The sequence below is a fragment of the Sminthopsis crassicaudata genome, chromosome 4 (genome assembly GCF_048593235.1).
Source record: "Sminthopsis crassicaudata isolate SCR6 chromosome 4, ASM4859323v1, whole genome shotgun sequence".
NCBI lineage: Eukaryota > Metazoa > Chordata > Mammalia > Dasyuromorphia > Dasyuridae > Sminthopsis > Sminthopsis crassicaudata.
The window spans coordinates 438747168-438811220 of record NC_133620.1 but is presented as its reverse complement, the minus strand read 5'-3'; the positions used below and the strand labels follow the sequence as shown (position 1 = coordinate 438811220).

Below are 64053 nucleotides of genomic sequence, written 5' to 3'. Positions count from 1 at the left end.
GCATTCATTTTAAAATGGGAGATAAGGTTATTTATAATGCTTTCTGCATAATCTCTTAGCTTTATAATTCTCTTATATTAAGATTAAGGAATCCCATTTGCCTGACTTTCAAGCCCCCAATTAATCATCAGATAACTCCAAGAAATTGCAGATAAAGCTGTTCTTATTTACATCAGCTTTAAGTCACTAATTGACCACCATTGGTTCAAGGGAAAAAATGAATTAAAGTATTGTAACTCTAAATCAGATTGCTATTCTAATTTATTAGTTCTGCTTAAACTTCTATCAACAGAAAGTGATTAGATTGCTGGTAAGAAGGAAAGTCTATTTAGTGCAGAACATTGTTTCAGAATTGATAGTTAAAGAAAGGTAAAAGTTTCTTATTCAGACTAGATTAAGGGCTTCAGACTAAATGACTATTTTTTTTTTTGTAATATGTAGCTTAAAGAAGGGATAGAAAGAATGCTCAGTATGCTTTCACACAAAGATGTTGGTGAAGAATTAGTGAAATTGTTAAGACCAGGACAAGATTCTCCTTCTAAACTAGGGGTCTGAGCCTTTGTTTTGTGTGGTAGATTCCTTTAATAATCTGGGAAAACTTATGGATCCCTTCTAAGAACAATATTTTTAGAAAATACATGGGATTGTAATGGAAACTAATCATATTGAAATAAAAATATAATTTTTTTGCCATCTAAGTCCATAGATTCTCTGAAATCTATCCATAAACCTTTGGGGAGGGTCAGTCAAGCCCTACTCTAAACCAAGACAATAACAACAATTACTCCTCCTCTTCTTCCTCCACCACCTTCTCCTACAATCATTATTATGGCTACCATTCCTACCACCACCACCTACTATAAACCTACTGCTATCATTACTTGTACTACTATTATTCCTACCACCACTCTCACTCCCACTCCCACTTCTCCTCCTGTTCTTTCTCCTCCTCCTGCTTCTGCTGCTACTACTACTACTACTACTATCATTACTACTACTACATTATTACTACTATTACTATTATTACTAACACCACTCTCACTCCCACTCCCACTTCTCCTCCTGTTCTTCCTCCTTCTTCTCCTGCTGCTGCTGATACTACTACTACTACTATCATTACTACTACTACACTATTACTACTATTACTATTATTACTAACACCACTCTCACTCCCACTCCCACTTCTCCTCCTGTTCTTCCTCCTTCTCCTCCTGCTGCTACTGCTGCTGATACTACTACTATCATTACTACTATTACACTATTACTACTATTACTATTATTACTAACACCACTCTCACTCCCACTCCCACTTCTCCTCCTGTTCTTCCTCCTTCTCCTCCTGCTGCTACTGCTGCTGATACTACTACTATCATTACTACTACTACACTATTACTACTATTACTATTATTACTAACACCACTCTCACTCCCACTCCCACTTCTCCTCCTGTTCTTCCTCCTTCTCCTCCTGCTGCTACTGCTGCTGATACTACTACTATCATTACTACTATTACACTATTACTACTATTACTATTATTACTAACACCACTCTCACTCCCACTCCCACTTCTCCTCCTGTTCTTCCTCCTTCTCCTCCTGCTGCTACTGCTGCTGATACTACTACTATCATTACTACTACTACACTATTACTATTATTACTATTATTACTAACACCACTCTCACTCCCACTCCCACTTCTCCTCCTGTTGTTCTTCCTCCTCCTCCTCGTCTTCTTGCTGCTGCTGCTGTGGCTGCTGCTACTACTCCTATTGCTATTCCTACTCCTACTTCTACTCTACCACTCCCACTCCCACTACTACCAATACTGGAAGTTATATAGTGCTTTAAAGTTTGCAAATCACTTTACAAATATTATCTAATTTAATTCTTTCACTAATCTTGGGAGGGAAGTGCTATTATTATCTCAATTCTATGTATGAGGAAACTCAAACATAGTTATGTGCCCAGGATTTCAAAACTATCAAACAAATGTCAAGGCCAGATCTGAACTCAATTCTGCCTGACTCCTGCATCAGAATAACTTGAATGTGATAGTGGGTTCGGGGAGGATGAAAAAAACATGTTTGAGAGTATGGATTCAGATTAGGAGAATAGAAGAAAGGAGAGGGGAATAATCATTTATAAAGTATTATGTTCCAGGTACACTGTTAGGGGCTTTTAAAATAAATATCATCTTATTTGATCCTCATAACAAAAAAGTGTTATTATTCTCATTTTATAGTTGAGGAATTGAGAGATTAAAGGATTAAGCCTAAAATCACACAGTGGGACTTGAACTCCTTCTCATTCCACTCTGCCACTAGGTGCCTAATATTAAGTTGACTTCAGAGTGGGGATCTCTGCCTGCCTTAGTAAGTAGGGCCAGCACTAGGCAAAGTACACAATGTTTAGGGTACCTTTTATCCCCTTTCTCACGCCAGAAGTCAAACAGTGGTTCTTTAAAAGGCTGCTCAGACATCTTGGGGGGGGGTGCTGCTGAATCCCACTGCTGTTTCAGTCCAATGATAAAGTCTGTCCTGAACTATCTGTGTGCAGGGTTGTAATTACTAGTGTATTTCTAGTGTATTTACACCTTTACTTACAACATTTTTATAAGTAAAGGAGTATAGGAATTATTAATCTTCTTTTGCAGATGTAGAAATTGAAGTTTACACAAGAAAAATAAAGATCTTATACTCGAGATAGGCGAATTATACACCAAAGTATAATAAAAAGAACAAGTAGAAGAAGAACTAGGGTTAGAGAATCCAGGGGAGGATACCGTGTCTGGGACGTCAAAGTAAGTGATGATGTTCAAGGTTACAAAAGAGGTCAAGAAGAATGACAATTCAGAAAAAAATACAATTGATTTATAGCAATTAAGAGACAAATCAGTAGTAACTTTGGAGGGAACAATTTTCAGTCAAGTGGTGGAGGTAAAGAGACAGAGATTTAGCTAATTTCTGAATGATTAAAATTTTCTATCACAACTATATCATGTTCCTAAATTAGGCTTGTGGTTTTTCTCCCAGACCTCTCATTTATTTCCCCTTCCTGTTCTACTCATCTTTAGTATAATTCAATGGCAATATCACTTCAATTTCTACTTTGATAAATCTTGATCCAAATTCCTGTTTTCTCTATCATGAGTTAATTTCAGTTAATTGATCAATCATTTTAAAAAAAACATTTGTTAAGTCATGCACTGTGCTAAGTATTAGAAATATAAATGTAAGTAGAAAATAAAGGAGTCCCTGTCTTCAAAGTGCTTACATTGTAATGGGAGAAAATAATTGGAATATGAAAGGATTGGGTTCAAGGACATAGTAGATGAAACCTTGTGGAGATGGGTTAAGAGTGAAATTTAGAGAGAATTGAAGGTTCCTTAAAAATGGAAGTTCTGGAAGAAAACAGCCAATCAGATGGAGAAGCCTCAGATTCCCTCTGGTATGAGAAGTAGTAGTCCAGGGATGCAGTAAACTTCCAGGGGGATGAAGAGGTTTCCATGGCAAGGAAGACAAAGTCCTATGGGAATGAGTCATTATTTCCAGGAAGCTTTATTGCTGCTATTTGAATTGTTTTAGGAAGATTCTGGCAGGACAAGGTACCAGACATTGAGATCCTTTTTTGAACTTAACTGCCAAGCATTCCAGCTCTACTGCAGAGAGCACAACTCCCTTGGCTGGCCACATTGTTTGAATGCTAAATATAGGCTTGCCAAAAAACTATTTTATGGAGAACTCACACAGGGCAAGCATTCACTTGTATCAGAAAAAGTGATACAAGGACACTATCAATGTCTCTCTTAAAAACCTTAGAATTGATAGTAGGACATGGGAGACTCTGGCACAGAGTCTAGAAGAAACATGAGATGTGCAAAGTTAGAGAAGCCCCCCCAAATGTTCATAGGGACTATTGGTCTAACTTGGGGCAAACATTCTGAGCTTGTATTGATCTGATCAGCTGCAGTCTGACACACTGTAACTCGACTCTAACATAGTGATACCATTTTGGTCATCTTCGAGAATGAGGGACAACAATCACCACCCTACCCCCTTTTATCCATCTTGTTTCCTTTCAATAAAATATATTTTTCAGTGCCTTATTCCAGTTTTATCCCCTCAACTTTCAGATATATGTGCAGTTGCATATATCTCTTAGAATTAAGAAGGCTAGCTCATCTTGTTTGTTATCCACACCTTAGGTATTTGGGTGTAGACATTTGAGGTAATAGATCTTATCACTGAATCTTGGATTTTTGCCTTAGTTTCTGGACACTTCTGCTGCTATATTTCATATATTGTAGGTAGTCTCTATGGTGTTTACTTTGGTGGATATGCATAAGTAGTTTTCTTCCTCCCTTTACAGTTTAAAGCCCATTTATCGGACTTTCAAATATTAGTCTAGTATGTGTATACACACATATATGTATATGTACATTTACACGTGTATATATTACTAATACCATATGCACTCCATTCCTAGTCAGAATAGTTGTATATTTTTTGACGGCTTGGGTGTAACTACACTCAGAGGGATGCTCTTTGATTATGAGTTCCTAGACAGGACATCCTGAGGAGCCAGCCACACTTCTTGATTTCCTTTCTGGTTTTTTTTTTCTATATATTTGAGAAATGAGGCCTTTATCAGGGATACTTGCTGTCCATTTTTCCCACATTTATGATTACAAACTGTGTATTTTTCTCAATTATATTTTCTCTTCTTTTACCTTATCTTCAAAAGTGTTTTCCTTCTCCCTTCGATCAGCTTTACTTTCTTCTCTTATCCCCTTCCCCTTCAACTGAGAGTGTATGTTATCCCCTCTCTCAGACAATTCTCATGAGAGTAAGGTTCAAGTGCTCCTGTTTACCTCCCTCATCTTCCCCTATATTGTAAAAGCTCTTTTATATAAGATAATTTATTCCACTCTACCTTCCTCTTCAACCTGGGACCCTGTAATATCCCTCTGAGAAGTTGTCTGACTCCTTTACCACTGAGAGTTACAGAAACAGCAGTTGGTTTCTTGTGGGATGGCACCCTGCTCTGGATTGTGCTCTACTCTCTTGTTTGTTCTTGCCTAGTTTGTAAGTTATCTTGGGCTAAAAAATTGTTTCATCCTGTCCTTTTGTTTTGAGGCTTTATTTCAAGTAATTTATTTAGTATGAGGAGGGGATTTTGGGAAAGCTTTTTCTCCACGCGGCATACACACAGAACCCACTCCAGTCTCTCATTATTCATTATTTGTGATGATCTTCTGTATAACTATCACTGGGTAGAAAAGAGTCAAGCTTTAGGATAATCTTGAGGTGGCAACCTTTCTGTTTTAAGGAAAATAGCATGAACTTAATAAAAATCATTCTCCCAAACCAGCAATATTTAGTGGTACAAATAGAGACAATTTTAGCCTGATATCCCATCACCAAATAGACAGCTTTATGGTTCTTTCTCTTCTTCCCCTTCAAGCAGGAGTCAAAGTCTTTCTTGGAGAGGTATAGGTAAGATTCCTGAGATATGTTATCAAAATCTCTCCACAAACCACATTTAGACAAACTATGTGGATGGACAGATATAACCTACATGGGAAACACAGGCACACCCTATGCTAACATTTATATAGTAATTTAAAGTTTGAAAGTATGTTACATATGTTATCTCTTTTGAACTTTAAAACAATTTTGTGAGGTGGGTACTATTATTATCCTTATGGAAGAGATGAGGAAGGAAAAAAGGTGTGCTGTGACAATCACAATGGGATATCTCTTTTAGTCATTGCTGGCAAGATTCTTGCAGAATCTTCCTAAATGAGTTGATCTTTCACTTGGAAGAGGATCAGCTAGTTGAGAGCCAGGGAAGCTTCAGAAAAAGCCAAGGAATGATCAATGTTGATCTCTGACAATTCTGAGATCTATACACTTGTGTTTTATTGCTTTTTGATGTTTCATGGAGTCATTAGTTTCCATTTTCCCAATTCTAATTTTTAAAGAATTATTTTTTTTTCAATTCAGAACTTTAGCAAAGTTGCAGGATACAAAATAAATCCACATAAATCCTCAGCATTTTTATACATTATCAACACAATCCAAGAGCAAGAGATACAAAAAGAAATTCCATTCAAAACAACTGTCGATAGTATAAAATATTTGGGAATATATCTACCAAAGGAAAGTCAGGAATTATATGAGCAAAATTACGAAACACTTGCCACAAAAATAAAGTCAGATGTAATTAATTGGAAAGACATTGAAGGCTCTTGGATAGGCCGAGGGAATATAATTAAGATGACAATACTCCCTAATCTATTTATTTAGTGCTATACCAATCAGACTCCCAAGAAACTATTTTAATGACCTAGAAAAATAACAACAGAATTCATTTGGAACAACAAAAGGTCGAGAATTGCAAGGGAAGTAATGAAAAAAAAATTAAATGAAGGTGGTCTAGCTGTACCTGACAGAACTATATTATAAAGCAACAGTCACCAAAACCATTTGGTATTGGCTAAGAAACAGACTAGTTGATCAGTGGCATAGGTTAGGTTCACAGGGCAAGATAGTGAATAAAAATAGCAATCTAGTGTTTGACAAACCCAAAGATCCCAACTTTGGGGATAAGAATTCATTATTTTACAAAAACTGCTGGGACAACTGGAAATTAGTATGGCAGAAACTAGGCATGGACCCACATTTAACACCACATACTAAGATTAGATCAAAATGGGTCCAAGATTTAGGCATAAAGAACGAAATCATAAACAGATTAGAGGACCATAGGATAGTTTACCTCTCAGACTTGTGGAGGAGGAAGGAATTTGTGACCAAAGGAGAACTAGAGACCATTATTGATCACAAAATAGAACATTTTGATTACACCAAATTAAAAAGGTTTTGCACAAACAAAACTAATGCAAACAAGATTAAAAGGGAAGTAACAAATTGGGAAAACAGTTTTACAGTTAAAGGTTCTGATAAAGGCCTCATCTCCAAAATATACAGAGAATTGACTTTAATTTATAAAAAACCAAGCCATTCTCCAATTGATAAATGGTCAAAGGATATGAACAGACAATTTTCAGATGATGAAATTGAAACTATTTCCACTCATATGAAAGTGTTCCAAATCACTATTGATCAGAGAAATGCAAATTAAGACAACTCTGAGATACCACTACACACCTGTCAGATTGGCTAAGATGACAGGAACAAATAACGATGAATGTTGGAGGGGCTGTGGGAAAACTGGGACACTAATGCATTGTTGGTGGAGTTGTGAAAGAATCCAACCATTCTGGAGAGCAATCTGGAATTATGTCCAAAAAGTTATCAAAATGTGCATACCCTTTGATCCAGCCAGTACTACTACTGGGCTTATACCCCAAAGAAATACTAAAGAAGGGAAAGGGACCTTTATGTGCCAAAATGTTTGTGGCAGCCCCTTTTTGTAGTGACTAGAAGCTGGAAGATGAATGGATGTCCACCATTGGAGAATGGTTGGGTAAACTATGGTATATGAATGTTATGGAATATTATTGTTCTATAAGAAATGACCAGCAGGAGAAATACAGAGAGGCTTGGAGAGACTTACATCAACTGATGCTGAGTGAAACGAGCAGAACTAGGGGATCATTATACACTTCAACAATGATACTGTACGAGGATGTATGCTGATGGAAGTGGATTTCTTCAACATAGAGAAGAGCTAATCCAATTCCAATTAATTAATGATGGACAGAACCAGCTACGTCCAGAAAAGGAACACTGGGAAATGAGTGTAAACTGTTATTTTTACCTTCTGAATCCAATTCTTCCTGTGCAACAAGAAATTCGGTTCTACACACATATATTGTATCTAGAATATATTGTAATATATTTAACATGTATAAGACTGCCTGCCATCTGGGGGAGGGGGTTGGGGAGGAAGGGAAAATATCTGAACAGAAGTAAGTGCGAGGGATAATGTTGTAAAAAATTGTCCATGCATATGTACTGTCAAAAAAATGTTATAATTATAAAATAAAATAAAAATTAAATAAAAACAAACAAACAAAAAAAAAAACATAGAGAAAAGCTAATCCAATTCCAATTGGTCAATGATGGACAGAATCAGTTACACCCAGAAAAGGAACATTGGGAAATGAGTGTAAACTGTGAGCACTGTTTTTGTTTTTATTTTTACCTTCCGAATACAATTCTTCCTTTACAAAAACAACAACAACAAAATTCGGTTCTGCACATATATATTGTACCTAGGATATACTATAAGATATTTAATATGTATGGGAATGCCTGCCATCTAGGGGAGGGGGTGGAGGAAAGGAGAGGAAAAATTTGGAATAGAAGGGGGTACAAGGGATAATGTTGTAAAAAAAAATTACCCATGCATATGTACTGTCAAAAAAAATGTTATAATTATAAAATTAATTAAAAAAAAGCCAGGAACTCTAAGGAGAAACTGAGAGGGGGAAAGGTGTAAAGAAAGCAGATTCAGTATTATCAGGCCAAGTTATGAGGTAAGAGCATTATTGAAGTGTAAAATGAATAATTTTGATTATTTTAAATTAAAATTTTCTTGTATAAATAAAAAAAAGAATTATTTTTTTTCAGTGAGCTTTCATACCTTTTTTTCAATTTGGTCAATTCATTGATCTGATCAAGGCCTTTGATACTGTCAGTCAAGATTGTCTGGAAGGTTGTCCAGAGAAGTTCATCAGTATTGTATTCCAGTTTCAAAATGGCATTGAATTGAATTGCTTCCATCTGAATTGTCTTAGGAAGATTCTGAAGATTACCTGGCAAGAAAAGGTACCAAACACCTTTCTTGAGCTAAACTGCCAAGTGTTCTTTTTTTTTTTTTTCTGAGTCTGGGGTTAAATGACTTGCCCAGAGTCACACAGCTAGGAAGTGCAAACTTCCAAGTGTTTAAATTCTACTGCAGAGAATACAACTCTGGCTACCTTGTTTGAATGCCAAAAGTACATTTATCTAAAACACTATTTTATGGAGAAATTATACAAGGCAAGTGCTCACACAGAGGAAAGAATACAGGGACACTTAAGAACTTTGGAGTCAATTGTATGGTAGACAATGACACAGGACTGCTCATTATGACATGCTCTATGAGCAAAACCGAATTCCCATAGCTCAAAAGAAATGTGAGAAATGCAAATTTAGAGACATCCCCACTTCATATGTTTACATGTTCTATTTATGTGGTAGAACCTGCTGAACTCATATTGGTCTCATCAGCCACAATTAGACACAGTATTTGTTGACCTAAACATAGAGATGTCATTTTGGTCCTCTTCAAGAACAAAGGCAACAACAATCATTATTATTTTCATATTACAGGAAAGGAAATTGAGGCTGGAAGAGTTTAAATGACTTGCTAAAGGTCACTTAGTGAGTAGGTATCTAGGGGGGAAATCAAAACTAAAAATTCCAGACTCCAAGTTCGGAATTCCAACTATTATATACCCTTCTGCCTCTAGCAGGTTATAGGTAAAAGTCACTCAACTGTGGCACAAAAATGGAAAGGTTGCATAACCTATACACATCACTTGTACTTCATATATTCTGGAAGAGCTTTAGTCCTTTGTCTTTCATAGTTAACCCGGAGAATTGCTATGACAAACTGCTTACAGCGATCTTCAGTTCTGGAGTTATTCTTCTCATCACCTCCTTAGCAACTTGACAGATATTTAACTTCTTTTTTCCTGTCTTACTTTCCTTTTCCTTTCCTTTATTTACCTTACTTATTTCAATTCCTTTTTCTTGATTCTCTTTTCTCCTAGGTCTTTTTTCCCTCTTGCTCCTCCTTCTCAAAGGTTTTTCTCCTTTAGGTAATTTTTTTCCTCCTCTTTTTCATCAAATTCATCAAATCCATCTCCTCCTGTTCCTCTTTCCCTTCAATCAGTCAATAACTATTTATTAAGTGGCCACTATGTGTCAGGTACTGGGATAAATGCTCACAGAACTCAAAGAGCTCAGGGTCTAATGGGAAAAATAGCATGAAAACAACAATGTACAAATATATATCATCTCTCTCACTCTATGCACAAATATTCACACATATGTATATGTAAATAGGTATACACACAAACACATACATTAGAAACTGTAAACAGAAGGAAGGCACCAGAATTAAGAAAGATCAGGAAAGATTTCTTATAAAATGTGGAATTTTAGTGGAGACTTTCCAGAACACCAGGGAAGCTAAGAGGAAAAGATGAGGAGGGAGAACTCTCCCTCTTTGATCTAATGCATGCCCCTGCTGTTACATCATCCCAAAATTTTAGTAATGACCACAGGTGTCCCCTAAAATGACAAGGATAACACAGCTTAGTTCAACAGGAGTATACTGTGGTCAGAACACATGGGCTGGCCATAATACTGATCATTTCTATTTTTATTTAATCAGGAGGAGGAGAAAAGGAAGAGGGGATGAATTGAGGGAGAGGAGGAGAAGGAGAAAGAGGAATAAAAGGAGGAAAAAGGAGGAAGGGGAGAAAAGGATGAGGATGAGGAGGAAAAGGAGAGGAGGAAGAAGAGAGTAGAAGAAAAAGAAAAGAGAGGAGGAGGAAGAGGAAGAAGAGAAAAAAGAGGAAGAAGAAGAGGAAGAAGGAGGGGGAAGAAGGAAGAGGAGGAACAAGAAGAGGAGGAGTAGAAGTAGAAATAGAGAAGGAGAATGAGGAAGAGGAGAAGAAACAGCTACTCCCCAATAGACAAGAGGTCAAAGATATGTGTAAACATAGTTTTAGAAAGATAGATAATTTATGAGGGTGTTATTAGATTTGACAACACAGGAAGATTCTTTCTCTGTGAAATCCATGGGTTTCAAGGGTTATAAAGAAGAGATATCTGATACAGCATTATTTGCAAAGTGGGAGCTGTTCTTCCTATTGCACATATAAATATTACTAAAATAAATTCAATGGCAATGTTCTCCTAGATGACTAATTTTTTATTGTTTTAGATAAAACATTTATCGATCCATTGTTAATCATAAATAAGTTTACTGCCCTCTGAGTTAAATAAAAGTCTTCAACCTCATAGCCAAGGTCTTATGGGATCTTGGTGGATTTCCACATGTGCCAACCTCAAGATGCTGAGAAAAGTGGTTCTATGGCACCAGGGATGCCAGTCAGGTAGTCCATTCGCCTTACTCATTAGGGATTATAATTTTATGCATAGACTTACTATAGCAGCTGGTAATTTCTGGAGTCTGATCATTGTAATCAGTTAAAATGCCATTTGTCTTTTTTTTTAGGGCAACAATTGATGAGAACTATGATCCTATCAATTACTTTTATGTTTACATTTTGTTTCTCATAATTTATTTTGCTAATATCCCAAGCCAGAAGTCTCCCCCTCACAAGTTGCTAGCTTCACAACGCACACTGTGAGCCCTTTCAGGACTTGGGCCATGTCTTATTTAAAATATATACAATACTCAGCACATAATAGATTCTTTGTTAATAGTAGCTAATTTCTTTTTGTCAAAGAAATCCAAGCAAACATCACCACTAGATAGCTAAAAATGGAGTCCATTAACTTTTCCATCTACAAATGGATTAAAGGCAGACTTTATAATTCATAAAATTAATTCTCAGCTATGCCTTGACAATGGGATTGGTGGAGGGACTGATTTATATTTAAATAAAGTTTGCCTCAGTTTCCTCATCAATAAAATATCATCACATGCATTTGAAGCTTAAATGGAAACTTCTTAATTCATAGTTAAATGGATTTTGAATATGGGAATTTCTTTTCCACCAGCAATGAGGTCCACAATATACTACAGGAACTACAGTTTGGAAAATGTCAGCTGCAAATTTGTGTGGAAATGAAGATTATATTTCTTGTTTTAACTTTTGACAACATGAGAAATATATTAAAGCAGATTAACATAACTTGTGATTCTGCCTCAGTATGTTTTATACACAGTTTTACTTTGTGATTTTTTTTTGGTTGAATTCATTAAGAAACACTTTTAAGTCTGCAGCAAAATCTTATTTCCAAAGCTACTCAGTTTTTAATAATAGTAGTTGTGGGTGGTTCTTGTCCAGAAAAATTTCAGTCTTCTAGGACTTAATATTTTTCCTCTTTTTTTTCTTATTTTGACATGATGAGTCAGAGATTAGTAATAAAAAAATAAAAGGAAGTGTCTCCATACAGCAGTTTACTTGCTGTTGAGTTATCTAATTGCAATTCAGTTTGAGAAGCAGTAGTGTGATGAGATTGCCACCTACAGTGTCTGTTCTGTATAGATGCTAAATGAATGAATATTGGGATGCTGCTCACTGAGACTATTCTCTGTTCTCCTCTCCATGGGAATAGTAACCAAGTTTTATTAGCTGCTATCTCTGGGTGGACTCTGCTGTTCCTTATCTGAATTCTTCAGAACCACATGGGTACATGTCACTCTTCTCAGTTGCCATCCACCAGGGAAGTATAAAAGTGCAGAAGCATCTGATTTTTACTAAGGATGGACTGTTTCACATAATTCCATGCCCTTTTTGCTCAAACTGGGTCTTGTAGTAGCTGGTGATTGGAAGGACCAGTTAGGATGTTCTAGAATTTAACTGTGGGTCAAGTTGGGAGGAAGAGGACAAGCTCTAAGATCCCTTTGCCCTTGATAAACTTGTCTCTAGAGGTCAGGAGCTAGGTTGTCTCTGCATCCTTGCAGCATTATATCAAGAATACTCTTCACATAGAGTGTTACTGGTTCCTCACACCAAGTCTTCCATGACCAAATTTACTTCAATATCTGTTGAAACAAATTCTTCTGAATGCACAATTCTGGGGTCCTCAGAAGGAGGTTTCTATATGTAAGTACAGAAGTTTGGGAAGAAAATATTTTGGCAGAAATAGGGACAAAAATAGAGATGAATTTAGATTTTTTTTAAGGTTGCTGAGTAGATAGGTGATACAATGGATAGAGTTCTGGGACTGGACCAGGAAGACTCATCTTCCTGAGGTCAAATACGGCCTCAGATACTTACTAGCTTTGTGACCCCGAAAAAGTCATTTAACCTTGTTTCCCCCAGTTTTCTCTTCTGTAAAAGAGCTGGAGAAGGAAATGATAAACTACTCTGGTATCTTTGCCAAGAAATGCTCAAATGGGGTCATGAAGAGCCACACAAGGGTGAAAAATTGAGTCACAACCAATATGGTACTAGTATCCTAGCTGTAATAATATCCTATTTACAACCAGAGGCTTGGACATTGATCTCCTTGTCCAGATCCAGTGACGTTAACCTGTACTTTACCTTATTCCATGACCCTTCCAATTTTACTAAGGAGGGAATGAATTATTTATATAATCTTTCCCTTATACTCTTAATCTCTAGAAATAGATGGGCTACTTTAATGAGGTTTAGTTTATTCCCATGACACTCTAGGAAATTTAATGCAACTGATACCTTAATAATCAAAAAACCTCCAGCAAGGACAAAAGGTTACACATATATTTTATATTTACTTTCTCTAAGGTCAAAACTTAATTTTACTTAAGGGAGTTTTCTGTATGTACCATTGTTCCCTCTAGTGGTAGTCATTTAAAGCTGCCTGGAGAATGCATTAATCTCTCTTTAAATGTGATTACAATGAAAATATTGTATCTTGGTATTTGGCAATTCCTCAAGGATAATGTGTGCTGGCTAGTTACTCCAATGAGAGCTGAGAAACATCCAGGCCTTGGGAGAAATGCTGATTTAATACTTCTGTGGGTCTTGGATTAGCTACAACCTAATGACTGAAAGCCCTTTTTCATTCCAAAATGTGAATGCTTTATTAGACTGTCAATATTTTCTGCCACTGGTACAATTCAATTTTATGGATATTGAATATTACATATCCTATGGAGAGTTGTTGTGGATATGCTTTCTCCAGGCATCACCAAGGAGATCGGCTGTGTGAGGGCAACAATTTCTTGTTTTCCTACTTGATTCCCTCGGGGAGTTTTGCCTTAACAATGGGATTGGTGGAAGGGCTGATTTAGACTAATAATCTACCTTCCCTCTCTCTCCCCATCCTTATCCTATAAAAGTATTGAAGAAAGGAAGAAACAGAGAGAAATAAGAGATGGGTTGCCATGGCAATAGCAGAAGGTCTGAGGTGAATGAAGTTCCCAGTATGGGACTCCAGATTCAAGACAGTTTGAGAAAATCATGTTTAAGGCACGTTGGGGGCAAATTTTATGTTGCTGTAATCTGTATTGACTTCAGACCAGAGCATTCATTTTCTTTCCTCCCTTTTCTCCTTCTCTTCTGAGGGAACAGGACCTTGGAATTTTATCCTACCCCCTTCCCACCTTTCTTTTCTGAAAATGAGTTTATCCTTTTCTCTTGAACTGTTTATATTTTGTCTCTTAAAGCACCAAATGTGATAAACGTCTATATTTTTTAATTATATGTTTCATTGTTCTAACAGAGTATTGAGACAGAGGTTTGAAAATGCCCACAAAAAGAAAAAAATTAAAAGAGAGTATTTTGCCAGAGTGAAATCTGTGGAAGGGGTCTTAGAGTTAAAAGAGATTCATTCATTTTTTTTATTAAAGCTTTTTATTTACAAAACATATGCATGGGTAATTTTTTCCAACATTGACCCTTGTAAAACTTTTTGTTCAAGATTTTTCCCTCCTCCTCTCCACCCCCTCCGCTAGCTGGCAGGTAGTCCAATACATGTTAAATATGTTAAAATACATGTTAAACCCAATAAATATATTCACATTTATACAGTATCTTGATGCACAAGAAAAATCAGATCAAGAAGGAAGAAAAAGAAAAACCAAGAAAAAAAAATGCAAGCAAATAACAACAGAGAGTGAGAATGCTGTGTTGTGGTTCACACTCAATTCCCAAGGTCTTCTCTCTGAGTGTTGATGGCTCTCTTCATCACTGAACAAGTGGCACTGGTTTGAATCAATTCATTGTTGAAGAGAGCCACATCCATCAGAATAGATCATTGTATAGTCTTATTGTTGCCGTGCATAATGATTTCCTGGTTCTGCTCATTTCACTCAGCATCAGTTCATGTAGGGTCTCTCCAGGCCTCTCTGAAATCATCCTGCTAGTTGTTTCTTACACAACAATAATATTCTATAACTTACCCAACCATTCTCCAACTGATGGGCATCCACTCAGTTTCCAGTTTCTAGCCACTATGAAAAGAGCTGCCACAAACATTTTGACACACACAGGTCCCTTTCCCCTCTTTAGTATTTCTTTGGGATATAAGCCCAATAGCAACAATGCTGGATCAAAGGGTATGCACAGTTTGATAACTTTTTGAGCATAATTCCAAACTGGTCTCCAGAATGGTTGGATCTGTTTACAACTCCACCGACAATATATTAGTATCCCAGTTTTCCCACATCCCCTCCAACATTTATCATTATCTTTTCCTGTCATCTTAGCCAATCTGAGAGGTGTGTAGTGGTATCTCGGAGTTGTCTTAATTTGCATTTCTCTGATCAATAGTGATTTTAAGCACCTTTTCACTTGGCTACAAATAGTTTTAATTTCCTCATCTGAGAATTGTCTGTTCATACCCTTTGACCACTTATCAATTGGAGAATGGTTGAACTATTATACATTTGAGTCAATTCTCTATATATTTTAGAAATGAGGTCTTTATCAGATCCTCTGGATGTAAAAATGTTTTCCCAGTTTATTGCTTCCAATCTAATATTGTGTGTTTGTACAAAAACCTTTTAACTTAATATAATCAAAATTGTCTGTTCTATGATCAATAATGATCTCTAGGTTTTTTTGGTCACAAATTCCTTCCTTCTCTACAAATCTGAGAGGTAAACTATCCTATCTTCTTCTAATTTATTTATAATCTCATTCTTTATGTCTACATCATGAACCCATTTTGATCTTATCTTGGTATACAGTGTTATGTGTGGGTCAATGCCTAGTTTCTGCCATACTAACTTCCAATTTTCTCAGCAGTTTTTGTCAAATAGAGAATTCTTGTCCCAAAAGCTGGGGTCTTTGGGTTTGTTAAACACTAAATTGCTATAGTTATTGACTATTTTGTCCTGTGGATCTAACTTATTCCAACGATCAGCTTCTCTGTTTCTTAGCCAGTACTAAATGGTTTTGATGACTGCTGCTTTATAATACTGTTTTAGATCCGATGCAGCTAGGCCACCTTCATTTACTATTCTCATCATTAATTCCTTTGAAATTTTTGACCTTTTGTTCTTCTAGATGAATTTTGTTGTTATTTTTTCTTGGTCAGTAAAATAGTTTCTTGGGAGTTCTCTGGGAGCTATATATTTGGGTATAGCACTAAATAAATAGATTTGTTTAGGTAGTATTGTCATCTTTATTATATTTGCTCGATCTATCCAAGAGCACTTAATATTTTTCCAATTGTTTAGATCTGACTTTATTTGTGTGGAAAATGTTTTGTGTTTTGCTCATATAGTTCCTGACTTTCCCTTGGCAGATAGATTCCCAAATATTTTATACTATCGATAGTTATTTTAAATGGAATTTCTCTTTGTATCTCTTGCTATTGCATTTTGTTGGTGATATATAAGAATGCTGATGATTTATGTGGATTTATTTGTATCCTGTAACTTTACTAAAGTTGTGGATTATTTCTAATAGTTTTTTAGTTGATTTTCTAGGGTTTTCTAAGTATACCATCATATCATCTGCAAAGAGTGACAATTTGGTTTCCTTATCATGACCTACTCTACTTCCTTGAGAGTCATTCATTTTTGCAGCTTCTTAGAGTGAAGAAATAAAAAAAAATTACTGGGATATTTTGAGTTAATAAATCATTTTTTAAGCACTACCTTATGAAAGTACTGTTTTAAGTCCACTAAGTGGTGCTGGCCCACTGTTTCTAAATTGGACAGATAGAATGGTGAGAGATGGCTGCTACATTAGAGCCTCTTGTGAATTGTGGTTCCTATTCAGTTTTCAGGTCCAGACCATCAGAATAGTCCAGTCACATTCATTGAGGCTGTTTTATTTTTTTCTTTATTTAGAAGCCTGTAGCTCCTGTAAGAGTTCATGGTCATGAATTAGCCAAGGGAATAGAACATTAGGGTTTTCTAAGATATCATATTTTATCTTCCACAGGCTGTACCCATAGGGACTGCTCATGAATACCATGAATTATAATCAGGGATATATTGATAAACGTTTAACAGCCACCTTTCTGGAAAAAATACATGCATAGGACACTTTAAAGTGTGATTTGCATTATTATTGTTTTTTCTCCATCACTTTCTTAAAACTAGATAATTAAGAAAACAATTATTCAAACCCTGATTTGTTCTTTTCCTGTTTGAAGTGTAAATATTCACACTTAATACTTAACAATTAAGTCTCATGAGGCTGTTTCACAAAGATAACTCAAGTAGTTTGGCATTTTCTTCTTCAGCTCATTTTACAGATGAGGAAACTGAGGAAAACAAGATTAACCACAGGTAGCCAGTATCTGAGGATAGATTTGAATTCAGGAAAAGGAATCCTGCACTCTATCTGCTGAGCCACTTAATTACTTGTATTTCCCTATTCAAGTTCATAGACACTCTGAAATCTCTTCTTGGATCCCTTGGTGGGGGAATCCAAAGACCCCAGGTTAAGAAAAAATGTGATAAGATGAACCTGTTTTGTATACATATATGTACACACATATACATGCATATGTGTACGTGTGTATGTAAATACACCCATATACACGTGAACATATGTATACACACACATATGTACAAAAATAGCAAAAGTTCCTATCCAAATTCATAGATACTCTTAAATCTCTTCTTGGACCTGGATGTTGATGGTTTGGTACCCAGTTTAAGAAGGAACTCCTGGATTAGATGGTCTTTTGAGTACTTTACAGCTCTAATATTTCATGATTCTTTACTTGACAATAGTTGACCCCTAGAAATAGACTAGCACTGGAGGCCATTTTTGAACTCAAACAGATGAGTTCTCTGATTGCTGGCCCAGATCTGTTCCACGTTATTAGAACCTCTGATTGGGAATTGGAGACTGGGGCAAAAAATTCATTTCCTACTAGCTTGCCTCTTTTGACTTCATTGGGTACCTTCTCCCCACCCCCTTTGAGCTTCCTTTTGAGAGGTGTTTCCCCCATTGGATTTTAAGCTCCTTGAGATCGGAAATTAACTTTCTTTTTCTTATTTGTCCCCCCCAGCACTTAGTCCAATGCCTGACACATAATATCTGCTTAATACATGTTTGTTGACTGATTACTACTGAGTCATTCATGGATCTCAGTAAATATTCAGTATATTCTCTCCCTCTCCTGGGAAATTTCAGAAAATGAATCAATACTTTTTTTTAAAACTTTGAACTCTTAGTTGGTGGATTGTTGGGGATGGTTTTAAAATATTTCTGTTTACAGTTCCCCAATATTTCTACTGTACTCATTATTAAGATTTAGAAAGGATTTCACAGCTCCTCATAATTGTGGAAGAGACAAAGGAAACACTGAAAAACTGTAGACAGAAACAGAAATAGCATTATCTCCAATGTGTCATCCACTGGAAGAGAAGAAAGGACATCTCCATGATCTGTGACCCTGGTCTCTTTAATTGCATCTCCCAACTCTGGGCATTTTACTGCCCATTCTGGCTCCCATGATGGAATCCTCCCTCGCCTCCTCTCGGCAACATCTTGGTCTCTTTATTCCTTACCTTCCTCCAAGTCAAGTCCCACCTTCTGCAGGAAGGCCTTCCTGACCCTCTTCATGCTTGAACTTTCTCTCTGGAGTGATCTCCAATTTATTCTGATACATCTGCATGTACACAGCCATCCACATATTTACTCCTCCCCAAAGATTGGGAGCTACCTGAGAACAGCGACTATTTTTTTGGCTTTGTGCACAATCCGCAGCACACTGTAGTTATGTAATCATTGCTTATTATTGAAGGAAAAGAGGGAAAGGAAATGGGTTTTGTACTTGTGATGGGTTCCATCAGAGCAGCATCCGCCCAGACACAACCTGAGTCTGGACTGTCCATTTCCTCAGCCACTTCCAGGACTCTCCATTCTACTTTTAAACCTTCTCTGTTTCTATAGCCTTTCCCTCCTTACAATGTCACTTGAGAGGAAGGCCTCTCATCAGTCAAAGTCAGGATCCAACAGCCATTATTCCAAATAATTTAGCAAATCCCAACATGGAGGGTGAGAATACTGAGATGGGTGGAGAGTGGGGCATAGTGTGAACATTTCTCACCTCCCCCCACTTATTTTTAGTGTCCTAATCTCCTTGGCATTGCCAAGATACTACTATACTTATAACCAAAGATGAAAAGGGCTGATTTAAAAAAAAAAAAAACAAAAGGAGTGGAGGGGAGGGATATAAGAAACCTGAGAACACATTTACAGAGCCCATTATAATACCAGCTCATTTCAGCTGCTCAGAGGGCCAGCCCACCTGTTCAGGTTTGTTGGGTACAAATTCACCCAACCTGACCAGGGCAGAGAGGATTGTGTATTCAGTCCTCCAAAAACTCTTATTCTTTCCTTTTCTCCCAGGGAAATGATCATCTTTTTCTGGGTTAAAGGTTCCCCATCACAAGAGTGGAATACATACCATTTATATAGCATTTTAAAGTTTTCAAGGAATTTTGTACCTTTATTCTAGCGAAATCCTTGTTCTGGTCCCTATTCCTAAAATGACTTTGCAACCAAGAATAACCATATAAGCTACTTAGAATTAGTTTTCTGAGGATAATTTTGTTCAATTTTTTTTTAATCCAAAGAGATACACATAAAACACGTGTTGTTCTCATTTTTATGTGGGAGGAAGCTGCGGTTCAGAGGTGAAATAACTTGCCCAGTCACATGGCCAAGGAGTAAGGATGGCAGGATTCGAACGTGGGTCTTGCTAAGCCTAGTTCTTTCTCCCTGACCTCCTCCTTCCTCCCAGTCCAGCTAGTAGCGTTCCCACCTTCTCCAATTATCTTGCTTTTATCTACCTCTTGTGGCCACAGCACCCAGCATAGTGTCCTGCAAAGAGCTGGTTGGTATCCTTCGTTCTCAAAGGGGACCAAAATGACATTAGTGTGTTAGGGTTGAGTTAGTGGGTCTGACTGGGGCTCAGAGTGATCTGCAATGAATAGGCGCTTCGTGTATGCTTGTGACGGTATACTGAATTTTTTCAGCATCTGTCCACTTTTCCATTTGTCCTACCCCTCGAGATCACACAAAGCACTGGTAAGAACCAACAGGCTCAAGAGTGAAAGTCCTATTTTGACTGTGCCATGGTGCACCTGGCTCACTGAGAGGTGACAAACCAAAGGCAAAAATCACATTTGTGTCCCCTTCCTGCTGACAACTAAGTGGGTCTTTTTCAGTTCCTATGGCCAAGGGGGAAGCATGGGGAGGAAGCTGGAGGAACCTTGTCATTCACGACCTCTCCGTTGGCTTGTACCAAGGAGTTATTTTAGGAATTTGTTTTCATTGCCTACCATAAATCTCTGCCTGTTTTGGACCAAAAAACCAATGTACAGTCCAGGAAGTGGTTACGCTCAGAATAGCTAAACCATATCTAAGGTTTTTGAAAAGAGAGTCTTGAGTCAGAAAATATAGGCTGGTTTCTACCAGGCCAGTAATCTTAGGCATTTGAGCCTTACTTTTCCTAAAAAAAAGGAGTAAAGGAGTGTGTGTGTGTGTGTGTGTGTAGGTGGGGAAGGTGAGAGAGACTGAGAAAGTGAGAGAGAGAGGAAGAGAGGGAGGGAAGAAAAGAGGGAAGGAAAGAGTAAGGGAGGGAGGGAGGGAAAGAGGGAGAAAAAGAGTTTACAAATTGTCACTTATTACTGATACTATGCATCATAGTCTATATAAGGCTTAAAATTATATCTTAGTCTTTGGTCAAGCCAGTAGCCCCATGTTTTGGGAGACCTGGCTGGTTCAACTACAAGTTTGGCTTCCAATATTTTGTCACCATTGTCAAAGTCATTTGCCTTTTCTGTGTCTCAATTTATCTGTAAAATAAAATGTTTGGGCGGGAAAAAGGAAGCTATTTATCAAATATCATAGAAAAGCCTCTGCTAAGCTCCTCTGAAGATGCCTCATCAAACTGTGGGAGGCACAAAAGCCACATGAAAAGTTCCTAACCAGACTGTTGGTCACGGGGTGACAGAATCCTTCTGGCCATTATCCCTTGGGAAACCATCTAGAGGAACAAGCCACGATAACGTATGAATCCATGGATCCTTAAAAAGTGATTGTGAACAGGGAGGTTTCATAGTGAAAGGGCAAGTGTTGCATCAGGAGATAGAAAATCTTAGCTTCTTAATGTGGACAAGTGAATCACCATTTGGGTATATTTCTATTTCTGTAGAATTAAATGGCTCCTAGGTCTCTTCTAGTTCAAAACTGGTGATCCTATGAATCGTCTTTCAATTTTTGTAAATAAAACCATTTATGTATTGTTCCAAAGTTCCTGGCTGGAAGGTTGTCTAAATGAAGGTATTTTAGGTAGAGTCTGGAAGAAGAACCTGGAAGATCACCTTTTCCAATGCTCTCATTTTGCATGAGGTGATTAGCTGCAGAGTTGGAAATTCAAACTAAGCCCTTCTGATTCCCAAACACATTCACACACTGAGCTTTATGTCATTTAAGAAAAAAAAAGTATGGGTATGTATGAACTTATTTCCTTGATATTTTGATATCCAGATTTCAACCTAATTGGTTTTCTTTATAATCCAATGTATTTTATGTCTTTAAAAATGCTATTTTGAGAAGGGAATCCGTGGGTACTTCCTGATTATTGAAGGGGTCCATGGTACAGAAAAGGTTAAACATTCTGGTTTTAGAAAGATTGGCAGAGGGAACACTACTTACTGGGGATCCAGATTACCACATACAATAAAGTCTCCAGTTACTTGCCTGTATCCAGCCTGGCTTGGGATCCCCAATGCCCTGCGATGGCTTTGCAAGGATAGAAGGACACTGGATTACTTTTTGGTAGTTTCTTTATTAAATGGTTATTTGCAAACTACAGTAAGGATGACATTCTGGAATAGGAAGTGACAGAAGCCATGTTGAAATATCAGGGCTCTTTTCTTGCTCGGTTTGCAAGGCCCTGGAAGGGATGAGCAGGTTTAAAAGTTGAACTGGAAGGCCTCGGTCACATACTGCTTCCATGCATCCAGGTTTGGCAGTGAGGAAGAGAGACTCATGACGTGCCATGTTTCCCCATCCAATGCCCCCGAGGTCTGGTAGGACAGGAGTCTTGCCCCCGACTTTGCCAGGAGACCTCGGAAAAGGAGAAAGAAAAAACCTTAATTTGTCTGAGGAGGTTGGACTCATTTAAATTCTCAGATTTAGGGCTAGAAAAGACCCTAGAGACCAAATATACAACTTTTTTCACAGTAAAACTGAGTAAAATGAGACAGGTTTGTGATTCAACCAGTCTGGAGTAGGATTTGAATTTAATCGTTTCTGACACTAAATCTGGAGCATTATGCACTAGGCTAAGCCCATCACCCCCTAATTCTGTCATTGAAGGGATGTGGAGGGAGGCTAGGTTACCAAACTTATTAGTGACATTCGATTCTGTAGTCTAGGGGGGTCCCCATAAGATCAAGATTGGAAATCTGTAGTAACTTTGGGCTCCATCTCCAAGATCAGTTCTGGGGTGTGGTCTACGAGGGGGGTTCTCAAACTACGGCCCACGGGCCCGATGCAGCCGCTGAGGACGTTTATGTGGCCGCCGGGTTATGGCAAATGGGCTGGGGGGCAGAGACAGAGCGTGAGCTTTGTTTTTACTGTAGTCCGACCTCCCACAGTCTGAGGGACAGTGACCTGGCCCCTATTTAACAAGTTTGAGGACCGCTGGTATGAGGTCCTTGCCCCTTCATCAATCATCAGGATTGAGTTTCCAAGGCAGAAGTCCTAGAAGGAAGATACTGAGGTTTTCATCCTAGAGAGGCAACAATGAAAATGAGGAAGCCCAAGCTCTAGGTCATCACTGCCACGGGCAAATTTTACTTGATGTCTCTGACCCCCAAAAAGGGGGTCCTATCTTGGGCTCTAAAACTTGGCCTTCGTTTGGCCCAGAAAGCTCATTCACTGCCTTCCCACGAGTTACAACTTGCAGTGTCAGTCACTTGCTTTATCTGTCTCACCCATGTGAGCAGCCCCATGGGCAGCAGCTCAGGATCTTTCAGAGGGAGCTCAGGATTCAGATGATGATCTCTGGATGTCAGGATGGAGATACCCAGAAAAAAGATGCTGGGGGAGATGGGAGACCCCCAGGCCCTTTGGGCAGACACACAAGCTCCAGGGAAGGCCCTTTCCACCTCCTTGAGCTGCTGGGCTGATAGCCTAGGGACTGTTGGGCCCTGGAGGGAAGTAAGTATCACTCTTACCAATCATGGTGGGCAGCAGTTCTGGGTCAGAGGACTGGGCCCTGTAGAACAGCAGGGGGAGACCCCGGCGGAGAGGCACTTCTGGCCTGAAGACGGCGCCATTGAGCTCTTGCAGGACTGGAGTAGTGCCCTGGACTAACCCCACTGCTCTATAAGGGGCTCCTGCCAGGGAGACGGTCAGCAGGCTGTCCCCAAGGCTGTGATCCAGGGGAGAAGCCGCATTATGTGTGGCAGTGACCTGGAGGCGAAAGGCAACAAGAGATAGAAAGTCAGCTCCCCTGGATACTGTCTCAACATCCATTCTAAACTCCAAACATACATTAAACACGGACCCTCCAAAATACATCTTAGACCTGCCACATAGAACTTGGCTCCTCCAAATTAAAATTTTAACTATCGGCTCCCAAGCAATTTTCCAGCATGCTTCTGATTACATATTAAAGACTGGAGCTTAGGTGGCAAAGTGGGTCCAGGTTGGGGAAATTGGATTTGGAGAAAGATGAGAGAAAAGGGCGTCCTCCGAAAATGCATTAATAATGCCGAGGTACTGCTCAGACAGGAGAGAAACGCCCGCCAGGCAGCAGAGCCCGGGAGCCAGGACGTACAGTGAGCCCAGCCTCTTGCATCCGCAGCTTGGCGTTCACCAAGTTGACTTCTGCCTGGGTGGCTGCTTCCTTCAGGAGCCCCACGATGACTGCAGGACTCAGAGAGCTCCCTGCGTTCTTCAGAGATGAACCTGGACACAGAGGGAAGGTCAGTACAATGCAGTCTGGATGGCACGTGCCCTTTGTTGGAGAGCGCCCGACACTCAGACACTCAGAGGTGGAGAAATACGGCAGCAGAACATGCTGCCCCAGGGAGGAGTCTGGTTCTGGCAAAGGCAGCACCTCTGAGTGCCGGAAGGTGGCTCTGGCCCCCAGGGTCCCAGTGCTTCCCACGTTCCACCTCCATATTTTTTTGGTCCTCCTTCCCTCCTGTCATCCCTGGACAAAAGCACAAATCTTGGTCTGACCACAATGCTCATTCTCTTCCAGCTCCCTCCTCCAAACAGTCCTCTGAGTGATCAGAACTGCCACCTGTTTTTTGGCTACTTACAAATGGGTCGGGTCCTGGATGAGCCAAGGATAGGAAGCAGAGTGAAGAGTAATTATTGCATCCAGCAAATAACAAGAGTTCGGGATCTTGCAGGTCCTTCACTATGCAAAGCTAGGAATTGGGTATTTGATCGGGAATTGGATTGCTATCTTCAAACATCTGAAATATTGCTAAGAGAAAGACTCACTCTATGTCGTTCCAGGACAGAGCCAGGACCAAACATGGAAATCACAGGGAGGCAGATTTTGACTCATTCACAGAACTGCCTACCATTTCAATGGTCTAAAAGTAGAAAGTACTGCCATAGAACTGGGGACTATGTTATTGTTCAATTTTTTTTTCTTTCCTAGTCACATCTGACTTGGCGACCCCATTTAGGGCTTAAGGACACTGGAGTAGATTGCCATTTCCTTCTCCAGTGGGTCTGGAGTCTGGGGGTAGGAACACATCTTCCTGGGTCTGGATCTGGACTCGGACAATAGTGTGACCTGGCAGTCCCTTAACCCTGTCTGCCTCAGTTTCCTAATCTGTCAAATGCACTGGAGAAGAATTTCATTATTATATAATGATATAGTACATTATTATAGATTACATTATGTTATTAATGGTGATGTCAATGATGACTTGACCATTGTTTCAGCCACATATCTGTCCTCAGCTAGTCTACAAAAATCCACCTCGCAACCCCTCGGATAGCATCCTCCAGCCTATGCCAATAAGAGCTCGCCACTTTTCTGCTTCTGGACAACTTGAACTGTTAGAACACCTGTCTCCCTGTAGCTCCTACCACTGGTGGCGGCTCTCTGGAGCTTCCCAAAACAAATCTAATCTTTATTCCTTCATAGGTGAGAAACCAAGTAAAATGTTCTCACTAAAATCTCCTTTAATCTAGATTAAATTAGTAGTAATAACAATAAAATTAGCACTATTAGTAATAATCATAAAATATTTCAAGTTTTCAAAACTATTCCTAAATATGGTTTTCAGATCCCCATTTGTCCCGGTCATTGCTTTCTAGTTCAGCGCTTCCGTCTCCCCCACATGTTTCTGATGTGTTCTGATCAGTGCAAGGCCAGGGGGATTCTTACTTCTTTTCCTTTATAAAACTGACTTCTATCGATGTGGTTTAGGATTGTAAGACTTTACACTCGTACCCGCTAGACTGCAATCTCATTCATTCTAGCCCTTCTTTCCAGCCTGGCTCAGAGCACTGGAACCACAAAAGAGATTTCCCGTTTCTTCTAGCTTACTGTCACCAGCAAGTCCCCGTACACTTCCGAGCAAGCCACTGACGAACATGCTGAATAGTTACGAGCCACAGACAAATGCTTATTACGTTGCCTTAGAGATGTCATTCGAAATTGGTTCAAGGACCAATCCCTAAATAGGAGAGTCAGGCATCTGTTTTGGAAGCTAGAGTTTACCGGAGAGGTTTTTTGGCAGCAGGCTCATCTCCCATCTCACCCCCTTATCACACCTCAGTTCTTTTACTGAGAAAAGTAAAACCTGGGCTCACCCTGTGTCACCACTTGGATCGACCCTCTGGGTGATCCTGCCCAGGCGCGGATCAATGCGCCCAGAGCTTCTGCCAAGCCAATCCAGGGCTTGGTGCTGGGAGAGAAGGCGCTGGTGAGGGCCTGGGCATTCACCTGCAAGAAGAGGGGAGGCTGATTAAGGGCAGGACCCGCCCAGTCCAGCTCAGAGACCAGGACTTCTGACGGAGAGGGACCCACAGAGAGCTGACGAAGGCGAATGCCAAAGCACGGAATCTCCCGTCTCTCCAGAGCAACAACTCACCGTCTCCATGCGAAGGATTTGGGGAGAATTGAGGGCTGAGGGTTGGATCACATAGCCTGAGAGCTGGAAGGGACCCCGGTTGCCAGCTTCTCTAACCACACGTGAAGAGGAATCCCCCAATTACATACAGGCAAGTGGTCACCTCGTCTCTACTTGACCTCCAAAGGGGGCAAACCTACTATCTCTTGAGGGGGTCCGCTCACGGACACCAAACTCCCTCCTTTTGCTTTTCCCAACATCAAACCTCTCTGCCATTTCCTTTGGGGACAAGAAAACGCGATCGCTCTTCTCTCTGTGAGTCCTTCACAGAGCTGGACGGCTAGGAGCCAAGCCAGGCATCTCTTCTCCTCCCTTCACCCGGGCGGGGCGTGGGGTGTCTGCTCAGGTCTGGACCAGCTTGGCAGTTCAAATGGGTGCTGTGTCTGACCTGTGAGTGCCCCGCCCCACCTCGGCTCGCCGGGCAGTGAGAAATTTATTCCAGACACCTGACTGCCATTGCCCACTTGGCTGTCTCTGGCAAAATCACGGAATGCACTAAGTTAGGCTCCCAGTCCAAGATCCCCTCTCCAATATGACTGACGGGGGGAGTGTCAGATTTTTCCAGAGACGTCCAAGGATTCTGGGGGAGTCATCCTGGAAGCTTTGGTTGACCCAGAGGTCTACTAAAATGTTGAGATGGGGTGGAGGAGCTCATCCAGGGAAAACAACCAAAAGTAGGGATAAAAGACTATGTTTTGAGGAAATGAAGGAATACCATTATTGCTCAAGCAAAAGTCAGCCCTGGGGCAGATTAGGGGGAAAAAAACTAAGAGGGCTTTAAATGGTGACCTGGGAAGTCTTTGAAGGTAAAACCCAATGTTTAATTGGCAGTGGAGCCAGGCCACATTAAAGTGGGAGGCAGCTAGCCTAGTTAATGTTCATTATAATTTTTTTTCCTGAGGCAATTGGGGTTAAGTAATGTTTGTTATCATTGATAAGAGGCTGGACAAGGAAATGTGATGGTGGGACTTGAAAGGATGGAGAAACCATCATGGAGGGAACCACAGAACTCCACGCTTGACTGACTCCTCTGTTCTTGCACTGCCGAGGATCATGCGTGAGCCGGGGCGTCTGAGGGATTAGAGACAGTCAGGAGAGGAGCGGTTGGCAAGCAGGGGAGAGAAAGTTATCTTTAATAGCATCGGAGAGAGGACGTTGATGGCATCCTGGACCCTGGCTCCTTGAAGGGCAATGAGCTCTTGCTTTGGAGGGAGGTTCATGGGGTTAAGCAGGGGGAGGCTTAGCATTGGCTGATACGTTGGGGGCTTCTCTAGCACCCCCCAGTCTCCTTCCTAGGGCCCTCCATTCTCCTGTTCTGCATCTTTTAATCACACAAAAATCACCCAAGCAACGGGCTGCTGGCTGAGCATCGGGAGGGGGGATGCCCTGGGAAACAGCACCCCCTCTGCGCCTAGGATTCAATGTAGCAGGGCTGTCTTTCACTGCCTCCTTCCCTCCCTCTCCCACCCACATGAAGCCTACAGTCCCAGACCCACGAAGGGGACAGACAGTCTCCACTCTGCCCAGAGTGTGGGGAGGGAGACTGTGTCTCATTTACCCAAATCCCCAGCCTGGGCACTGGTCCCAGTCCTCCCCCCCCCCCCTCCCCACTGCTCCCATCTCTTCTCCCTCTGCTCCTTCCAGGCCCGGGGCCCTTTGTTCTCCCACCTCTTTGTCCCCTCCCCTCTCACCTCCATTTCCCAGCCAAGGGTATACTTACAACCCCAGACAAAGACTTTCCCTTCACCATGTCCACAAACTGAACGGCGATCTCCTCCCCACAGCGGCTCTGGGCTTCCTTGGTGCTGGCGCCCAAGTGGGGGCAGCTGATGACGTTCTCGTGCTTCACCAGGGCCAGGTCTCGAGGGGGCTCCTACGAAGAAAAGCCATGTCCGTCAAAACACGGCTCGGGGTGAGATTCAGACTGGCCCGGATCAAGAACAAGGAGGGCAGCCGTCCTGTATCTCCCCTCGCCCGCAGTGAGCCAAACCCCCAGAGAGAAGGATCAAGTAAGAACCCATGTGCCTGGTGCTCTGCAAACCATAGAGCCCTTCTAGTATTATTGTCATAATTATTCAGTATGATCAGTTAATGAAACTGAACTCTCAGAGAAGGCAACACAGCCAGGAAGGGGCTGGCCCAGTGCACTCAGTGCCTGACTGAATTAAAGAAAACGAAACGAGATGAGTGCCAGAAACGAAGCAGGAAGACAGAGGCAGCATCCAGGCACACTCCTGAGCATGGGCCCAACCAGATTCAGACTTAATTGGGATATATCTGACAAAAATAAGTAAAATACAACAGAACACAGGCAATGTTAATGTGGCTTTCTAAGTCCGTACCCTTTCTATTGGAGTTTGATTTCAGTGCTCTAAGGGAAGGGTCACTCTGATTAGGGATCGGGGTAACTTGGCACCTTCTCTAGAGCAGGTTAAGTGATTTGTCCAGGCTGGTATGTGTCAGAAGGAAGACTTGAACCCAAGTGTTCCAGGCTAGCCAGCAATCTGTTCACTCTACTGTCTCTCACTTTGCTTCTGGAGGTCCATATACCCAAAGGAGCCGCTCAACAGGAAACAGGGAAATCCCCCAAAGACCCGTCCCCAGTTTGAGGCTGGGGGAGCAAGAAGGGAGGAGGACTCATTTTCTCTCGTTTTGGCTCAATACCAGGCGTTTTGCTTAGACATCCCCCGTGCTTTCCTCGAGATTCTGGCCCTTGCCATGCAGAAGCACACTCTAGTGACAAAACTGAGGTTCCGTTCACGGTTTGATTCCTCACCCGGCTGGACACTTACTTCCGTGAACACATCCAGGGCAGCCCCACCACACTGGCCCGACTGCAGGGCCCGCAGCAGGGCTCCCTCGTCCACGATCCCTCCGCGGGCACAGTTCACCACACGGACCCCCTTCTTGCACTGGGCAAAGGTGTTGTCATTCAGCAAACCTGGACAAGAGGAAGGAGTTTTCCTATGAGCCAGGCTGCCGTCCCCATCCCCACCAAGGACCCCTCTGATTCCTCAGATCTCTCAACTATGGAAATTTCTGTGGTTATGTTTGAGTTCCATTCCCCTGATAAAGAGGGGATTTCTGACTGCCCTCATCACTTCACATTCAAGCCACCGAAATATCGGGAGGGTGGGCTCGGCCTTTCCAAAGTCCTTACCCATTTCCATCCATCCTCCATTCATAATTATCTTATAGTCATTCATAATCAAGTCCACTTTCTGGCTCCCTTTAAGTCCCAGATAAACTCCTATCTTCCATAAGAAACCTTTCCCCTTCTGCTTCAACAGCCATTTCTTTCCTTCTGTTGATTACCTGCAATTTATACACTCTATATCTTGTTTATACAAGCTATTTGCATACTTCTTTTCCATTAGACTATAAGGTCCTTAAGAGCAGGAACTTTTAAAAAAACTATTATCTTTAGCACAGCACAATCCCTTATGTATAGTAGGTATTTAATAAATATTCATGGATTGGTTGACCAGTGCAATCGTCTGGTCTTCTGGAGCCAGTGTCCAGTGCAAGACAAGAAGACTGGACAACTTACCTGTTGTTGAAGGCAGGAGAGGTGTATGTACAGTGATGAAGTCACAGATGGGCCATATCTGCTCCAGGGGCAGCTGCTGAACGCCAAAGGAGGCTGAAACCTCTGGAGGGATGATGGGATCATATCCCACTGTCTGATGATGGAAATAGAATGAAGGGTAAAGAAGGAGAGGAAGGACAGCAGAGAGAGGGATGGAAGTAAAAGAGAAAAAGAAAAGAGAAAAAAATGAGGGAATGGAAGATGAAAGAAAAGGGAGGGATGGAAAAGAGGAAGAAAGGACATAGGAAGAAAGAGAAAAAGGGAAAGAAGAGAAAGAGAGATAGAGGAGAAAGAAAGCGAGAAACAGAGAGACAGAGAAATAGAGAGAAAAAGAAAAAAGAAAAAATGAAAGAAAAAAGGAGGAAAGAAAGAAAATTGAGTAATATGGGATCAACTTAACACAATTCTTGTTATAAAAATATGGCTACCCAATATGACCTTTGAATGGAAACAATGTCCTCAAAAGATTATTTAGGAAAAAGAGAAAGGTAATTGAACTGTTTTTGGAAAGAACAACTGAATTAAATGTCAGCTGTTTCAGAATTAGGAAGACCTGAATAGATAAAAAAAGAAAGAAAATAGAAGAAAGGAAGAAACTGGGCCAGGCTAGGAGCTGATAAGAGGAGGAAAGGGTTGATCTCAGGAGGAGGCTGAGTAGTTATGATTTCAGAAGCATACAGAATGTTCCTGGTTCCCTGCAAAGCTGCAATTTTGTTGACACTTGAAGTTCCTTTGTTCTTTTGTCTCATAAGTAATAAGGATGAAAATGCAAATCAGCCGGGAGAAAGGGATTAGAGCTGTAATTTTGTTGATAAATGGGACTTGAGGACATTCCCTGTACAATGCAAATGAACACCTATATTGTCTTTAGAAACTTTAGCCTAGAGTATGTCTTCTTAAACTTTTTCCACTTGTGACCTCTTTTCACCTGAGAAATGTTTATGCAGCCCCAGGTATATAGGTATGTAAAATGGGGATAGAAATTAAACATTTACTGATAATAAATTTTAAGGAAATTTATTTTAAAACAATTCTTTGGTACACGTATGATTTGTTAAAGATGAAAACAAATTTTCATATTAATTTATTATCAAATAAAGTTCAGACTTCTCAGTCTAGCATTTGAATCCCTCCACAATCTGGGCAGACCCTGTCTTTTTAGTCTTAACTCACACTATTCTTCCCTTCCATATAATCCAAACAACTCATCTGGATTACTCAAATGCTTCTACAGGGTACATATTCAATTTTACATCTATTTCTCACCTTTCCCTGCCTTCCTGTTTTTACTTATGCTGTTACTTATCTTAGGATACCCTACATCTCTCCTGCCTTCCCACCCCATGCTATTCAGTGTTGTTCACAATTTACATTTTTGCAGTGAATTCTTCATTCATCTATTACTATTACTAGCTAATATTTATACTGCACCTATTGTGTGCTAGGTAATCTTCATCGATCTCATTTGATCTTCACAAAAACCTTAAGATGGAGGTGCTTTAAGACCCTACTTTATAGATGAAGATAAACATAAGTGGGTGACTTACTCATAGTCACTATTATGACTATATAGTATAATTTTATATTATATCTCTATTTGATACAGTATACTCTATGAGGATAGATATTATATTTTGAATAAATAAAAAAATCTATCAGGTGCCTAATGTGTGCAGAGCAACATTCTTTACCCTAATTTTTATTATTATTAAAATATGGTCCCCATTCTCGAGGAGCTTATGCTCAAGCAGCTTGGCACCTGATACAGGACTCTATACAAAGCAGATTCTGACTAGGCATTTGTTGAATGAAGGGATCATGCACTTGTCAAAAGCCCCTCTGAGCGTTCATCCTATGACTTTATCCTATTTCCATATGACGAGCGGAGACAAAGGACTGACATTTCTAGGAGCCTTGGAATTGAAGACAGTCAGTGTTCTCCGGTCAGATATCAGCGAACATGTGATAGTGATTGTATCAGACGGATTCAAATATAGTTCTTACCCTCATAGAATACCATCTACTGGGGAAAAATAATACTTGCATTGATCATGACGGCACAAAATAATACATGATTATAATCAGTGCATAGATGAGGTACAAATTAAATGCTTTCTGAGGTTATCCGCAGGCCAGCACCCAAGATATTAGCAAACACATCACACTAAACAAACACATCACACTAAGCAAAGCAGGCCATTCATACCTGAAAATCCAGTTATCCCTTCACATAGTTGGACAAGGGCTAAATGTATCAACTAGAGAAGGGACAGGTAAAGTTTGAGAATCTGGGGCCAATCGAGTCAGGGAGGTCTCCGGAAAGCATCCCCCACGGCTCACTAGGACAAAGTTCTAGCCTTTGGAAATAAGGAAGAAGAAAGCGTTCTACTTAGATTGCAGAGAGACTGACCGGCCCCATAAAGTTCCCTAGTCAGCGGGTCATACTAGGGCTTACGGAGCCAGCTGACTCTTTGCCAAAAACATAGAAAGTCAGCCCAGAAAACATTCTTGATCACCGAGTCTCAAGGAAGGATATGACAAACCCTCTCTGTTTGCAGAGTGATCAGCCGGCTAACACAATGACACAGTTCATTTCAGGCTCTGGGGGAGGAATGAAGGGGTGGCTCTGTGTGAGTGTCAGGGAAACAGGAGTGGACAATGAGAGCCACGACCCCTGCCCAGGGGACCTTGAATTCAGAGCTGTATTCCCAGGCCAGTTTTGTAGAAAGCGTCAAAAATAGTAAGAAGACTGATAGCAGGGAGAGAAGTGGGCCACATGCAATTTCAGGCAGTCAATGTTGGTGGTAAATTGCAAGCTATATGGACAGAATAAGTGATGTATATTTTCTAAAGTGAAAATGAAAATTTCATTTTTTTTCTTCTTTTTTAAAAAATATTTAGACTTTAAGCAGAAGTTCTGTGTGATTCCCAGAAAAAAGGAATCACGGCCTTCACTACAAATAACACCTCACTGGGGGCTGATATTGTACATTTAAGTAGGACCTTTTCTCTGCCCCACACACACAGTCTCTGCCTGAGGTACTGGGTGAGGGCAGCACCTTCAGTCCTGTGACATTCCTTGACCCAAACAATTTATGTTCCCACTTAAGCTTGAATCTCTTAAGTTCCTTTTCTTTTTGCTCTGTATTAATTAAATTTTTCATTTTCATCAGAAAAGTTTGTGTTTATAAGGTTGACATTTGATTACATATTTCCTAGCATATGGTCAGTATTTGCCATTAACAGATAAGCAATAGCTTGCAATCTAGACTTCATCCTCAGCTCTTGACTCTTTTGCTGCCTTCACTCCACCTCCTGTCCCACCTTATGCCTGGACTAATGCAGTAGTTTGATGGGAGCTTTCCCTGACTAGTCTTTCCCTATAACAGTCCATCCACTCGGCCGCCACATTGATCTTCCTAAAGCACAAATCTGACCACGCTAATTCTTACTCAAACTCTAGTGGCCCCTTATCACCTTGAAGTTCAAATTTAAAACCCTCTATTTAGTATTCAAGCCCTTCCCCATCCATCCTTCCCTTATATGACCCCCTACCCTTTGCGCCTCCATCCCCATCAAACTCTGAGAGCCAATGACCCTGATTCCTTGATGCTTTTCTCACCAGACGCTCCATTTAATGCTTTTGAGCATTTTCACTGGCTACATCTCATTTCTGGAATTGTCTCTTGCCTCATCTCTGCCTTCTGGCTTTCCTGGTTTCCTTCAAGATCCAGATAAAAGCCTATAGACGCCTTTCCTGATTTCCTTTAATATTATTTTCTTCCCTCTGAGATTACCTCTAATTTATCCTTTCCAAATTGTGTTTGTGTTAGTACATAGTTGTTTATCTGCGGTTTCTCCCGTTGGAGTCTCCCGTCCTTGCCTTTCTATTCCCAGTGATTACACAATCCCTAGAACACGGTAAGTGCTTCATACTTATTGGCTGATTGTTTCTATTCATTAATGGCCAGAGATCTATGACATCTAACTTTTCTAACGACCTACTCAGGTCTTTAACATCTTTTCTGGTTTATGTCTTCATTAGATATACCTAGTTCTGAAACACACACACATAATTGATATTATTCCATTATCTATCCCTTTCATATATAATATTGTGTTACTCTTATTATAGTTCCTTATTATGTAAATCCTTTCTTTCTGGCTACTTGTCTTATTTTTATAATGTAGCCAAAGTTCAGAGCTTCCAGGTCACCTACAAGCTGTGAGATCCCGAGAAAGCCATTGAATTTCTTTCATATTTTCATATTTTACACTTCTCAAGATTTTTGTGAAGATTATAGGAAATGATATGTATCAAATACTTTCCAAATGTTAAAGCACTATATCATTGTAGACTTATGCATCATCTGTCTAAATCTAAAGCATTCTGACCATCTCCTTGTGCAGTCCTGACTTGGAAGAAGGAATTTATTGGTATTTCTCTTTCATTTTAAAAAAGTGATTGTTCCATCTGGTGTTTTTTTAAGATCTCTGAAAGGGTGTTTGTGCAAAAGATGGGCTTTTGTGTCTTGATTTCAACTGGAAGTTTGACTCCTCTTAAATATTAATAAAATGGCATCAATGCAAGACCCTCATTATCCCATCCAAGATCTGCCTCACTAAGCCTCTCATCTCTCACAGACACAGAAGGGTTCTCCAAACCTGAAAGATAAAACTGGAAAGGGCAAGCTAATAAAAAAGGACATTGCTGAGAAATATCATCCAGTTTTTATAAGAAGTTCTGGATCAAATAGAAAATGCTGTAACACACCCACATTGGTCTGTTAACTGATAGAAGGGCAGAGCTTGCTGTTCCTCCAGTTACTGTGATCCTAAGAGACACAGTGTATTATTCAACATAATTTGTTCTTATAGAGAAACTTCAAGTGGGAGGATTTCTGTTCATCCCAAGGAGAAATGAAATAATTCAGTGAGGAAGCCATGAAACATTCAGAGGGACTGAAAAATCCAAAAGCCTCAACTGACTCACCCTGCAGAATAACAGAATAAGCCCTCATTTAAAAGAAAGAATCAGGGCTATGAGTCCAGGTCTCTCTATGGTGACTCTGACTCCCTTTCACATTCAAATACCCTTGGGAAAGACCATGTCTTAATTCACAGCTAATGCTTTAAATATTAAACATAATAATAAACTGTTCAATAATTCTGGAAAGTAACTTGGAATTATGCAAAAAAGTGACTTAAAATGAATAAATTCTTTGTCTCAGATACCCTTATTTTGGGCACATGGTCCCAGGAGGTCAAAGCCAGAAAGACAAATGCTATATATAAATAAATATTCAGGCAGCTTTGGGTGGGGGGTTAGTACAGAAAAACTAGAAATAAAATAAGTGGTTACTGATTGGAGAATGGCTGAAAAAACTGTTATATGAAAATAATAGTATTTTATTGTAAGAATGTACGAAATGAGGGTGGCTGGGTGGTAGATTGGAAGAACGAGTTGAGTCAAGAGGATATGAGTTCAAATTCAGCATCAAACACGTGATATTTATTAGCTATATGACATTGGGCAAGTCACTTAATCCCAATTGAGAAAGGAAGGAAGGAAGGAAGGAAGGAAGGAAGGAAAGAAGGAAGGAAGGAAGGAAGGAAGGAAGGAAGGAAGGAAGGAAGGAAGGAAGGAAGGAAGGAAGGAAGGAAGAAAGGAAGGAAGGAAGGGAGAGAGGAAGGAAGAAAGGAGGGAGGGAGAGAGGAAGGAAGGAAGGAGGGAGGGAGGGATGGAGGGAGAGAAGGAGGGAGGGAAGGAGGGAGAGAAGGAAGGAGGGAGGAAGGGAAGGAAGGAAAGAAATGAGCAATATGAAGAAATTTGAGGAAAGTAAATAGAACCAGGAACATAATATGATAAATGACTAACAACAAGGTAAACAGAAAGACCAATGAAATGAAACTATTTAATCTTGGTTCTATCTCTTAGGTAAACACATGTACTTTTTTCCTTTTCTAGAGATGGAAGATAGTGGGTGAACAATGCTGATATTATGGTAGACGAAGTTCATGTGACAGTTATTTTTCATGAATTGTTTTTTTAAAACTTGGTTAACAAGGATGGGCAGACCTTAGTCTTACACCTTACTCATCCCTATGCACTCTGTGCCTCATTGCTATTCCTTGAACAAGACACCCCATCTCTTGAGTTTGGGTATTTTTCACTGACTGTGATCCATACCTTAAATATTTCCCTACCTCCTCATCTGTAGAGCATCTACTTTCACTGGCATCTTTAAAATCTCCATTAAAATTCCATTTTCTAGAGGGAGTCCTTCTTGACCCCCCTTTCCTCTGTTTGATTCCCTCCAATATATCCTGTATATTTTTTATTTTATATAGTTTTATATAGTTGTCTAAACATTGTCTCCTCCACATGTGCATTTGCTCCTCAATGGAGAGAAAAAGAACCATTGACTAACAGAATGCTTTTCTTCTGCTGACCTTTGTCCATGAATGTTTGTTTTCAGGGTCCCTGTGGCTTTGGGTTGGGTAATTCCCCAAATACATTGCTAGGATCATAACAGCCTTCTATTCAAAATCTTCACTGACTCCCCCATCACCCTCTGTAATCTGGATCCAACCTATTTATCCCTCTTTATTCTCACTATGACACTCTTTCATGAATGAGCATTTTCACTGCCGTCCCTTATACATCAGGCATTCTTCTAGCTTCAAGTCTCAGCTGAAGTCACATGCTTTTTCCAAGGAGTCTTTCCCAGTCCTCCTTAATCTAGTATCTTCCCTCTGAGATTATCCCCAATTTATTCTGTCTATTCATGTTTATATAAATGGGCTTGCATATTGCCTCCTTCATCAGCTCTATCTACTGAACTACCTAGCTGCCTCAGCATCCCCTATATTTTTCCTAGGATTTCCTGGATTTGTATTCACTCTTATCTTGATTAAAACTATCTTTTCTCCACTTTTTTCTATCTCCAAAGCTCCTCACAGTACTTGGAACATAAGAGATACCTAATACATGTTTATAGACTGAATAATAGGAGGTGATCAATAAACATTTATTGATTGAATTTAAACTGTTTTGTGCTCTACGTTAACCATGGAGCTTTTAAACTGTTGTCCCAGAAGACAACAACGATCTAGACTAGGGAGAAAAAAATTAGCAAATGGAGCCCAAGCTAGAGGTAAGCCTAGTTTAGCAACTCTCTGCAGTTGACATTTCCAGTTGGATTCCTAGGCTGTCCTTGGGGCAAGGAGTCAACAGCAGTGGATGTGTTATCCATGATGGTCTGATAATCTGTCCAAACACTGTTCCCTTCAACGAGCCCTGTTTGTCTTCACAAATATGGTAAAAGTCCAAAATCACATACAACAGGGCCATCTGATTTCTGCTGTAGTTCACCTGCTACCTCTTTCTCTGAAGCTCAGGGAATACTCCTTTTGGACTGTCTTTTTTATTTTCAATGTTTTCTTGATACTCTCATATTTTTTCTTTTAATTTTTTAGTATTTTATTTTTCCCCAGTTATATGTAAAAACAATTTTTAACTTTTGTTTAAAAATTTTCCCTTTTTCTTTATTAAAGCTTTTTATTTTCAATATATATTTTTCTATATATATATATAATTATATATGATGTTATATAATATGATGTGATATATTATGTATATAATATATTTATAATTTCAATATGTATTTTTAAACATTACTATCACTTCCCAATGATTCCTGTCTCATTTACTTAGCCAGTTCTGGTTATAAAATATAATTAAGTCAAACAGATCAATACATCGACTATGTCTTATCATTTAGGTATCATTCTATTTAAGGATAGGAAGTGTTTTTTAGCTTAAAAATAAAAACACCCCCAAATAATAATAAGAAGGAATCAGCTAAAACACTTAGGAACTAGACAGATATATTAAATAAAACACCTAGAAAACATTCCAAATGGCCAAGCATAACTTCATCTTTTTTGTTGTTGTTATTGTTGTTCCTATACATCCTTACAAGTAGGCAGGATTCATCATAGTCACAGATCACTAAAGTCTGATCTTACAGAAAACTGGGTATTTTTTATTCAAAAGGAAAAATTTCTTTTTCCTCTAAAACCTAAATGAAGCTGTAGATCTAAAACAAGGAGGGATTCTCAGGAACATTTAATTGGATTTTATTTTACAGATGAGAAAATTGAGTTTAAGTGGGTTTTCCCTGGTTTTCCTGGTAGTAAATCTTTCACTTAAGCGTTGGGACTCTCTCCACTACACCACAGAAGAAACCAGTAGGGGCAGGCTGAGGGATCAACCATACCCTTATCTCAGCAAGTGCATGGAAAGATAAGGAAGGTTTTGTTGTAATAATGCAATCTTAAAAATATAATAAGTGTTGGCTAGTCAGTCTGGAAAAAAAGATAAGGGAGATTGACAAAACTGTGTTTGGAAAGTGGAAGGAGGGTCTCTTTATCTATAACCCAAAGAAACATTGGTGGTCAGAGTCAAGGGATTTGGAAAATGATTCAGAGACGATTGCTTTTGTTCAGTGGTGTCCTACAGCCATGACCTCATTTGGGGTTTTCTTGGCAAAGATATTGGAATGGTTTGCCATTTCTTTCTCCAGCTCATTTTACAGATGAGGAAATGGAGATAAATAAGGTAAAGTGACTTCATACAGCTAATAAGTGTCTGAGGCTAGATTTGAAGACGAAGCTTCCTGTTTCCAAGTCCAACACTGTGGTACCATCCGGGGGCCCCTCAAAGTAGAAAGCCATAAATCTCAAAGGAAAGGCTTAAGAATTGAGGAGAATGGGGGGAAATCTCCTTCAGAAGGTGAAATTTGAGCCACATCTTGAAGCAAGCCAGAAAGGAGGCAGAGGGGAGGAGGAAGGACATTCTAGACAGAGGAGACAAGTCAGTGATAAAGCACGAAGGAGAGGTAACAGAACATCAGGGGTTTTTTGTTATTTTTTTGGAGAGAAACTGGAGCACCTTCATATGTTGAAGGATGGTTTGTAGCAAGCCCCAGTGGAGTCATTATAGAGCATCATATATAGACAGATTTATATCTATATTGATAAATAGATAGATATTTTGTCAAAGTCCCCGGGTTCAGTTTGTTAAGAAGCTGCAGGCTGTCGATGGTACCTGACTCCCTTCCCCCCTTTTGTGCCTATGTACCAAGGTGAGCATTTTTTGAGGTTATCTCATAGCACCTGAGAAAATACGACGTCATCTGGAAAGAAAGAACCGATTCAAGAATAAGTTCTTTACAGCTACTTGGAAGGGACTATGGCATTATGTTTTTAGTTACTTTTCCTGAAAGTGGCTGCAGGGTTCACTTGATCTAGATGGGCTTCTTGCTCCTTACCTTCATCCCGAAGGACTGCATCCTGGTGGCCACTTCTCTCCCAATTCTCCCCAGTCCTAGAATTCCCAGTGTTTTCCCATGCAGCTCGGTCCCCATGAACTACAAGAGAACAGATAGAAGGTGTGAACATTAAGTGAACCCCCCCCCAAAAAAAAGCTCTGATGATTATATGAGAAGAAGGGAAAGAAATAGTGACAGTTATTCACCTTCTTTCGTTCCCATTTTCCATTCTTCATGGAAGCTGCTGCTTGGGGGATTTGCCTAGAAAAAGAGAATTAGACATGATTTCCATCATCCTAGATAGGACACATACTCTGGATTTGAATAATCTTCCTTACCGTTATCTTTAACTATAGAAATAGCAAAGTTCAGTTCTAGGAATCTATAGGATGGCTAAGAGCAGGGACATAGCCCCTCTAGTTCTTAGGGGGCATCCTTGATTTATAGCTAGAAATACTGAGGAAATTCCTGGGGAATGTACTTAAAGATAAGTCTAAAATTTATATTTCAATCCCTGGATGAGACCAAGGGGCCCACTAACTAGCTATAGATCATAAAACCACAAATTTAGAGCTGAAAAGGTCCTTCCTCAGAGACCATCTAGTCTAACCTCTTCATTTTACAGATGAATAAACTGAGTTAGCAGGTAGTTACAGACTTGCCTAAACTTTTTCCCCCCTCCCGAGGCTGGGGTTAAGTGACTTGCCCGGGGTCAACACAGCTAGGAAGTGTTAAGTGTCTGAGACCAGATTTGAACTCGGGTCCTCCTGAATTCAAGGCTGGTGCTCTATTGACTGCCCACCTAGCTGCCCCCTAGACTTGCCTAAACTTAAACAGTAAGTAAGCTGCAGAAGGCAAATTTTGAACTCACACTGAGATTTTAGCAAAATAATTTTTAAAATTTCTCATTCTAATAAAAAATTCTGAGATGCAGGCACTGAATGATAGAACAGGTTAGGAGATTAGAAGCTAGCTGAATATGTAGACTTTAAAGGAATTGCTTAAAAGTTTAATAATACCTCCAAAGGAGGCCTCCCATGGAATATCATCTGTTTAGCCATGAGCTATTTAACAATTTCTTTTTAAATTAATTTGGATAGTACCAAAGTGGCACAATAAATAATCTAAAAGTCACTACTTTAGAATATCTTAGGGTTCTGAATGCTACTGAACTATTGGTATTGGATTAATAGGTGAATGGGACTACAAAGAAACCATAAACTTACCTGGCTAGACTCATGATCATCCCACAGGTGAGTTCAGCAGCACTGAGACTGTTTCCATTAGGAGTGCTAAAAGTCAAAGCAAAGAAAAATTCATCAGTGGAACCACTGAGTTGTACCAGTTGTTCCCACTCAAAGCAGAATGTTAATAATTTCAATCAACTTTCAGTATCTCATTCTGGGTTCTCTTTCCTGCATTATTTCTTATCAATTCTCATAATGTTATCTTTTGTCAGATACTTCAGTCTCGGAATTTACTAGATCAATAAATTTATATAGTCTTAACTAATTAGGTCTTTGCAGAGCAACTCCCAAATTTTTTTTAAACAAAAATTTTCCTCTAGAACTTCATTTCCTCCTTATATTACAAAAAAAAAAAAAAAAAAAAAAAAGACTATTCTTTCAATATGTGTATGTGTCTTGGCAGACAGCACTGCATAGGTAAAGTGATTTGCAAATCTTAAGGTCCTAATTAATTAGATTTGGACTAATTTGGAATTCTTTGAGCCCAAGACCACTAAGAGCCCAGATCATAGTAGAATATATAAAGCTTCTCCAGAGATAGGGAAACATATACAAACACGCTTATAAAGACAAACAAGGAAAGTGAATAAAGAACAATAAATCCCATAGAGCCTTTTTCTCTCTTTTTCAAGGACAATCAAATCTGCAAAAGCAATGTAGTGAATCAGCCTTTAAACAACACTCTTCAAATACATTGATCGCAGATATCTCTAGCATGAGTAAAGAGGAATATTGGCAGGAGTCTTTGCCTTCCTGATTGCAGTAATTGGGTAATAGTGAATGTTCTTATTGCTCTTTATTTACATCAGGCATAGAATTGGTCAAGTAAACACTATTCTGCAAATGAAGACTGGAAGGGTTATCTCAAGGAAAATAGCATTCCCAAAGGCACAGAGGAAATAATAGAAACGTGCTCTGATGTGAGTGGAATATATTTACATAAAATTTATTTATATATTTTGTATAAATATGTATATAAACTTATTATGTGAATAAAATTCATTTATATTTTATTTAAAATATTTATATAAAATTTATTATGTGAATAAAATGTTTATATATTATATATAAATATTTACATAAAATTTATTATGTAAATAAAATTTATTTATATATAAATGCTTATTATTATTACATTTCACATTTTTCTTGGTCTAAGCATTAACCCGTCTGGAAATGGAAAGCTAGAGTAGATGGCTCTCTCTGACATTTGTTCTAACTCTGATTCGGCAGGAGCAGAAAGAGCTATCCTGGGACCAATTATAAAAACATAGTAGTTTCTCTTGGTTGCCAGTCCATGCCTTCTTGCCATCAAAGCCTTTCATCACTATTGTTTATTTAAATTTATACAATGTTTGGAGGGCTACAAAATTATTTTATAACAGCCCCATGAAAGAGGGCTGTAAGTATAATTATTATTAATATAACTAGTATATATAATTATATATGAATATATAGTAAGTATGTTAATATAATTAGTATAAGAATTATTATTGTCCCCATTGAGAAAATCCAGGCAAGAGGACTGACTGATGTCTCAGAACCTCACATCTGCCCCAGCCCCACACTCACTTCATGACGAGCACGCCTTTCCTAGTTGCTGCTTCCAGGTCCACATTGTCCACCCCGGTGCCGGCCCTGCCCACCACTTGGAGCTTCTCAGCTGCATTGATGACATCTGCCGTCACTTTGGTCCCCGAGCGGACGATCAGCCCCTCACAGTCCTGAAGCACAGGGAAGAAAAACCCAAACTCTGGCTTTCTAAGCATCAGCTTTTGTATAAGAAAAAGCACATGATGTCCTGGCCCAGGGAACTTAATTCAGATAATACCAACTAACATAAAAAATGAATTTCTTTTCTATGTTAAGCCATTGGGGATACCAAAAAAAGGGTAGTTTTTGTTCCCAAGGAACTTTTAATCAAGGTGGAGAATACAACAGATTTAATTGTTGTGGAGAATACAACAAACAGATTTAATTGTGGAGAATGCAACACTTAATTGTTGTGCAGATTACAACAAATTTAATCAGTTGTGGAAAATACAACAAATGTAATTATGGAGAATACAACAGATTTAATTGTGAAGAATACAACAGATGTAATCGATGTAGAAAATACAACAAATTTAATTGTTGTGGAAAATACAACAGATCCACAATATATACAATATGATGCAGGAGAGGGCTAAGTGGGAGGAAACTTGAGGAAAGAGAATTACAAATAGCCAACATTGACACATCACAATAAAGTTCAAAAAGTACTTCACACACATTATCTCAATGATCTTTAAGACATCCCTGGGAGGTAAGTCCTAATATTACATCCATTTTACAGATGAAGAAACACCCAGAGAACAGCGATTTGCCCAGTGTCACACAGGGAGCAGAGTCTATAACAGGGTTCAAACTTAGGTGTTTTTTCCCTCCACGTAAAACATTACCTTGCTCACAAGAGAGTCATCTCTACATTCAGCTCTTCCTAGCTCTGAGAGATCTTCCTAGAGGAAGCATTTATGATGTAATGATACTTGACTTGAGCACTGGGATGCTGGATGCCCCATGGATAGAGAGCTGGGCTTGGATTTGGGGAGATCTGAATTCAAATCTGATCTCAGATACCTACTAGCTACGTAATTATGAACAAGTCACTTATTTGTCTGTCTCAGTTTTCTCATCTATAAAATGGGGATAATATAATGTCTGCCTTTCAGGGTTGTTGCAAGTTCAAATGCAAACCTTAAAGATCTATGTAAAACCTATCTTAATCAGCAGAAATACACACACACACACACACACATATAATACACATATATCCCAATTTGAAGTTCTCTCTCTCTCTCTCTCTCTCTCTCTCTCTCTCTCTCTCTCTCTCTTTTATATATATATATATATATATATATATATATACATATATATATAATGTTTTTATATATAGTACCATATATGTAGGAATATATGTGTGTATGTATATATATATATATATATATATATATATATATATAATCTCTCTCTCTCTCTCCCCCTCTGTGTATGTGTGTGTGTATATATATATATATATATATATATATATATATATATATATATATATATATATATATATATATATATATAAAATCTCTCTCTCTCCCCCTCTGTGTGTGTGTGTGTGTGTGTGTGTGTGTGTGTGTGTGTGTATATATATAACACTACCACTCCAAATTGGAGCACATTACATTTTTAGAGACATAACCAATCAATCAAAATTGATGAAATGCCTACTCTGAACCAGAGAGAAGTTCCTCGGGTCCCAGGAGCAACATCCCTCAGCAGGGAGCAGCAGCCTGAGGACATTCTCTGGAATCCTCACTTTAGGTTTCTGATGCAATCTTGAACTATTTAATGCACCTCTCTCCAGAACAAGAATCTTCTTGCCTAGACACATGGTGCCAGGTCCCCTGAGAAGCAGTTTGAAGATAAGTCTCCCCTCCCGTTTTGCCAGGTGTGGAAGGAGCCCATACGATGTGCCATACAACAAAATAAGTTAGAATTCAGGTATTTGGGGTCTAAGACAGCTCTGCCATTGGCTAAGTCATGAGGCCTCTGGAAACCTCATGTAGAAAACAGGCTTCCCGGCCATCAGATTTTGCCATCTGTGAAATGGGGGAGCTGGACAAATTCCTCTCTTTCCCCAAGAAGTCACATTCAATGTTCCTTTTCTCTTGTTCTTTCAAGGATCTAGGTTATGAAGGCAATAAAAACAGGTTATTTTCGGACGTTGAATGCTTAACCATGGTTTTGCAATGCAACCTTCTTGAGTCTAACAAGCTGGGGCAAGCAGCCTAAGAGCCAAGGTACAGTACTACCTGGACTGGAACACTTATGCAAAAAGAAATTTTTAAAAATCTAACTATTGACCACCAAAAACCTCCCCCAAAGCAGGGCGGAGGGCGGGGGGCGGTGGTGAGCTCTTTATGCTGACAGCTTCAGCTGGAGCACTGGGTACTTAGCTTAGTCACAAGGTCTTCCTGCTGGGAGCTTGCCTACCCTTCAAGGCCCTGCCACAAGGGCAGTCCTAGCTTCCTAAGGCTCCTATTACTAGGAGGGCTGGCTCAGCATTTGCATTTGACATTCTGACAGAGATAAGAGAATTCAAAGAAGAGGAAACACTGAAAGGGGAGTGGAAAAAAGTATGATAAAATTTACCTACATCACAATTCTGTCTCTGGAAAACTGGATCTAAAGCAAAATTTGTCAAATTACAATCCAGGGGTTTAGCTAAAAAGAATGTTGTTTTTTTTTTCTTTTTCCTCTCACACATTTTTGACCTTCTGGGCTGTGGGTTGCCAACCTTTTCTCTAAAGAACTGGAGAGCTTAGAGAATTTCCAGAATTCCTTTTCTTCTAAGCCCCATTTCCTTTTCTAGGTTTATTGCTTCTAAGATTGGTCCACATTCACCAGCATCTAAGAGAGTGATATTCCCACAATCATCACTAATGTGTTGGAGATTTTCTGGGCCAACGGCCAATTCGGCAATAAGAAACAAGTCTCCTATAGCAGTTTAATAGCAGAGATATGAATAATAAAGTAAAACTGGGAATCTCACTCCCAAGAAGAAGGGAAAGCTGGAGAAATGATTTGCAAAAAGCCCATGATGTTTGCATTTCTGCATGCTAATAAGTTGTACTTCTCATACACAAAGTTCAGGCTCACCTTACTCCAGGAAGAAAACAGATGATAAGGTTGGACAAAAGGCATTGATGTTTAATTCTGGGGTACCCTAGTTCTCTAGGAATCTGCTGGACCAGCAGAATTTGCCAAAATGAGAGCAACTAATACTTTCTTCAGTTGTCTTAATGAGCATTTCATCCTTCAAAGTGGGAGGGAACAATGAAGGGGAAATTTTAGATGCAATTCTTGCCAACAAGAAGAAACTGAATGATTGGGGTGGAGATGATGAGAAAGTGGTTGAATCCTTCTTAAGGATTGGGATGGAGAGGGAGAGAGAAAGGCAGGGGAGAGAAAGGGAGAGAGACAGAGAACAGAGTGGGAGGGAAGGAAAGGAAGAAAGAAGAAAGAGAGAGAGAAGTAGGAAAGGAGGGAAGGAAGAAGAGAAGATGAGGAGGAGGGAGGAAGGGAGAGAGGGAGAAAAAGAGGCAGAGAGAAAGAGAGGGAGGGAGGGAAAGATAGAAAGAAACAGAAACATAGAAAGAGACACAGACAAAGAGACAGAAATAGAAAGAGAGAGATAGAGACAGACACACACAAAGTGAGCAAGAGCACAGAGCTTTACAGTCTGATGTATATCCTAGATTTGGATAAAGAGGTTTCAAAGGTTTTAAAAGATAAATAAATCTCAAAGAGTAAAATCCTACAGGTAAAAGCAGAAATGGATGTTTTCAAAAACAACTCCCTGAGCTCTAAATAATTTCAAGGAAGAACAATTATCTAAAAAGATCAATGTGGATGCACAGGGAACTCACCAAACAACTTAGATTTTAAGAAATCACATCCCAAAAATAGGACCCTGAGCACAAATATCCGGAATATAGGATTCAGAAGTCACAAAAGCAAGGAATGGTCTAGAAAAGAAAGCAACAAGTACAGAAAAAGCTAGATGGATTTTAAGGCTACTGATGAAAGCCAAAAACAACACAAAGGTTGTTTTTTTTTTAAATCTTAATCTGTTTTTGGGAAAAGAGGAGGATGCAAGAAGGATTACTTTGAGTAGATGAGATGATAACTTGTGACAGAATCTCTCAATTTATATTTTGCTCATTGTTCCTGCCAAGAAGGATGAGCACCGGGCTGGAAAGGTCAGAATAAATAAAGCTAAAAAAGAATTGATAGGCATAATAGGTACAGAAATAAGAAAAGAACCTCATCACTACTGCTCTTGATGAATTTATGGTCTATTCTTGGCTCCTGAAAGGCTCTGTGGATGTCATAGCTGAGCCCCCTTAGCCATGGCTGAAAGATCATGAAGATGAGATGAGAGAATTCCTGAAGGACTTGAGAAAGGAAAATGCCATCCTTATTTCCCAAAAGAAGAAAAATTACAGGTTGATGAACTTGATGATGATTCCCTAAGAAAATTTTAGATGCTCTTATTGGGGGAAAAATGGATGATTAGTTAACACATAGAGAAAGAAGCAGGGGTTACAAAGAGCCAAGAGGGCTTCATGATAAACAGGTCATACATGACTAACTTGATAATTTTTTTTTTCTTCTGTGGGAAAGTAGATTGCTGCACCTGGAATCAGGAAGATCAGAGTTCAAATCCACCTCAGCCTATTATTAGCTATGTGATTCTGGGCAAGTCATTTAACCTCAGTTTCCACATAAGGAAAATGCAGAAAATAATAGTAAGTTTTGTGAGGATCAACTGAAATAACATCACTGTGCCTGCCACATAGTAGGCATCTAACAAATGTTACTTTCCTTCCTTTTTTTCTGACAGGGTTACTAAATTAGCATATCAAGGGAATGTTGCACATGGGAGTTTAGCTGCTTTTTTAAGCTAATTTTTAAATAAAAGTTTCTCATGTTTTACACACACACATCCTTATATATACATATATATATATATATATACACACACACATACATGTGTGAATCTATGTATGAAAAGATGTATTAGACAGGTGGTAATAGCTAGCTGAATGGCCAAACTTAAAAATAATATTTGATGACAACCTAGTATAGAATTCTAGAGTTCTGTGCTTTTTAACACTTTTATCAGTGAATTGATAAAGATATAGGATGGCAAACTTTCCAGATTTGCCAATAATACCAAACTGGGTGGGAAAACTACCATACTGAATGAGAGAGGCAAGATTCCATACTGAATGAGAGAGGCAAGATTCCCCATATATATATATATATATATATATGCATGTGTATATACATACATGTATGTATTCACACATATGTAAATGTATGCTGTGGTTCAATGTTCCAGCACACACATATGTATATATGTATGTGTGTATCTATATATCTAAATCCATATACTGATAAACTAGAGCACTGAAACAGCAAAAATAACTAAATTTGTGGGAGATAAATGATGTATTACATTTAGCATTGTAAAAAAAATGAGCTTTATATGACCAGCAGGATGATTTCAGGAAGGCTGGAGAGACTGACATGAACTGATGCTGAGTGAAATGAGCAGGACCAGGAGAATCGTTGTATATTTCAATAACAATACTATGTGATGATCAATTCTGATGGGCGTGGCCTCTCCAACAATGAGATGAATCAAATCAATTCCAGTAGAGCAGTAATGAACTGAACCAGCTACACCCAGTGAAAGAACTCTGGGAGATGACTGTGAACCACTACATAGAATTCCCAATCCCTCTATTTTTGTCCCCCTGAATTTTGGATTTCCTTTACAGGTTAATTGTACACTATTTCAAAGTCCGATTCTTTTTGTACAGCAAAACAACTGTAAGGACATGTGCACATATATTGTATTTAACTTATACTTTTAACATATTTAACATGGGGGGGAAGGAGGGGGAAAATTGGAACAGAGGGTTTTGCAATTGTCAATGCTGGAAAATCACCCATGCATATATCTTGTAAATAAAAACTATTAAAGTAAAAAAAAAAAATGAGCTTCATAAGCACAATATGGAAAGAGTGCAGGATGCACATTCAGGGTACTTAGGTTCAACTCTTGAGTCAGCAGCTATTTATTTGCATTGCTTCATGACTCTGGATTATGGCTCTTCAACTCTAAAGTGAGGAGAGAGTTCCAAGGTCCCTCCTGGCCCTAAATGCAATGACTGTTAATATTTGTGGGATGTGACCACCAAGGAAGCTACTACAAGCACAGGGATCAGCACAGGGTCCGGATAAGAGAGATTTCTGCCAGCCCCCTGCATTCTGCCCTCACTCATCAGCCCACGCTGGGAGTAGTGTTCAGTGCTGGGCCGAGCAGTTCAGAAAGGACACAGATAAAGCTGGGCACTGCCTGGAGGAGGGGCGGTGAATGGAAAGATGAAAGGACCTCAGTTGAGGCATTTTGGCTAAAAGGGAAAAAAATGAGGAAGGGCTCATGAGAGATGTGAAAGTCTATAAAAGTATTTTAAAGTATAAAAAAGTATTATAAAGTTAATTTTCTAGTTCCAGAGGGGGAAGAGGTAGAATTGACAAGGAGGCAAATTTAAGCTCGAAGTCAGTTCCTAGAAGTATTGAAATGCAGATCGCGACAGCTCAGAGATGGGCGGATTTCCTCCTCACTACAAGTATTCAGTTAGGAACCATTGTCAGAGATGTTGAGAGGGAGGCTGGTCGCTAAGGGAGGATCCTATCCATTCAGAACTTAGGATAATCAGGAGGAAAGTGGCCGTAAATCCGGGAGAGAAGGGCGGCTGTTGCAAAGGTTAAGTTAAAGTTAATGGTTGCAAAGTATTCCTGATGCTCCGGGAAGGCGCGCCTCTTCGGAAGTGGTCAGAACCGAGCTGGGAGCAAAGTTCGCCCCTCACATCATCTTACTCAGAGGCCCAACTAGTCCGGGGACCCTACTGCCGGCTCTTAACTGGGCCAGTGACACACTCTGACCCGCCGCTATCTGTCCCATCTTGTCTCCCGTGACTCTCCCTCCGAGCCCTTCCACACTCCCGGTGGACGGACCTCGGTGTTTCCAGCACACGCTGTCCTGCAGGTAATGGGATCTGCACGATTCTGGACTCCGAGGGCTTTTCATGCTAATAATAGCTCCGAATTATCCAGCCCTTTACAGAAAGTTTGCAAAGACCTTTACTTAAGTTTTCTCATTAAAGTGCTGCTGTTATCCTCATTTACTGATGGGAAAATTGGGGCGGACGGGAAGGGAGGGACTCGCTGGGCAGGGTCATTATTTATTGATTTTTGAAGGTGCGACCATCCCCACACAGCGCTCCCTGGGGGTGAGCTCCCGGACGGTTAGATTAGGTGAGGGAAGCTCACCCCAGGAGCAGAGCTTTAGATACATTCAATTTCATTCCGCCGTCCAGAAGCATCTGGTGCCCTGGAGAGCTCTGGACCAGCTGGCGAGAAATCCCGGATTCAAATCCTCCGCAGTTCACTCCTGACAACCTGTGGCTCGGACAAGGCGCTTTAACCTGTCCGTGCCTCAGTTTCCCCGTCTGTGAGGCGACGGGACTGAGTTCAAAGATCCGTCCGGCTCTAAAGGCCTCTGCCGGGAGAGCGAGGACCCACGTACCAGTCCCCATCCCCCCAGCCCAGCCCCGCGCGGGGCCGCGAAAGCGCGTCTCACTCTTGCATCAGACTGAGGCGGCCCGGGCCCCTCAGGGGGCGGAGTGCACTGACCCAAAGTAGGCCTGGGGGGGTCGCTGGCCCCCGACACCCCCGGGACCGAGGTGCCCAATGGTCTGAGAAGCTAGAAACTCGGTCATGCGCCCCTCCCCCACCGACGAAACGCGCTCCGTCCGGAGCCTAGCACCCCCGCCCTGTTTGTTCACGCACCCCAGGTCTATTCAATGCATCCTCCCCCGTCAGTGAAATGCAACATCCCGCGCCAACCGCCACTCCAATCGTTCTCCCCCCCTTAAAGGGCACGCAATGCCCCCAGTTCCACACGGCGCACCCCGGTCGGGAACCAAGCCCTCCCAGAGCCAGGCTATGCACCCCCAGTCCCACGTGATGCCCTTCTAGGCCGACACCCGCACTCCTCCCCCACCCCCACCGCGTCCCGGGAGATGCAGCCCTCGGGGCCTCCCGAGGAGCCCAGGCCCTCCCTCGGCATCTCAGGCCCGTCTCCAGCCCCCTCCCACCGGCCTCCTTCCCCTCATCCCCGGGGCTCTCTGGCGATCAGTCTGGGCAAGGAAAGCTGGCAGCGGGGCTCGAGACGGTGCCCGCCGAAAGCCCGCCCAAACAGGAACAGCTCCGGTTAGCAGCGAGCGCAGCCCTCCGATCGCCCCCTCCTCCAGGCACAAAGCCCTCCGGGCTCGGCGGGCACACACCCGCTCCGCCAGCCCGGGATGCCGGCCCCTGCCCCGCGGCCACGTTACCTGCAGCTCGGCTATCAGCTGCTCCTGGCTGAGGTTCTGCTTCTCCACCACCTGCAGCCCTCCGTCTTCCAGAATCTTCCGGCAGCACGGGTCCAGGCTGTCACTGATCAGCACCTTCCGCAGGTTCGCAAAGGCCATGGTCAAGCTCGGCCTCCGTCCCGCGCTCGCGCTCGCGCTCTGCAGGAGTACTCACTTCGGCGAAGTTCGGTGCTCCCTAAGCGGGGCAGACTCTCCTCAGGCTTATTTCTCTCCTCGCTTTGATTGGGCAGAAAAGTTCAAAATCTCCATAATCCCTCCTTCTCCCCCCCCAACCCACCCTCCTCGCTCTCCCCGCCCATTCTGTTCTTCCTGAGTAGAATTAATTTCTTTGAAGCACTTTCCCACACTTCGGTGCCGCCCTAAAAACACAAATTAAGTCCGTTTGGCCGAGTCTGAATGAACGCGAAAGAGCAGATTCATAAAGGGAGAGGCATCCATTTCTGCTCGCTATTTCGTGGAAATAGTTTCAATTCATCATCTGAGAATTGTCTGTTCATATCCTTTGACCATTTATCAATTGGAGAATGGCTTGATTTCTTATAAATTATAAATTCTCTGTATATTTGGAGATGAGGCCTTTATCAGAACCTTTAACTCTAAAAATGTTTTCCCAATTGTTGCTTCCCTTCTAATCTTGTTTGCATTAGTTTTGTTTGTGCAGAAACTTTTTATTTGGTGTAATCAAAATGTTCTATTTGTGAGTCAATACTGGTCTCTAGTTCTCCCTTGAGCACAAACTCCTTCCTCCTCCACAAGTCTGAGAGTAAACCATCCCATGTTCCTCCAATTTATTATGATTTCGATCTTTATGCCTAAATCTTGGACCATTTTGATCTAATCTTAGTATGTGGTGTTAAATGTGGGTCCATGCCTAGTTTCTGCCATACTAATTTCCAGTTTTCCCAGCAGTTTTTTCTGAATAATGAATTCTTATCCCAAAATTTGGGATCTTTGGGTTTGTCAAACACTAGATTGCTATTTTATTCACTATCTTGTCCTGTGAACCTAACCTATTCCACTGATCAACTAGTCTATTCTTAGCCAATACAAATGGTTTTGGTGACTGCTGCTTTATAATATAGCTGTAGGTCAGGTACAGCTAGACCACCTTCATTGAGTTTTTTTTTCATTACTTCCCTTGAAAATTCTTGACTTTTTATTCTTCCATATGATTTTGTTGTTATTTTTTCTAGGTTATTAATAATAGTTTCTGGAGTCTGATTGGTATAGCACTAAATAAATAGATTAGTTTAGGGAGTGTTGTCATCTTAATTATATTCGCTCGGCCTATCCAAGAGTACTGAATGTCTTTCCAATTATTTAAATCTGATTTTATTTTTGTGGCAAGTGTTTCGTAGTTTTGCTCATATAATTCCCTGACTTTTCTTTGGTAGATATATTCCCAAATATTTTATACTCTCAACATTTGTTTGGAATGGAATTTCTCTTTGTATCTCTTGCTGTTGGATTGTGTTGGTAATGTATAAAAATGCTGAGGATTTATGTGGATTTATTTTGTATCCTACAACTTTGTTAAAGTTCTGAATTATTTCTAATAGCTTTTTAGCAGAGTCTTTGGGGTTCTCTAAGTATACCATCATGTCATCTGCAAAGAGTGATAGTTTGATTTCCTCATTTCCTACTCTAATTCTTTGAATCTCTCTGTCTCTCTCTCTCTCTCTGTCTCTCTCTCTGTCTCTCTCTGTCTCTCTTTCTCTCTCTCTGTCTCTCTCTGTCTCTCTGTCTCTCTGTCTCTCTCTCTCTGTCTCTCTCTCTCTCTGTCTCTCTCTCTCTGTCTCTCTGTGTCTCTCTCTCTCTCTCTCTCTCTCTCTCTCTCTCTCTCTCTCTCTCTCTCTCTCTCTCTCTCTCTCTCTCTCTCTCTCAATGCCTGCCCTCAGTCTGAGCCCAGTCTGTTTGACCCTCCCCCAAGCAAATACAGACCTTCTCTGGCGAATTTCAAGGATGTCTTCTCTTGGTGATTATTTGTGGGTTTCTTTCTCGGTCAAGCATTAATTCTGAGGCTTGTCATGAAGTAAGTCCTGAGAGAAAACACGGAGCTCAAGCAGCTGGCTGCATCCACACCACCATCTTGGCTGGAAGTCCTAGAAAGCCAGTTGTTAAATGTTTACCAGCACACCCTGACTTCACCTAGCTTCAGTGCCCCTCCCCCCCAAAATCCTATTACTTTAAGAAGAAAGTTTTGCATTTAAGAAATAAAGAGACAGAGAGAGACAGAGACAGAGAAAGAGACAGAGAGAGACAGAGAGAATTAGAGAGACAGAGAGAGAGAGACAGAGAGACAGAGGAGAGACAGAGACAGACAGACAGACAGAGAGGAGAGGGAGAGAGAGAGAGAGAGAGAGAGAGAGAGAGAGAGAGAGAGAGAGAGAGAGAGAGAGAGAGAGAGAGAGAGAGAGAGAGAGAGAGAGAGAGAGGGAGAGAGGGAGAGAGGGAGGGAGAGGTGGGGAATGAATGAATTAAGGAGGAGAGTATCTTCAGAGAAAGAATAGGTTTCTATAGAAACAATCCAGGTGATAGGGGATGAGGGTGGTGTTCATTTGACTGGGTATATATAAGAAGTTCTGGATACAGAACTGATGATTTAGCAATAGATGGGATGAGTAAGGGAAGTGTGAATGAGAAGCTGACTCCAAGGTTGCCAATATGTCTGACTAGAAGAATGATGTTGCCCTCAGGAGAAATGGGGAAATTTTGAGAAAGGGATGGGTTGTGGGAAAGGGAATGAGTTCTGTTTGGGCCAAGTTCGGTATTTTTCCAGTTCTTCCAGTTTTAGTAATATATTCCAAAGAAAGTTGATAATTTGGAACTGGAGTTCAGGAGAAAAGTATGGGGTTGGATATAGTGAGCTGAAACCCATGGAAGCTGATGAAGTTGAAAAAACAGAAACAAAAAGAAAAAAGATTAGGGCCCACTTCCTTCTTGAAACATTCTCTTTCCACTTGACAATTTCCTATAGACAGCCCTGGGACTCAATTATTTTATTTTTTAATTCTTTTTAATGAAAAATCTTTGACTTAAACTTCCCAAGAGAAGATTACTATCAGATATTGTTTATTTTGTGAACCAGGAGACCATTAACCCTACCTTACTTCATGGAAATAATCCTGCCTTAGATCCAGAAACAAAAATAAAAGACAATCACTTTCTCTCTTTCTTTCTCCCTCTCCCTATCTCCCTCCCCCTCTCCTTATCTCCCTCCCCCTCTCCTTATCTCCCTCCCCATCTCCCTATCTCCCTCCCCCTCTTCATATCTCTCCCTCTCCGGTTTCTCTCTGTCTCTCCCTCCCTTTCCTTCTCCTTCTCCCTCTCCTTCCTCTCCCCACCTTTCTATCCCTCTCTTCCCCTCCTTCTCCTTCTCTTCTTCTCCCTCTTCTCTCCCCCTCCCTCTCTCCTACTCTCTCTCTTTCCCCCTTCCCCTCCCTCCTTCCCTCTCCCTCCTTCTCCCTCTCTTTCTCCCTCTCCCCTATCTCTTCCTCTTCTTCCTCCTTCTCTCTCACTCCTTTTTCCCCCCTCCTCATCTCTCCCTTCTGTCTCTTTATATGCAGTCTCCTCTCTTTCCTTTCTTCTCTTTCTCCTTTTCTGTTTCTTCTCTTTTCCTCCTTCTCTCTCTCTCTTCATATATATATATATATATATATATATATATATATATATATATAATATATATATATATATATATATATACAAGCTCAAATTTTCTTTTCTGCCTCAATAGGAGGAGCCAAATAAGGAAGGGAACACATCTCAGTAACTAGGAGGAAATTCTGCTGTTTGCCTCTAAAGAACTGTACATTGCAACCTAACTGTAACTTACTACATCCATTGTTTATTTTATTTCTACTCTGACCTTTGTTTAGTAAAAAGTCATTTTTTAACTGTAGCTTGTCTCTAGTGGTTCTCTCAGACAAGGGGACAGAAGGTTGTCTCTCTGTTCTTCATTAAAGAGGCCAGGTTAGAGTTGATAAAAGTATTGGGAAATCCCCCAACCCCTGGAGATTGGGTTTGGGCAATTTTGTCAAATAGAAAGCAGCACAGAAGAAGCACACTGAGGGATTTTTTCTCTGTTGTTTTGAATTTAGTCCATTGTAATCTCTCTCTTATATTCACTCTCAGAAGCTAGCTATAACCTAGCTAAGACAAAGATTCCCTATTACCCAGTTTCTTAAACTCTGGTTCATGACCTTATAAGAGGTCATGTAACAATGCAGGGTAGTGAAATTATGATTTATTATCGGTAAATGTTTCACTACCTCCATACCCAAGGTCATTTAAAAATTTCTCAGGTGAAAAAAGAGTTTCGAGTGGAAAAAATTTAAACTCTGTTAGTTGAAGGGCAGGTAGGTGGTACAGTGGATAGAGCACGGTTTGCAGTCAGGAAGATTTCTCTCCCTGAGATGAGTGTGATCTCAGACACTTATTAGCATTGACCTTGGGGAAGTCATTTCACCCTGTTCATCTCAATTTCTTCAACTATAAAATGAGATGGAAAAGGAAATGGCAAACCACCTCAACATCTCTGCCCAAAAAATCCCAAATAAGGTTGTGAAGAGTTGGACACAAATGAACACAAATATTTTAGGGAAACAGAGGAACTAGCCTCTATTCCAAGGAACTGAGGCAGAATTTGAACTGAAACTTTCCTGCTCCAGTATCTCCTCTGTATCATCCAGCTGCCTCTAAACATTTTGCTATCACTGATAATTCTGCTTGAAATGAGGGGAAATACCCACATAAGTCACATCATTCCTCTTCTAGTCAACAATAATTATTGGGAAGTTTTTCCTTACACTTAATCTAAAGTTTTCTCTCTGCAGTATCCACAATGTGCAGAGAGCCCTGCTTTTGGTAACAATTACAAGTCCAATTGACAATTTTTCCTTATTCCTCCATGTTCCTCCATGTTCCCCCAACCTTTCTCCAAGTTTAATCCCAGTACTTCCTATAAACAATTACCACATGGCATGTTTACTGGTTCTCCCACTTCCTGGTCATTTCCCATCCCAATCTGTCTGTGTCTTTCTTCAAAAATGGCAGAACTAAATACAAATACTCCAAATGCAGACTGCCTAAGCTGAAATGTAACAGAACTATGACATCTTCCTTCTTCTCTGCCTTAATCAGCAACTTGTGAGGATGCTAGGTGGAGCAATGGACCTGGCCTGAAGTCAAGAAGTCAGATCTCAAAACCAGCCTCAGCTGCTCACTAGTTTTATGACCTTAGCAAGTCAATTTAACCTCAACTATGAAATGAGGAGAATAATATCACTTACCTCCCAAGGTTATTACAAGGCTGAATGAGATTAGATTTTAAAGTGATCAGAATAGTTCCTGGCAGAATATAAATGTAATTATATATGTTGAAATATACACAGATTCATTTTTTATGGGAGCAAAAGACTGGAAACAAAGTAGCTAACCATTGAAAAATGGCTGACCTTCCTGTCATTCCCCCTACATTTAGAGAAATTGCTACAAAGCCTTCACTCCCACCCTCTCAAGTTCACTTTCAAACTGACTGGCAAGAACATTTCCCTGTTTGGAGGACACAATGTCTAGGCTGCCTGTGACCCACTCCTTAGGGATGCATTCATTAATACTGCTAGAAACTGGGGTACAGACTGTTTTTGCTGGATAAAGGTCAAGGCCCTTAGAAGCTCACAGAGTCCTGGTCTGCTCTGCTCTACCTAGGAGCAGCAAATAATAAAACATAAAAGAGAGCTATGTCTGTTCCAGGAGACCATGTATTTCACAGTCCCCAGAGAGGAGACCACTGACGTTATCTTTCTCCCCAGATGGAGATTTATTGCAGCCCTTGACTCAACCACCAAAAGGAAAAAGAAGATGGCTAATTACTAACTTTTAATTAATAACTTTTGTGAGTACTCTAAGTTCTGATTCATCAGCTAACTAAAAGGCTTTTTCTCTGCCACGAAAAGGAAAGCAGATAAAAAGTCACAACATTTGTGCATGCTCTGAACATACTTTATGTGTCTTTACATATGTATGTTCTGACGTAAATATATAAAAATAACTAGCATTACAAACCACTTTAGATTTGTAAAATGCATGTAACATAAATTATCCCATTTTATTCTCACCACCATGTGGAGGTTATTATCCCCAATATTTTATGAATATGGAAAATTATGTGGCTAGTAAGCATCTGAGGTAGGATTTGAATTTAGATTGTCCTGCCTCTAAATTTAATGCTCTAATCTCTGTGTCTCTTCCTGCTATATGTATATTTGTCTTCCCAGAATAATGAACTTTTTGAGGTCAAGGTTTTATATATTTTGGATAGTCCCTGATTCACAGTAGGGAGGCCTTGATCCTTATTAATTGATTAAAACTCTTTAATAGAATATTTCTGTCATAAGCATGAAAATGAAGAATTCCAAATAGTATAGAAAGGCATTAATGAACTGAAGCGTGGTGAAGTAAACTGAACCAGAAAAACACATAGACTGAATAACTACAACAATGTCAACAGGAAGCATCTATCTATCTATCTATCTATCTATAGTACATATAAGTATAGATTAGATAGACACATATATACATGCAATGCATAGATTTGCAATATAACATGCAACACAATGCATATACACACATGTACATAAGCATATAAATACATATATACATATAAGTTATGCATGTATACATATTTATTTATTTAAAAACTGAATGCTAAATAATTTAAATGAACATTTTTGATTCCAGGAAAAAATGAAAAATGTACCTCTCTCTTATTTAAAGAGAGAAAGAGTCTGTGAGTGTGATATATTGAATATACTTTCAGACACTATGATGTCAAAGAAAAAATATTAGCATTAATACTGTACTCTGGTTTTTTGTTTGTTTGTTTGTTTTAGGTTTAAGTCTGTCAGAAACAATTGTATTTGATTTATCTTCATTCTGTATCTAAGCTATTGCCCTGGGGAGAGAGAATGGCATATCATCTCATAGCTTCCAACATGACTCTTTGCCCCAATAAAATTTTAGGAAATATTTATAGGAATCCTGAAGAAGAAAAAGTTGTGTTAAAATATAGTCTGGGTTAATAGTCAAGAATAGTTAAGTCAAAAAATTACCTAGACCACTCCCCTCATTACTGGAAAAATATATGACTTATCATGTACTTTAATAGAAGATGGTTAACATGTTTAATCATTAGTCTTCTAGAATTAGCAGTTGGTCGTTGTACTGGTAAAAATTCTTAAATTTTTCATAGTATTTTCCTTTACCATATTGTTGTCATTGTATAAATAATTTTCTTGGTTCTATTCCCTTTACTCTGCATTAGTTCATATATTTCCAGGTTTCTCTGAAACCATTCCTTTGATCATTTCTTATGTCACTATACTACTCTGTAAGGGCCCTTTAAATGGGCGGACACAGTGCATCGGGAGATTGAGGCCCAGAAATAATTTCTGTGGATTTTAGGACTGCCCTTGGGCGGGATCCTGGCCATATTGAGATAGCTTCGTAATGGGTGACTCTCTCGCTGATTGGCTGTGTGTGTGACCTCACAGGCCCTATGTAAGCCCACTGCAGGCAGCAGGCGCTCTCTCTTTAACCTGGCGTTCTTCACCTTGGCTCCCTAGCCTGGGTGGCCAAGCCAAGATGGGTAGCCAAAAGAGGTAAGGGTTTTGGTAGTGAACACATGGGTCTTCTGACCAGGTGTTCACCAGGGAACCAACAAGTCAGGGCATCAGTTAGGGCATTATGTGAGTAGGTATAATAAAGGCTTTTAAGATTACACGTGGTTGTTCTTGAGTGCGCTACCGGTTACTAAGCTATAGATTCAAGAGATTGTGGCCAGAGACCTTAGAAGGCCTCAGAGGAGGCGAGCCGGGTAGAGCTCACACTGCAAAGGACAGTGGTCAAAGGTGCTCTGGTGGGTCTAGGACAGACTAGTAATTGTAACTGCCAGGAGAGCACGTTACAAATGGCGCTCAACGTGGACGCATCAGGAATTATCAGGTTTTGAAAATATTTAATATTCAGAATTAAGATTCTGAAAGATCCGGTAGAAACGCCACTTAAGAGGGAAGACAGAGAAGCAATATGGACCCAGTTAAATCTGGGATCAGACTCAAGGACACAGCTGAACATAATGCTTATATCAAGAGGTTAAAGAGCCAGATGGAAGATCTTTTAACAAAGATCACCACTGAAGAACAGCAGGAAGCTTGTAATCAAGCTCCCAGAAGGCTATCCCCACACCCAGTAAATATAGCTCGGAGAGGAAGCAACCTAGAGCTAGTGCGTATGTATGACAGTATAGAGTACGAAATGCCACAGCAAGAGTTGCTGGAATTGCAGGTTAAACTACAGATTGAGCTAGAGAAAGAAGAAAAAGCTAGGTTAATACAGATAGAACAGGAAGAGTTCAAACCAGTGGCTGAAACTAAGGAAGGAAATAAACGAACCACATGGACTAAAGTTGTAGAAATTCTTCTTAGCATTTTGTTGGTTTACCTCCTGCATTGTTGTTTTAAGGAATTTATCCATTACTCTTCCATTGAGAAGAAGTTTAGTTCTTTTTATGTGCAAAGCTCAGGTTTGATTTGGAATCAGCCTTTGGGGGATTTTCCAATTCTTCCCTCTGCCTCACCTTCTTGGGCCAAGGGAGAAGGGGGAGGAGGAAAAGGAAGGGCGATAATACTATCAGCATTGCCCATTAATCCATTCAAAACTCCTGTGTCTTCATTTCAAAGGACAGGAGTAGGCTTTATGCCCCAAGGCAAAAAGGAATTGTGGGGTATTGAGTATAATCGGAAAAGTTTTAAAAATACAGTTCAGTTAATTTCTAAGAAACCTTACAGGGATAAGGCCTTGCAGTTAGAGAGAGTGGAGTTTTATACTTGTAAAACTGCTAGGATCGTCTTTGGAGAGTTGAAACTCCTCTTTTCTTACCTCGTGGATTTTCCACTTCCACAGGTGAGCTTGATTTCCCAACCCCCTACGGGTACTTATAAAACAGTGTTTAAGTCTAGAATGGGTTGGAAAATTGCTGTTTTAATCACTAGAATAAATAGACAGTGTGTGATCTTTGACCCAGGAGGAAAAGTAATATCAGATTTATTGATTCACACTCCTGGAGTACAATTCGGTATCAGAAACTCAAACTTTGATTTTTAGGCAAAAGAATTCAGGGATATAGCCGAGTGTTCTTTTTTCATTAACTGTATGAGTGGATGTTTTAAGACCAATGGACATTATGGCTTCATTCCAATCTGGAGAAGCAGCTAGACATGTGATCAACCATTTTTCTATTGTAGAAATTTCACATGTATTTAAGACAGTTTATGGATTGGCTTACAAATACTTTGCTTTTAGGTGTTTTTGCATTGAATTTGACTTTGCCCATTCCATTGGCGTTTCTTATAATCCTATTAGTAAAGTCATTACTGCACAGACTATCCCCAAGATCTTCTCTTCTGAACAAGAGAAGGGAATTTTGGGATATGTGATTGCTTACAATTTTTAAATTTTGATTTTACATTTTAAAGTTATTTTGGTTTTATATTTTTAATCTATTTCAGTTTTACACTTTTAAATTATTTTGGTTTTACATTTTTAAATTCTTTGCATTTTACCTTAGCAATGCACTTCGGGCATACACAGAAAGTGCAGCTAAGTGACAGACTGACTTTTGTCTGACTTGTTAATCTTTTTGACAACAACTTTGTTTCCACTGTGATGTGGAAAGGCCTGGATGGCATTTGGAAAGGCCCAAGTTGGGCCCTGGGTACATTCCTTCCTAGGTGCAGATCCAGCAGTAGAGTTCATCCCCACCAGAGACATTTGTAACCTGGGGATCCAAGAGAAGGACCAGACAACAGTCCAGAGAGACCAGCCAGATGTCCGCAGCCCTTCAGACGCTGATGGCAGCGATGCCCCTCCTGACCATGACACCAGAGACAGCAGACACGGTTCCAGTGTTGCAGCTGAGATGGACTGTTTTGGGTGATACGCAATATAAAGACTGTAAATGGACAATGGGCCTGCTTGCTTCTCCCGTGGCCACTTGCCATATGGTGGCCTGGGAAGAGGCTTTGCCCTATGCTTTCTATTGAAGGACTATGCTTTTAAATTAGTGGGTGAAAAACCAACACACCCACCTGCCGTTGTTATTGAGACAATGTTACTGGACATGACTGCTTATGTGCACCTGTGAAACTAGAATTGTTCTAGAATTGTGAAAAGTGCAATAGAGAATTGTGATAAGCTAGAATTGCTCTAGAATTGTGAAAAGTGCAATTGAGAATTGTGATAAGCTAGAATTGTTCTAGGAGTGTGAAAAGTGCAATTGAGAATTGTGATAAGCTAGAATTGTTCTAGGAGTGTGAAAAGTGCAATTGAGAATTGTGATAAGCTAGAATTGTTCTAGGAGTGTGAAAAGTGCAACAGAAAATTGTAAGAAACTAGAATTGGTCTAGAACTGTGATAAATGTAACTAGAATTGTGACAACCTACCTACTGATATTTGTTAACTAGAATTGTGATGTTTTACCTTGTTGACTTCCCACCTCAGTGTTGACATCCTACCTCATTGGCATCCAACCTCTTTGGCCTATTATCTCGAGTATGACTTTGATGAATGGGTTGAACATTTGGGCCACTGTTGAGCCTGGTTCTCATTGTCATACTTCTGTTTACTGATCTGCTGCTTTGTACCTCCTTGGGCATAACACTCTGTCATCTCATGGATCAAGTGAACTATAGCTGGTGCTAAAAGTTTAGCTTGGTGAGATGTGCGGTTCCCGCAAAACAAGAGAAAGGGAATTGTAAGGGCCCTTTAAATGGGCGGACACAGTGCATCGGGAGATTGAGGCCCAGAAATAATTTCTGTGGATTTTAGGACTGCCCTTGGGCGGGATCCTGGCCATATTGAGATAGCTTCGTAATGGGTGACTCTCTCGCTGATTGGCTGTGTGTGTGACCTCACAGGCCCTATGTAAGCCCACTGCAGGCAGCAACCGCCCTCTTTAACCTCCTGCTGTTCACCCTGGCTCCCCAGCTGGGTGGCCAAGCCAAGATGGGTAGCCAAAAGAGGTAAGGGTTTTGGTAGTGAACACATGGGTCTTCTGACCAGGTGTTCACCAGGGAACCAACAAGTCAGGGCATCAGTTAGGGCATTATGTGAGTAGGTATAATAAAGGCTTTTAAGATTACACGTGGTTGTTCTTGAGTGCGCTACCGGTTACTAAGCTATAGATTCAAGAGATTGTGGCCAGAGACCTTAGAAGGCCTCAGAGGAGGCGAGCCGGGTAGAGCTCACACTGCAAAGGACAGTGGTCAAAGGTACTCTGGTGGGTCTAGGACAGACTAGTAATTGTAACTGCCAGGAGAGCACGTTACACTACTCCATTATGTTGATATAACAGAACTTGTTTAGGCATTCTGCAATTTATGGGCATCTCCTTAGATTCCCATTCTTTGCCATGTCAGGCTAAATATTTTCATGCATCTTTTGAATTTGTTTTGCTTCAAATTCCTCCCTCAATCTACTTTCCAATTCTTCTCACTTTTCTTCCATTTCCTAGTTAACTGAAATGTATTTCTGTATCCAGAATATATTTGTGTATATATTTTTTCCTTTTTTGACCAAATGAGAGTGTTAGCTGTTACCTCTCCATTCCTTTTTTCTTGTTTTTATAGATGTCTTCTTGTGCACTCTGATTATGTGACGTAATTTATCTTTCCTTTTCCTCTTCCCCCAGTGTATTATTCTTTTCCTCTCATTCTGTTCTTGTCTGAAATTCATCAAATTATAACAGACTTATCTTTTGACTCCTGATGATAAGTTCTGAGAGTACACAAGTATCATTTTCTCAGAGTTGAATGTTAGTTTATCATTTTTAGTCTTTTAATATTGTTTATTTATGTTTACTATTTTCTGTTGTTTTTAACTCCTGTGTTTGAATTTCAAAATTTTTATATAATTGTGATGTTTTCATATTTTAAAGTTCTTTGTTTCATTAAGGTCTATTTTCCCTCCTGTAAAATTATAGTTAGATTTTCTGGGTAAGTTATTCTTGGCTATAAACCCATATTCTTTGTCGTCTGGATAATCACATTCCAAATTCTCTGCTTTTCCATAATGGTGGATGCTAAATCATGTATTATTCTGACTGTGGGTCCTTGGTACATAAATTATTTTTTCTGCCTATTTGAACTATTTTTTCTTTGAGTTGGAATCCCTAGTTTTTAGCTAGGTGTTCTGGAGAATTTTTTTGGGGGGGTTGTTTTGGGAGGTTTGAAGACCGAGTTAGTACCCTGGATACCTTAGAATCAGCCAGAGTCAGGATAAGCAAAAGCCCTTGATCTTTATTGTTAGTCTTTTGGGGTCTCTGTCAGGGGAATAGATTTAGGAATCTCCACACCTTCTTTCCCGTTTGTCCTACTCCATCCTCCAATGCTTCTTTTCATTCACTGTATACACCCATAGATCCAGCCAGCACAGGATAGTGGACTGGGTCATTCTCCAAGCATATGCTAATAGAGTAATGTCCAATTGGTAATTAGCATCAAGTGCTTGGACCTCAGTGCAACTCAGTTTCAGCCCTTTACAGGGAAGTTACAAGTGGATTATTTTTATTTCTATTTTGTTCCCTAGTTCTAAGAGATCTGGACATTTTTCTTCAAATATTTTTATAGTACGATATCTAGATTCTTTTTGGTTTTTGTGATTTTCAGGTAGTCTAATGATTCCTAATTTTTTTCTCTTTAATTTGATTTCTAAGTAAGCTGTTTTTGTTTTGAGATACCTTGGTTGTTTTTTTTTTTTTTTTAATAGTTTTTATTTACCAGATATGGGTAATTTTACAGGATTGACAATTGTCAAACCTTTTGTTCTAATTTTTCTTTCTTTTGTTCTAATTCATCTTCAACCCAGATGGCAGGTTGACCAACACATGTTAAATATGTTAAAGTATAAGTTAAATACAATATATGTATACATGTCCAAACAGTTGTTTTGCCGTACAAAAAGAATCGGACTTTGAAATAGTGTACAATTAGCCTGTGAAGGAAATCCAAAATGCAGGTGGACAAAAATAGAGGGATTGGGAATTCTATGTAGTGGTTCATAGTCATCTCCCAGAGTTCTTTCGCTGAGTGTAGCTGGTTCAGTTCATTACTGCTCTATTGGAACTGATTTGTTTCATCTCATTGTTGAAAATGGCCACGTCCTCAGAATTGATCATCATATAGTATTGTTGTTGAAGTATATAATGATCTCCTGGTCCTGCTCATTTCACTCAACATCAGTTGATGTAAGTCCAGGCCTCTCTGAAATCATCCTGCTGGTCATTTCTTAAAGAACAATAATATTCCGTAACATTCATATACCACAATTTATTCAGCCATTCTCCAACTGACGGGCATCCACTCAGTTTCCAGTTTCTGGCCACTACAAAGAGGGCTGCCACAAACATTCTTGCACATACAGGTCCCTTTCCCTGTCTTTAAGATCTCTTTGGGATATAATGAGATACCTTGTCTTAATGTTCCTAA

At 40.0% G+C, this 64053-nt stretch overlaps 1 protein-coding gene across 2 annotated transcripts; it reads right to left on the bottom strand.

The window, feature by feature from the left end:
- Positions 1-21950: 21950 nt before the first annotated feature.
- PHGDH (phosphoglycerate dehydrogenase) lies at positions 21951-50711 on the bottom strand. Of its 2 annotated transcripts, none has more exons than XM_074263239.1 (12): positions 50470-50711; positions 42041-42192; positions 40448-40513; positions 39428-39482; positions 39222-39320; positions 29848-29980; positions 29090-29238; positions 28018-28170; positions 25978-26110; positions 23972-24102; positions 23367-23604; positions 21951-22252 (listed from the first exon to the last, which is right to left on the bottom strand). In XM_074263239.1, the coding sequence occupies exons 1-12, from the start codon at positions 50605-50607 to the stop codon at positions 22098-22100; spliced, it is 1602 nt and encodes a 533-aa protein (XP_074119340.1). In that variant the 5' UTR covers positions 50608-50711; the 3' UTR covers positions 21951-22097. The 2 variants fall into 2 exon arrangements, with proteins under 2 accessions (XP_074119340.1, XP_074119339.1); XM_074263238.1 differs by having other exon boundaries at positions 29090-29273; positions 29823-29980; positions 50470-50702.
- Positions 50712-64053: the final 13342 nt, after the last annotated feature.

What these genes read in the sequence shown, in the direction of transcription:
- PHGDH (XM_074263238.1), bottom strand. Translation starts at nt 50,607, where the DNA reads ATGGCCTTTGCGAACCTGCGGAAGGTGCTGATCAGTGACAGCCTGGAC. An exon ending in ATGATCATGAGTCTAGCCAG is followed by an intron (nt 39,483 to 40,447) that starts GTAAGTTTATGG and finishes CTCTTTTTCTAG; the next exon opens with GCAAATCCCCCAAGCAGCAG. An exon ending in TGCAAGAGGCTGGGCTCACT is followed by an intron (nt 23,605 to 23,971) that starts GTACGTCCTGGC and finishes TTTCGCCTCCAG; the next exon opens with GTCACTGCCACACATAATGC.